At 42.4% G+C, this 72,089-nt stretch overlaps 1 protein-coding gene across 2 annotated transcripts; it reads left to right on the top strand.

Moving 5' to 3' along the window:
* The first annotated feature begins 23,102 nt into the window (after positions 1 to 23,102).
* On the top strand, positions 23,103 to 65,105 carry CRYBB2 (crystallin beta B2). Of its 2 annotated transcripts, none has more exons than XM_077280868.1 (6): positions 23,103 to 23,219; positions 38,732 to 38,806; positions 42,298 to 42,416; positions 49,232 to 49,364; positions 61,764 to 61,906; positions 64,781 to 65,105. In XM_077280868.1, the coding sequence occupies exons 2-6, from the start codon at positions 38,753 to 38,755 to the stop codon at positions 64,947 to 64,949; spliced, it is 618 nt and encodes a 205-aa protein (XP_077136983.1). In that variant the 5' UTR covers positions 23,103 to 23,219; positions 38,732 to 38,752; the 3' UTR covers positions 64,950 to 65,105. The 2 variants fall into 2 exon arrangements, with proteins under 2 accessions (XP_077136983.1, XP_077136982.1); XM_077280867.1 differs by lacking the exon at positions 23,103 to 23,219 and adding an exon at positions 30,176 to 30,249.
* The last annotated feature ends 6,984 nt before the right edge of the window (positions 65,106 to 72,089 follow it).

The raw sequence follows: 72,089 nt of genomic DNA, 5'->3' as shown, positions 1-72,089 counted from the left end.
TGCACTAACCAGCCGTGTGCATTCCTCAAAACACTGAAGGACTTGACACAGGTCTTGTAGCTTCGACCACTGCACACCTGACAACTCCATATCTGCCATCCAACTGCCTGCCCGTGTATGTGTATCCTCCCACAAAAACATAACAGCACGCCTCTGTTCGCACAGTCTCTGAAGCATGTGCAGTGTGGAGTTCCACCTTGTTGCAACGTCGATGATTAGGTGATGCTGGGGAAGGTTCAAAGACCGCTGATAGTTCTGCATACGGCTGGAATGTAAGAGCGAACGGCGGATATGCGAGCAAAGTCTGCGCACTTTGAGGAGCAGGTCGGGTAACCCCGAATAACTTTTCAGGAAGCACTGCACCACTAGGTTTAAGGTGTGAGCCAGGCAAGGAATGTGTTTCAGTTGGGAAAGGGCTATGGCAGCCATGAAATTCCTTCCGTTATCACTCACTACCTTGCCTGCCTCAAGATGTACAGTGCCCAGCCATGACTGAGTTTCTTTCTGCAAGAACTGTCGCCCAAACACTTCATTGCCAATACAGCCTGCTGACGCTTGCCACTGGCTGTCCCATAATGGCACACCTGGTGTGCAACAGTGGCAGCTGCGGATGGAGTGGATGTGCGACTGCGGTCTGTGGACGAGCTCTCGCTTCTGCAGGAGGAAGAGGAAGAGGAGGAGGGGGGGCGAACGCCTACAGCCAACTCTTTCCTTGACCGTGAGCTAGGCAGAACTGTCCCAATATTGCTGTCCCCTGTGGACCCTGCATCCACCACATTCACCCAGTGTGCCGTGATGGACACGTAACGTCCCTGGCCATGCCTACTGGTCCATGCATCTGTTGTCAGGTGCACCTTTGTAGTCACAGACTGCCTGAGTGCATGGACAATGCGGTCTTTAACATGCTGTTGGAGGGCTGGGATGGCTTTTCTAGAAAAGAAGTGTCGACTGGGTAGCTCGTAGCATGGTACAGCGTAGTCCATTAGCGCTTTAAAAGCTTCGCTTTCAACTAACCGGTAGGGCATCATCTCTAATGAGATTAGTCTAGCAATGTGGGCGTTCAAACCCTGTGTACGCGGATGCGAGGATGAGTACTTCCTTACCCTAACAAGAGTCTCATGTAGGGTGAGCTGGACTGGAGAGCTGGAGATCGTGGAACTAGCGGTGGTGCCGGTGGACATGGGTGACTGAGAGAGGGTTGGAGATGGTATTCTTGCCGGTGCCCTACATGCAGTGTTTCCTACTGCGAACCTGGTGATTCCCTGACTGCTTTGGCCTGGCGACGAAAGCTGCACAGATACTGCAGGTGGTGCGGGAAATGGTGGGTTTACAGTGAGGGAAGGGATGTAGCGTTGCGGACTAGCTTCATTGGCCGAGGGTGCTGCAACCTTTAGGGACGTTTGGTAGTTAGTCCAGGCTTGCAAATGCATGGTGGATAAATGTCTATGCATGCAACTTGTATTTAGACTTTTAAGATTCTGACCTCTGCTTAAGGTAGTTGAACATTTTTGACAGATGACTTTGCGCTGATCATTTGGATGTTGTTTAAAAAAATGCCAGACTGCACTCTTTCTACTATCGGATACCTTTTCAGGCATTGCAGACTGAGCTTCTTTAACCGGATGGCCACGCTGTCCTCCAACTGGTTTTGGTTTTGCCACGCGATTTTGGCCAGATACGGGCCCGGCAGATGGAACCTGTTGTGATGTTGATGTCTGCTGTGGCTCCTCCTCCTCCTCTTCAGAACTACTGCCGCCTGCACCCTGTTCCCCCAAATGGCTGCCAATCGGGGTCAACAACTGGGTCATCTATGACCTCCTCTTCTATGTCGTGTGCAACTTCGTCTGTGTCACCGTGTAAGCCGGTGGTATAGCGTTCGTGACGGGGCACCATAGTCTCCGCTGGGTTTGATTCCGCCTCAGTACACTGCGAGGGCAATGTTCTGGTCTGAGTCAAAGGAACAGCATAGTAATCTGGCTGTGGCTGTGCATCTGTGCACTCCATGTCCGATTCAACTTCTAATGGGCATGGCCTGTTAACTGTTTCACTGTCTAACCCAGGAACGGTATGTGTAAAGAGCTCCATGGAGCAACCTGTTGTGTCGACTGACGCACCCTTCACTGTTGTTCTGGGTGAAGGACACAAGGAAGCGACTTGTTCCTGACCGTGAGCATCCACTGACGATGCGCTGCTCTGACATTTGCCACTTTCCGAGGAGGAGGCGAAAGAGCTAGAGGCAGAGTCAGCAATGAAAGCCAAGACTTGTTCCTCCTGCTCCGGCTTCAAAAGTGGTTTTCCTACTCCCAGAAAAGAGAGCGTTCGAGGCCTTGTGTAGCCAGATGATGAACCTGGCTCAACAACTCAAGACTTAGGTGCTGTACTGCTTTTACCATGACCACCTGATGCTCCACCACCACTACCATCATTACCAGCTGACAATGACTGCCCACGGCCACGACCTCTTCCACTAGACTTCCTCATTGTTTGCAAAACGTAACCAAAGTAACGGTATTTGTTACTGTAAAACAACTTATAAGGTAAACTCAAACTTCTGTAGGATTTATATATACCTTTATAGGTGCCTGACACTGAAAGGAAAATCAGGCCCAATGTTACACACTAGGTTTTCTGTGCCCCAATAATTTGAGACAGATGGCACACACAGGAGTGCCGGCACTCAAGCAGAAATGCCAATCTTTATCTCCCACTATTATTTTTTTTTTTATAGGGAGAATTTACCCCCCCCCCAAAAAGGCCCAATATTACACACTGGTTTTCGGTGGCACACAATGAGAGACAGATGCCACACACAGGACTGGCACAGAGGCAGACTTGCCAATCTTTATCTCCCACTATTAATTTTTTGTTTTACAGGGAGAATTTACCAAAAAAAAAAAGGCCCAGTATTACACACTGGTTTTCGGTGGCACACAATGAGAGACAGATGTCACACACAGGACTGGCACAGAGGCAGACTTGCCAATCTTTATCTCCCACTATTAATTTTTTTTTTACAGGGAGAATTTACCCCCCCCAAAAAATGGCCCAATATTACACACTGGTTTTCGGTGGCACACAATGAGAGACAGATGCCACACACAGGACTGGAACAGAGGCAGACTTGCCAATCTTTATCTCCCACTATTAATTTTTTGTTTTACAGGGAGAATTTACCAAAAAAAAAAAAAGGCCCAGTATTACACACTGGTTTTCGGTGGCACACAATGAGAGACAGATGCCACACACAGGACTGGCACAGAGGCAGACTTGCCAATCTTTATCTCCCACTATTAATTTTTTCTTTACAGGGAGAATTTACCCCCCCAAAAAAATGGCCCAATATTACACACTGGTTTTCGGTGGCACACAATGAGAGACAGATGCCACACACAGGACTGGAACAGAGGCAGACTTGCCAATCTTTATCTCCCACTATTAATTTTTTGTTTTACAGGGAGAATTTACCAAAAAAAAAAAAGGCCCAGTATTACACACTGGTTTTCGGTGGCACACAATGAGAGACAGATGCCACACACAGGACTGGCACAGAGGCAGACTTGCCAATCTTTATCTCCCACTATTAATTTTTTTTTTTACAGGGAGAATTTACCCCCCAAAAAAAATGGCCCAATATTACACACTGGTTTTCGGTGGCACACAATGAGAGACAGATGCCACACACAGGACTGGCACAGAGGCAGACTTGCCAATCTTTATCTCCCACTATTAATTTTTTTTTTACAGGGAGAATTTACCCTCCCCCAAAAAAGGCCCAGTATTACACACTGGTTTTCGGTGGCACACAAGAAGAGACAGATGCCACACACAGGACTGGCACAGAGGCAGACTTGCCAATCTTTATCTCCCACTATTAATTTTTTTTTTACTGGGAGAATTTACCCCCCCAAAAAAATGGCCCAATATTACACACTGGTTTTCGGTGGCACACAATGAGAGACAGATGCCACACACAGGACTGGCACAGAGGCAGACTTGCCAATCTTTATCTCCCACTATTAATTTTTTGTTTTACAGGGAGAATTTACCCCCCAAAAAAGGCCCAGTATTACACACTGGTTTTTGGTGGCACACAATGAGAGACAGATGCCACACACAGGACTGGCACAGAGGCAGACTTGCCAATCTTTATCTCCCACTATAAATTCTTTTTTTTACAGGGAGAATTTACCCCCCCAAAAAAATGGCCCAATATTACACACTGGTTTTCGGTGGCACACAATGAGAGACAGATGCCACACACAGGACTGGCAGAGAGGCAGACTTGCCAATCTTTATCTCCCACTATTAATTTTTTTTTTTACAGGGAGAATTTACCAAAAAAAAAAAGGCCCAGTATTACACACTGGTTTTCGGTGGCACACAAGGAGAGACAGATGCCACACACAGGACTGGCACAGAGGCAGACTTGCCAATCTTTATCTCCCACTATTATTTTTTTTTTTTACAGGGAGAATTTACCCCCCCCCAAAAAAAAGGCCCAGTATTACACACTGGTTTTCGGTGGCACACAAGGAGAGACAGATGCCACACACAGGACTGGCTCAGAGGCAGACTTGCCAATCTTTATCTCCCACTATTAATTTTTTGTTTTACAGGGAGAATTTACCAAAAAAAAAAAGGCCCAGTATTACACACTGGTTTTCGGTGGCACACAAGGAGAGACAGATGCCACACACAGGACTGGCACAGAGGCAGACTTGCCAATCTTTATCTCCCACTATTAATTTTTTTTTTACAGGGAGAATTTACCCCCCCAAAAAAATGGCCCAATATTACACACTGGTTTTCGGTGGCACACAATGAGAGACAGATGCCACACACAGGACTGGCACAGAGGCAGACTTGCCAATCTTTATCTCCCACTATTAATTTTTTGTTTTACAGGGAGAATTTACCAAAAAAAAAAAGGCCCAGTATTACACACTGGTTTTCGGTGGCACACAATGAGAGACAGATGCCACACACAGGACTGGCACAGAGGCAGACTTGCCAATCTTTATCTCCCACTATTAATTTTTTTTTTACAGGGAGAATTTACCCCCCCCCCAAAAAAATGGCCCAATATTACACACTGGTTTTCGGTGGCACACAATGAGAGACAGATGCCACACACAGGACTGGCACAGAGGCAGACTTGCCAATCTTTATCTCCCACTATTAATTTTTTTTTTACAGGGCGAATTTACCCTCCCCCAAAAAAGGCCCAGTATTACACACTGGTTTTCGGTGGCACACAAGGAGAGACAGATGCCACACACAGGACTGGCACAGAGGCAGACTTGCCAATCTTTATCTCCTACTATTAATTTTTTTTTTACAGGGAGAATTTACCCCCCCCCAAAAAAATGGCCCAATATTACACACTGGTTTTCGGTGGCACACAATGAGAGACAGATGCCACACACAGGACTGACACAGAGGCAGACTTGCCAATCTTTATCTCCCACTATTAATTTTTTGTTTTACAGGGAGAAATTACCCCCCAAAAAAGGTCCAGTATTACACACTGGTTTTCGGTGGCACACAATGAGAGACAGATGCCACACACAGGACTGGCACAGAGGCAGACTTGCCAATCTTTATCTCCCACTATAAATTCTTTTTTTTACAGGGACAATTTACCCCCCCAAAAAATGGCCCAATATTACACACTGGTTTTCGGTGGCACACAATGAGAGACAGATGCCACACACAGGACTGGCACAGAGGCAGACTTGCCAATCTTTATCTCCCACTATTAATTTTTTTTTTTACAGGGAGAATTTACCAAAAAAAAAAGAGGCCCAGTATTACACACTGGTTTTCGGTGGCATACAAGGAGAGACAGATGCCACACACAGGACTGGCACAGAGGCAGACTTGCCAATCTTTATCTCCCACTATTAATTTTTTTTTTTACAGGGAGAATTTACCCCCCCCCCAAAAAAAGGCCCAGTATTACACACTGGTTTTCGGTGGCACACAAGGAGAGACAGATGCCACACACAGGACTGGCTCAGAGGCAGACTTGCCAATCTTTATCTCCCACTATTAATTTTTTGTTTTACAGGGAGAATTTACCAAAAAAAAAAAAAGGCCCAGTATTACACACTGGTTTTCGGTGGCACACAAGGAGAGATAATCAGAACCTCCCACTCCCGTCTCCAAGACTTTACACGTGCTGCGCCGATTCTTTGGAATGCACTACCTAGGTTAATACGATTAATCCCCAATCCCCACAAGTTTAAGCGTGCCCTAAAAACGCATTTGTTCAGACTGGCCTACCGCCTCAACGCATTAACCTAACTATCCCTGTGTGGCCTATTAAAAATAGAAAAAAAAACAAAACACATAATCAGGTTCCTTGCATCGTGTTCTCATACACTTTATGCAGTTAATAGCCCTCTGTGTCTGTACTGCTACATACTTAGGCTGTTAACTGGTTCATGCAGCTTTACGTGAACACCCGAGCCTTACACTATGGCTGGTCCAAATAACTAAAGCAATTGTTACCATCCACCTCTCGTGTCTCCCCTTTTCCTCATAGGTTGTAAGCTTGCGAGCAGGGCCCTCATTCCTCCTGGTATCTATTTTGAACTGTGATTTCTGTTATGCTGTAATGTCTATTGTCTGTACAAGTCCCCTCTATAAGTTGTAAAGCGCTGCGGAATATGTTGGAGCTATATAAATAAAAATTATTATTATTATTATTATAGATGCCACACATAGGACTGGCACAGAGGCAGACTTGCCAATCTTTATCTCCCACTATTAATTTTTTTTTTACAGGGAGAATTTACCAAAAAAAAAAAAAGGCCCAGTATTACACACTGGTTTTCGGTGGCACACAAGGAGAGACAGATGCCACACACAGGACTGGCACAGGGGCAGACTTGCCAATCTTTATCTCCCACTATAAATATTTTGTTTTACAGGGAGAATTTACCCCCCCCCAAAAAAGGCCCAGTATTACACACTGGTTTTCGGTGGCACACAAGGAGAGACAGATGCCACACACAGGACTGGCACAGAGGCACACTTGCCAATCTTTATCTCCCACTATTAATGTTTTTTTTACAGGGAGAATTTACAAAAAAAAAAAAAAGGCCCAGTATTACACACTGGTTTTCGGTGGCACACAATGAGAGACAGATGCCACACACAGCACTGGCACAGAGGCAGACTTGCCAATCTTTATCTCCCTGCAGTAATCTCAGAAAAGTATGGCAGGCAGCTATAAAAAGGACTGCTGCACACAAAAGTGTGGACAAACAAACAAGATAGCTGTGCAGAAAGGAAGGAACAACAGGATTTGTGCTTTGAAAAAAGCAGTTGGTTTGCACAGCGGCGTACACACACAGCAACGTAGCTATCAGGGAGCCTTCTAGGGCAGCCCAATGAGCTACAGTGCTGAGGAAAAAAAAATGTAGCTTCCACTGTCCCTGCAAACAAAAGGTGGTGTTGGACAGTGGAAATCGCTACAGCACAAGCGGTTTGGGGGTGAATGTACCCTGCCTAACACTGTCTATCCCTGCTTCTGACGAAGCGGCACCTCTTCCTACGCTCAGATCAGCAGCAGTAAGATGGCGGTCGGCGGGAATGCCCCTTTATAGCCCCTGTGACGCGGCAGAAAGCAAGCCAATCACTGCAATGTCCTTCTCTAAGATGGTGGGGACTGAGATCTATGTCATCACGCTGCCCACACTCTGCGTCCACCTTCATTGGCTGAGAAATGGCGCTTTTAGCGTCATTGAAACGCGACTTTGGCGCGAAAGTCGCGTACCGCATGGCCGACCCCACACAGGGATCGGGTCGGGTTTCATGAGACGCCGACTTTGCCAAAAGTCGGCGACTTATGAAAATGAACGATCCGTTTCGCTCAACCCTAATCTATCTATCTATCTATATGTAAAAAAAGGGAACAGCACAATTTCTACTTATCTTCGTGTGCAAGGCCCCCAGGATAACAGTCCATATATCCAGGCTGATCAATATTTAGAAAAAACGAGGCAGCACTCCTTCATTGCAGTGTTTAGACGTGCAGGATTTTAATCAACCCACTTGTCTGGGCGACGTTTCGGCTCAGACTGAGCCTTTCTCAAGAAAGGCTCAGTCTGAGCCGAAACGTCGCCCAGACAAGTGGGTTGATTAAAATCCTGCACGTCTAAACACTGCAATGAAGGAGTGCTGCCTCGTTTTTTCTAAATATCTATCTATCTATCTATCTATCTATCTATCTATCTATCTATCTATCTATCTATCTATCTATCTATCTATCTGTCTGTCTCATATCTATCTATCTATCTATCTATCTATCATCTATCTATCCCATATCTATCTATCTATCTATCTATCTATCTCATATCTATGTATCTGATATATACAGTGGGGCAAAAAAGTATTTAGTCAGTCAGCAATAGTGCAAGTTCCACCACTTAAAAAGATGAGAGGCGTCTGTAATTTACATCATAGGTAGACCTCAACTATGGGAGACAAACTGAGAAAAAAAAATCCAGAAAATCACATTGTCTGTTTTTTTAACATTTTATTTGCATATTATGGTGGAAAATAAGTATTTGGTCAGAAACAAAATTTCATCTCAATACTTTGTAATATATCCTTTGTTGGCAATGACAGAGGTCAAACGTTTTCTGTAAGTCTTCACAAGGTTGCCACACACTGTTGTTGGTATGTTGGCCCATTCCTCCATGCAGATCTCCTCTAGAGCAGTGATGTTTTTGGCTTTTCGCTTGGCAACACGGACTTTCAACTCCCTCCAAAGGTTTTCTATAGGGTTGAGATCTGGAGACTGGCTAGGCCACTCCAGGACCTTGAAATGCTTCTTACGAAGCCACTCCTTCGTTGCCCTGGCGGTGTGCTTTGGATCATTGTCATGTTGAAAGACCCAGCCACGTTTCATCTTCAATGCCCTTGCTGATGGAAGGAGGTTTGCACTCAAAATCTCACGATACATGGCCCCATTCATTCTTTCATGTACCCGGATCAGTCGTCCTGGCCCCTTTGCAGAGAAACAGCCCCAAAGCATGATGTTTCCACCACCATGCTTTACAGTAGGTATGGTGTTTGATGGATGCAACTCAGTATTCTTTTTCCTCCAAACACGACAAGTTGTGTTTCTACCAAACAGTTCCAGTTTGGTTTCATCAGACCATAGGACATTCTCCCAAAACTCCTCTGGATCATCCAAATGCTCTCTAGCAAACTTCAGACGGGCCCGGACATGTACTGGCTTAAGCAGTGGGACACGTCTGGCACTGCAGGATCTGAGTCCATGGTGGCGTAGTGTGTTACTTATGGTAGGCCTTGTTACATTGGTCCCAGCTCTCTGCAGTTCATTCACTAGGTCCCCCCGCGTGGTTCTGGGATTTTTGCTCACCGTTCTTGTGATCATTCTGACCCCACGGGGTGGGATTTTGCGTGGAGCCCCAGATCGAGGGAGATTATCAGTGGTCTTGAATGTCTTCCATTTTCTAATTATTGCTCCCACTGTTGATTTCTTCACTCCAAGCTGGTTGGCTATTGCAGATTCAGTCTTCCCAGCCTGGTGCAGGGCTACAATTTTGTTTCTGGTGTCCTTTGACAGCTCTTTGGTCTTCACCATAGTGGAGTTTGGAGTCAGACTGTTTGAGGGTGTGCACAGGTGTCTTTTTATACTGATAACAAGTTTAAACAGGTGCCAGTACTACAGGTAATGAGTGGAGGAAAGAGGAGACTCTTAAAGAAGAAGTTACAGGTCTGTGAGAGCCAGAAATCTTGATTGTTTGTTTCTGACCAAATACTTATTTTCCACCATAATATGCAAATAAAATGATAAAAAAACAGACAATGTGATTTTCTGGATTTTTTTTTCTCAGTTTGTCTCCCATAGTTGAGGTCTACCTATGATGTAAATTACAGACGCCTCTCATCTTTTTAAGTGGTGGAACTTGCACTATTGCTGACTGACTAAATACTTTTTTGCCTCACTGTATCTATCTCTCATTTCTATCTATCTATCTATCTATCTATCTATCTATCTATCTATCTATCTATCTATCTATCTATCTATCTCATATCTATCTATCTATCATCTATCTCATATCTATCTCATATCTATCTATCTCATGTCTATCTAAACAAAAAATTGGAACAGCACAATAATCAATTATGGGTGCCAGGCCTCCCAGTCAAAAGTCCAATACTTGCCCAAAGTTAAACAGAGGAAAAAATTAAGGCAGCACTCTAAATCCTTATCAGTGTGAGCCGAAACGTTGCCCAGACATGTGGGTCTGAATAAACTCTACCACTTTTTTCACCATAAGGATTTGGAGTGCTGCCTTCATTTTTTCCTCTATCGATCGATCTAGCTATCTATCTATAGATCTATCTATCTATCATCTATCTTTCTATCTATCTATAGACCTATCTATTTATCTACCTATCTCACATCTATCTATCTATCTATCTATCTATCTATCTATCTATCTATCTATCTATCTCACATTTATCTATCTATCTATCTATCTATCTAGAATCAAAAAAAGTTGAAACAGCACTCCATATGGCAATTGTAAGGTGCTCTCTATTGGCCCATGTTGCGACGTTTCGGTACTGGATGCAGACCTTTCTCGAGCAGTTACAAAGTGCATGTGCAGAGTATTTAAGGCAACCAAATTGACAAAGATATTCAATATTCACCATCTTGGTACAGGGAAAGCGCGACATCCCCCATTTAAATTGCGCATGTCATTAGAAACATAAAATGACTTCCGGTTCTGCGCAGTTCTGTTAAGATATTCAATATTCACCATCTTGGTACAGGGAAAGCGCTCCAATGCGCATGTGTCCACCAGCATTATCTTCCATGAAAGCATTATGTCATTTGCGCATGCTCTGTGATGAGTTCGAGCTATTCGCCGCCATTTTAGAAAAGGTAAGCATCAATATACATAACAATTATATGCTTTGAAAGAAAAAAGCCTAAATTAGGCCAACAACAAGTACATAAAAACACCAAGTACACCAGCGCACTACTCCACTCCAGCGCTATACTTAGTACGCTACTACAGTTCAATTGGAGGTCTCCCTTCCCTCTCTCTACAGGCACATATAAGTGTCATTGAGCCACATTACAACCGCTAAGACTGCAGCAATAGCGGCGGCTCCCACACCGGGTCATCCGGTATCAACTTGTTATTTCACAACGTTTGTAGCAGAGAAAATACAATGAATGCAGCAGGATTGCCCTTAAGCTTATTCCTATAACACAAGAAGAAACCTACTGTCGACGACAATCACTATGAGATCCTCTAAAGCAAAAGGAGGTTCCCAACCCCAATACTCACCAAAATCGCAAAACATTGTTAAGCAGAATAAACTCTATAGTAGTTATAAGCCACACAGGGACCAAGCAAACCTTATCAGTCCTCTTAAATCTAGGTCTCCTCCAAGAGACATAAATCATTGTCCAGAAATTAATAGGAAAACTAAAATGGATGGAAATCCCCTCTCATCAGATAAAATGGATTCATCCTTTTCTTCTAAAAGAAGCATGCCGGGAGCAACTGGTGAAAAATATGAGGACCTAAAAGATCTTAGTGAGTCAGAGGACTCCTCAAACGACTATAGCCCTAATAGGAGCCCAGACAAACATAGAGCCAGAAGAGAGAGCCCTGTAAGAACTCAGTCTGCTACGAATCCGCAGATCCAAGACACCCCAACAGATCTCATCGACAGGTTCAGTATAATGCTAGATCATTAATTTCTTGCTTCTGTGTTTGAAATTTTTTAACAATTTGTGAAGTTTTGTGAGAAAGTCGATAAACAATTGGAAAGCCATGAAAAAAGGATTCAAAAATTAGAAAAAGGAGCTGCTGAATCATCAGTTGACTTAGAATATATTTCAGCAGAAGTCCATAAATTGAGAATAAAAATGGCAGATATCGAGGATAGGGGGCGCCGGAATAATATAAAGATCAGAGAGCTTCCGGAGACAATAACACAGGAAGATCTTTCAAACCATATCCAAGATATCTTCAAAACTGCAATTCCGGATCTGACTCCTTCTGACCTCATCATTGATAGGGCACACAGACTTCCTCGACCCCCTAGATTAGCATCTGACGTCCCAAGGGATACCATCTTGAGAATCCACTTTTACCATACTAAGGAGAAAATCCTTAACTACCTGAGAATAAATAAATTCTTCCCTGAACCGTACAAGGACTTAAAAATTTTCCCGGACCTGTCTAAAGATACGTTAGAGGGCCGAAAGGAATTCAATAGAGTTACCTCGATCCTCAGGGAAGAAAAGATACCCTACAAGTGGGGCTTCCCCCTAAAATTGTTGGTGAACTTTAAAGGACGGACCATCCCAATCCATTCTCCAGGTGATGGAATGGACTTCATTCATTCGATTAAAGAAACTTTCACCAGAGTCAAAGAATGAAAAAGCTGCTTATATCGCTACAAATGGGGATATGCTGGCTTTGATTTTCAGCTATTTGGATGTTGTCTCTGTTTTCCTTCCACAGGAGCTCCTTGCAGAGAGGTGGTAGCAGGGCCGGACTGGGACTAAAATTCAGCCCTGGCATTTGAAGTTACACAGGCCCACTTGTCACATGGTGACTGTATAATATCTTTGTACACTTGTAGGCAGGGCCGGTTTTAGGCAAAGTGGGGCCCTAGGCAAAGTTTAAAATGGGTCCCCAAATGCTAACATATTGCACATCACACAGAAGCCTTTCTGTTGTATTTACGTGCACTGAGTTCAGGCCGCTAAACGAGTTTGATCGACAATACTGAAGTTGTTCAACGCTTGTTTCCCGGCCTCTTTCCACCAGCTGAGGAATAATGATGAGACAGAACGATCACTAATAGATCACCATACAGTATCATGTTTTCAGCAGCACATCTACAGTTTACACTGGCAATGTGCTGCTGACAACAAGGCTTTTTGTTCCAGCAAAAACAATCTGAATATGCAGCATTTTACTTGTTTAGTAAAATACACCCCATAGTCCTCCATATATTATAATGTGCTCCATAGTCCTCCATATAGTATAATACACTCCCTATAGTCCTCCATATATTAAAATACACTGCTCAGTCCTCCACATAGTATAATACACTCCTCATAGTCCTCCATATAGCATAATACAATCCTCATAGTGCTCCATATAGTATAATGCACCGCCACAGTCATCCATGTAGTACAATTCACTTCCCATAGTATAATGCACCCCATAGTTCTTCATATAGTATAACGTATTCCCCATAGTCCTCGATACAGTATAATGCAGCCCACATATAGTATAATGCAGCCACCCCAGAGTATAATGCAGCCACCCCAGAGTATAATGCAGCCACCCCAGAGTATAATGCAGCCACCCCAGAGTATAATGCAGCCACCCCACAGAGTATAATGCAGCCACCCCAGAGTATGTAACCCCCATAGAATATAATACAGCCCACCTCCCCATAATATATAATGTAGCCCCCCATAGAATATAATGCAGCCCCCCATAGTATATAACGCAGCCTCCCCCATAGAATATAATATACCCCCACAATAGTATATAACACAGCCACATAGTACATAACATGGCCTCCCCCATAGAATATAATATACTCCCCATAGTATATAGCAAAGCCCGCATATTATATAGCACAAACCGCATAGTATACAGCACAGCCTGCATACTATAGCACAGCTCGCGTAGTAGATAACACAGCCCACACAGCAGTATTCAGCACAGACCACACAGTAGTATACAGCACAGACCACACAGTAGTATACAGCACAGCCCACGTAGAAGTATACAGCACAGTCCACACAGTAGTATACAGCACAGCCCACAAAGTAATATATACAGCACAGCCCACAAAGTAATATATACAGCACAGCCCACAGAGAACTATATACAGCACAGCCCACAGAGAACTATATACAGCACAGCCCACAGAGAACTATATAAAGCACAGCCCAGAGTACTATATACAGCACAGCCCAGAGTACTATATAAAGCACAGCCCAGAGTACTATATACAGCACAGCCCAGAGAGTACTATATACAGCACAGCCCAGAGAGTACTATATACAGCACAGCCCACAGAGTACTATACACAGCACAGCCCACAGAGTACTATATACAGCACAGCCCACAGAGTACTATATACAGCACAGCCCACAGAGTACTATATACAGCACAGCCCACAGAGTACTATATACAGCACAGCCCACAGAGTACTATATACAGCACAGCCCACAGAGAACTATATACAGCACACAGTAGTATACAGCACAGAGCACAGCCCACAGAGAACTATATACAGCCCACAGTAGCATACAGCACAGAGCACAGCCCACAGATAACTATATACAGCCCACAGTAGTATACAGCACAGAGCACAGCCCACAGAGAACTATATACAGCACAGAGCACAGCCCACAGAGAGCTATATACAGCCCACAGTAGTATACAGCACAGAGCACAGCCCACAGAGAACTATATACAGCCCACAGCAGTATACAGCACAGAGCACAGCCCACAGAGAACTATATACAGCCCACAGCAGTATACAGCACAGAGCACAGCCCACAGAGAACTATATACAGCCCACAGCAGTATACAGCACAGAGCACAGCCCACAGAGTACTATATACAGCCCACAGCAGTATACAGCACAGAGCACAGCCCACAGAGAACTATATACAGCCCACATCTCTTCTCTTCCTCCCCTCACCTCCTCCGAGAATGGCCCCACAGTCCAGAAAAAAAAAAACTCTCCTCACCTCTCCTCGTGCCCAGCGTTGCTTCCTGGTTCCTGCTCCTGTCTCAGCAGCTGCAGTCTGCCCGGGACACAGCAGGTGCGCGATGATATGACATCATCGCGCACCCAGAGGCAGAGCGGGGAATGATGGGAGAGGAGCGTCTGTAGACGCTCTCTCCTCCATCATTGCATTCAACTGTACCGGCGTCTATACGCCGGTATAGTTGAATGCGACGGCGGGGGCGGCGGATTGAGCGGCCCACCACTGGCACCGGCCCTTCTGGCATTTGCCAGAAGTGCCCTATGGCCAGTCCGGCCCTGGGTGGTAGTATCTCTTTGGGTCTACCTGAGCATCTGTTTTATATTACTATACATTGCTAATTATTTTTTCTTTGCAGGATATAGATTATATCGTTATATTCTGAGCACCAGGACAGTTGTAACTGTTTTTATTAACCTACTAATCTAAGCAACTTTACCACTGCTTATTTTTCAGTTATTTCACAGATAAGATAATGGAGCTGAACGTAGTTTCATATAACGTCAGGGGTCTTAACAATCCGAGGAAAAGACACGCCCTCTGGAAAGAGCTGATCAGGTCCAAGGCTAACATCATATGCATCCAGGAATCTAAATTTCTCGAAGGTAACCATCCATACTTCACACACCACAAATTCCCTCATATTTTTGAGGCATGCAATACAAAGAAAAAAGCAGGGGTACTAACAATAATAGAGAGCTCCACCCCATTTGAAGCATTAGATGAATACAAGGATAATAAGGGTCGTTTTCACATCCTGACATGCAAAATTAATGACCAGGAATGCACACTAGCCAACATCTACGCACCGAACACAGGTCAAATACCTTTCTTGAATAAGGTCATGAAGAAAATTGAGGAAGTCAGGAGAGGGTATTTGTTTCTGCTGGGTGATTTTAATATCACCCCAGACAACAAATTGGATTCATCTTCAAAAACTAGGCCTAATGCGGATTACCTCAATGCTTGGTTGGATAAGAATGATGTATTTGACACCTTCAGGTGCCTAAATTCAAATTCCAGAGAGTACACTCACTTCTCAGATGTACACCAGACAGCCTCGCGAATCGACTTGATTCTTACCGATATTTATTCCTTGACCAAAATTAAAGAAGTTTCAATCGGGGATAGAACAATATCTGATCATGCCCCAGTCACCGGTAAAACTATAATAGGTCCCCCTCTTCTAAATACTAAACTCTGGAGATGCAGTTCAAAAATCCTGCACAATCCAGTAAGTAAAACAATAATACAAAAAGCCATAACTAACTACTTTGATGACAACAAACCTGAAATGACAAACCCCTGCAATAACTGGTGTGCCCATAAAGCTGTAATTAGAGGAGTGATTATGGGCTTAGCCTCAAAAGAGAAAAAAGAGTCTAGGAAAAAAATTCAAATCTTATCAAACAAAATACGAGAAATGGAAAACAAGTCACTTAAATTTACCACCCCCCCCCAAAACTTTCAGTCTGAACTATCTAAATTGAGAACGGAACTTAGAGAGATACTATTCTCACCATATGATGCCATTGTGAAAATGTCGAACTACAAACATTACACTTCCCATAACAGACCAACTAAATTTATGGCCAACAAAATTAAAAAGAAAAGAATTAACAATAGGATTAACAGAATCAACAAATTGGACGGGACGGGAAAAATTTCACACCCAAAAGAAGTAGCGAATGAGTTCGCAAAATTCTACTCAAAACTCTATAACATCAATCCCAAACAAAACGACCCCATAGATAAATTAGGAAAAATTAACAAAATCAAAACATTTTTGTCACAAATAAATCTTCCTACCCTAACATCAGACGAACTCACCTCCCTTAAGGCCCCAGTTACCCCGGATGAGATAGAAAGTGTAATCAAGGAAATCGGCCTTCATAAATCTCCTGGCCCTGATGGGTTCACAAACGCCTATTATAAAGCCTTCCCAGGTGTTCTCTCACCACACTTGGCCGTGGTCTTTAACTATGTTTTTCAGGGAGGATCCTTTCCTCAGGAGATGCTGATGGCTACGGTGTCAGTTATTCCAAAATCCAAAGGTGATCCTGAGGCTATAGAAAATTTTAGACCTATTTCCTTGATTAACGTGGACTTAAAGATATACTCAAAAATTTTAGCAGACAGGATTAGCCTTATTCTTCCAAGACTTATACCCAATGATCAGATGGGATTTGTGAAAGGAAGGCAACCGGCAGATGCAACTAGGAGGATTATTGACATTATGAGCTGGGCTAGGAAAAACAAGATACCCCTAGCCCTATTGTCTCTTGACGCCGAGAAGGCCTTTGACAGGGTCGATTGGGACTTTCTGAGAGAGAGCTTAACTAAATTTGGGTTCGACAAATCTATGATATCATACATCATGGCCCTATACTCGGAGCCTAAGGCTAGCATCTGCTGCAATTGCCAAATCTCGGATCCCTTCTGTATCAACAATGGTACCAGACAGGGTTGCCCCCTCTCACCTATCCTATTTAATATAGCTATAGAACCCCTAGCTGAACTAATAAGATCTAACAAAAAAATTACGGGCATTTCCACCTACACTAGACACCATAAAATTACACTTTTCACGGATGATTTAATTTTAACCTTGTCAAACCCAGAAACGTCTATCCCCGAGGTGCTACTAAATATCGAAAAATTTTCTACACTTTCAAATTTCAAAATAAATGAAGTCAAATCTAATATCCTACCCGTAGGCCTAGACAACGACCAAATTCAAACCATAAAAAACTCAACTATGTTGAACTGGTGTGATAAAGAATTTACATACTTAGGCATTTTGATAAACAAAACCATGAAAGGGACAATAAAATCAAATTTCAAACTTTTAAGCGAGATAATAAGCAAAGAGAACATCACTCATAGAGACAACACTTTATCATGGTGGGGAAGGACTCTTACAATGGGACTTTTCATCTTACCAAAACTCCTCTATGTTCTTAGGTGTATTCCCCTTCCATTCTCAGACACCGGATTCACTCATCTACAAGCACAGATTAAGGCATTCATTTGGAATTCAAAAAAACCAAGAACAGCCACTCAGATCCTATACAAAAGGAAAACAAATGGTGGGATCAATATCCCAAACCTAAAAGCACATTACCACACCCTACTAATAAAGCAAAGTATCCACTGGCTCCAAAATACAGATCCTCCGGTATGGATTGATTTAGAGATGGCAATAAACAACAACCGTCATCCAAAATCAATCATTCACAAAGCTCTTTTTAACAACCTTTCAGACTCTGTATCATACCCCCTTTTTCAGGCGGTGGCCAAAGCTTGGAATAAACTATCTTACCAGAAAAAAGGCCTAAAACATTCAGATATCCTAAAAGACATTCCCATCTCCTTGGTATATTCTATAACCAATCAAACCCTCCCCAAGATATGGGCAAACTCAAAAATTAAAAAAATAGGAGATATATATTCGGACCGGACATTTGTAAATTTTCAAACCCTAAAAAGCTAATTTGGCATACACACATCCTCCTTTATGGAGTTCATGATCCTTAAAAAGAACATAGGGTCTTTCTTGGGAGACAAACCAAAATTCTCAGAATCTTCAATCAAATTACTTAATAACATCGGTCACCGTATATTTTGGAGCCATAAATTTATTTATAATAATTTCAATTCAGACTTTAATTTATCCAAAAGCCCCCCAATGATTAAGTGGGAACAAGACTTAAAGGACACATATGAAATTGAGGATTGGGAGGAGGCTTTCGCCACTTCCTATCAATCAACTCTTTCCATGTCTCTCCAAGAAACCCATTTTAAGGTGATCTCGCGGTGGTACTACACCCCAAGCAGGTTAGCACACATAAGATCAACAAACTCCTCTCAATGTTGGAGAGGATGCGGTCAAAAAGGAGACATGATGCACGTATTCTGGAGCTGCCCAATGGTAAACCCTCTCTGGAAAAAACTTTCTAGAGAAGTCATCAGTAAACTTACCAACGCTCCTTTCACTTTACAACCTCAAAATGCTCTGCTGTCTATTGGACTTGATCAGCTCGATCATAACTTAAAATTAACTATAATTCATATATGTCTAGTGGTGAAAAACTATATTGCTTTTCATTGGAAGAGTCAACAATTACCATCATTAAAAGATATCATACTAAGAGTCGCTCAGCACAGATCTCATGAGTTCCATTTTTCAATAGCAAATAACCAGTGTTCAAAATTCATGGAAAAATGGTCCAGATGGGACAAAATATTTCCTACCCCGATTACTTGAAATGTTAGACAAGTTTAGGCTCCATTTATCATTCATTAAGAGATTATCTTGATTCCTGTTTTATATCGTTCTAATTTTCATTCTTGGTTTCATTCCAAGACGTTTATTAACATGCTTGAAAGAATCTGTATATAGCTCTTGTTATCATATTTGTTCTATACAATATCACTGTATGATCATCAATATACCCCATTGTTAGGGGTTTTGTTTCTCCTTACCTCCATACTCCTCCCCCTCCCCTCCTCCCCTTCCTGATTTATCCTTCCCGGTTAAAGTTTAAAATTTAATAAAATATTTTGAAAGCAGAAAGACATGTTAAATAATGATTAATTGAAATTTTTTTTTGTGTAACTGGATGTTTAAATGTGTCCCCTTTTAACATATTTGAACAACTGATACCATTTAAACATGGGTAACATCCTGTTTTTTAAAACCCATAAGTGATGTTTGAGAAGAGATCACAGAGGTGCCCACATCAGCACGAACCAACTTATCCTTAACATTCCTTGACCGTTTATATGCTATCATTGGGGGTACATTAAATTCTTTGATGCTTGGTAAACATTTACCCAACATAGGCCAACGTCATTTTACTATATTAGCTATAGCCCTACTTTCATCACAGAAGGTCGTAACCATAGGTATCCTGTCCTTATTTTTATTGGTTTGCCCAATTGTACATAAAAGATTATCAGGTGTCAAATTTTTAACCTCCTTTTTGCATTTATCTAAAAGCGCTTTAGGATATTTCCTGTTTGAACTTCAAACCCATTTTGTCCAATGCCCTATTAAAAGCATCATCATCACTGACAATTTTCGTAACTTGAAGAAACTGACTGTAAGGTAATGCCAGCATCCTCCGTGGATGATGACTATCAAATCTCAAGATATTATTCCTATTTGTTGATTTTACAAAAACGTAAGTGGAAAATTGATGGTTATCACATTTTACCAGAACATCAAGAAATTGTATCTCAGAGTTAGAAAAGGTTAGAGTAAATTACGGTATATATCTTTATTCAAACTGTTTAAGAGCTTATAAAAATCCTCAAGTTCACCCATTGTACCTGTCCATAGGAGGAAGACATCATCTATGTACCGTCACCACCTCAGCACATGTCCAAAGTGGTGGGATACATAGATCAGGTCCTCCTCCATGGCTGCCATAGTCAGATTGGCATAAGCCAGTGCCATATTGGCACCCATAGCTGTCCCCCTGCATTGTTTAAAAAACTCATCACCAAATAAAAAATAATTATTACTCAAGACAATCTCCAATAATTTCAAAATAAATTCAGTTGCCATAGGTGCATAGGCTGTCTTCTCAAGGCTTTTGTATACTGCTTTAAGTCCTACTTCATGATTAATGGAAGCATAGAAAGATCCGACATCAAATGATGCCAGGATAATATCACCTTCCACCTGAACATGTTCCAATTTAAAATTAGTAGTATCCAAAATAAAGGAACTAACTTGCTTGGCCAATGGACCCACAATTATATCCTACAAAATTTCTAAAGGGGAAAAAACAGAATCACTACTTGAAACAATAGGACGCCCGGGGGATTTTGCAAACTTTTATGTATCTTCGGAAGGATGTACGGTATATAACTGGAGTCACAGGATTATCTACTAACAAAAATTTGTACAAATTCTGATCTATAATATCCTGTTGCATTGCTACATCCAAAAGACTCTTGATCTTATTTTTAAATGAAAATTTTGGGTCCCCATTAATTCTTTTATAAACCTGTGAATCATCCAATTGACTCTTAATCTCAGCCATATACACTACCGTTCAAAAGTTTAGGGTCACCTAGACAATTTTGTGTTTTCCATGAAAACTCATACTTTTATTAATGAAATGAGTTGCCAAATTAATTGAAAATCTAATCCACATATTGAAAAGGTTCGAAAAATTTTTTTTGCGTGTACTATTTAATGAAGCTGCCAGTTGAGGACCTGTGAGGCTTCGATTTCTCAAACTACAGACTCTAATGTACTTGTTCTTGTACATGTCTTGTTGCTCAGTTGTGCAGCGGGGCCTCCCACTTCTCTTTCTACTGTGGTTAGAGCCAGTTTGTGCTCTCCTCTGAAGGGAGTAGTACACACCATTGTAGGAAATCTTCAGTTTCTTGGCCATTTCTTGCATGGAATAGCCTTTATTTATAAGAACAAGAATAGACTGTCGAGTTTCACATGAAAGTTCTTTTTTTCTGGCCATTTTGAGACTTTAATGGAACCAACAAATGTAATGCTCCAGATTCTCAACTAGCTCAAAGGAAGGTCAGGTTTATAGGTTCTCTAATGAGCCAAACTGTTTTCAGCTGTGCTAACATACTTGCACAAGTGTATTCTAACCATCCATTAGCCTTCTTACACAGTTAGCAAACACAAACTACCATAAGAACATTGGAGTGATGGTTGTTGGAAATGTGCCTCTATGCACCTATGAAGATATTGCATTACAAACCAGACGTTTGCAGCTAAAATAGTCATTTACCCCATTAACAATGTATAGAGTGTATTTCTGAATCACTTAATGTTAGCTTCATAGGTAAAAACTGTGCTTTTCTTTCAAAAATCAGGAAATTTCTAAGTGACCCTAAACTTTTGAACAGTAGTGTAATTGTATGTGTCCATGACGACAACAGCACCACCCTTGTCAGCCGACTTGATGGTGATGTTGCCATCATGGACTAAAGATTCCAGGACCAACAATTCTGTTTTAGTAAAATTGGGATATTGAAAAATTATCATTTTTTGTAGACTTTTTCAAATTCTCTATATCTTGATTCACAGCAGTCACATAAGCCTCAATAACAGGTGCAAATGTAAGGGGGTGCATTGTGTCCTTGCATTTTTCTTGCTCATCCCCATACCATATGTTATAATGTATGATTTTATGTATTACCTTTGACTACTGCTACTGGGTATGTGTCATAATGTACATATATATTACTGCTGCTTTGTATAAGAAGATGTTCATTGTTTATCATAGGGAAAGCGTAGTACCCTGTTTGGCCCACTAGATGGGGATATAGTGATGCTCAGAGTGTAAATAGTTAATGTGGGAGGGGCTAACTGTGGTTAAACCGAGGAGCATCTGGCATTTTTGTCATACATCAAAAATATAGGTAGCTGCATAGTTTGTTGGCACTTCCAAACATTAAATATATCAAATAAAGAAAAAGGGAAGTTATACGCCATAAAAAATCAAGAGTTTATTGAAGTATATTAAAAATAACATAATCATATAACTAAAAGATATCTCCCCAGGAAAAAGCAACACGCGAAACGCGCGTCTGGGTGTTTTCGACGCTTAAAGTGTCCTGCATATTTTCCACATCCACTTTTGTTCCACTCTCTCTCTATGGGACATTGTTTCAACTGCTACTATATACTTGCATATATTACCAAGTCCTATGGTGCACTTTGCTATGGCCATGGGCTAGTGGATAGTAGCACACTGATCCCACCCTTTCATTGCTTTAAATTGCAAAGATGTGTATGAATATAATATATATGTGCATTGCTCACTTGGCAAACATAGGGTGCACGGTTACTTGGAAGCATTTGGTTCCTCACAATTAATGAATGCACGTGCTATAATATTTGCCATGTTTTTCTGACTTTTTGTCTCTGAATTGTACCAACATATTTTGGGATCCTTTGTGCAATTAGCATACATATACCTTTTTGGCACTGTTTCCTTTTTGCGGCGTACTCTTTTGTACTTTTGTCCCCATTTTAATTATATGATTATGTCATTTTTAATATACTTCAACAAACTCTTGATTTTTTATGGCATATAACTTCCCGTTTTCTTTATTTGATATATGGCACTTTTGTCAGTTGGGCCAGGGAACTGTCGGGGCTGTAACCCAGGTTTCACGTGAGAAAGCTTAAAGCCCCGGACCAACCTCTGCACCTAGGAGTAGGGGGCGTGGCTAAGATAAAAGGGCCACAGCGCGCAGCAAATCAGTTAGTTGCTGTGGGAACGTGCATCGCGCAGGAGGGCAGTGTCAGGGCTTCTGCGGGGTGCCAACTGCCAGAGCGGGCAAAAACCAGCAGAGGCTAAAAGCTGTTAACAGATACTGCCGACAACATCGTACCTCGTCTCCGCTGACATCGCTGACCGTGAGTGATAGGATGCCCAGTCAGGTCTCTAAACAGCAAAAGCACAAAAAGAGGATTCAGAGATCCTCCAAAAATTAGAAAAAACAGCAAAACAAGGCAGAGGTTCTTACCTGCCTAGGCCTCCAAACAAATGCACTAACAGGATGCAGTGGACCCATGTGGTTAAAATAGAAACAACACAGGTGCAGCATAACCGATGAGGCAGCCACTTACCAGCTACCAAACTAATGGAGGGGGTGGCTGCTTGGCACATTGCTGCACATAAAAACTTGTATGTGGCGCTGTTCACACTATGGAGATGCACAGCATCCAGGCAGGCCTAGTAGTGACACCCTTCTATTAGATCAGGCGGGCCTGCCCAGCGCTATCCAAATGCACCCCATGTGCACAGGCACCACAGTTTACAAGCAGAAAATGGGCCCAACTGCACCCCGAAAAAAAGTGCAAAAAACACATTAAAAAAATAATATGTGAGGTATTAGTTTATATTCTGGCCAAAATACGCAAGCTCATAACCCACGTCAAGGGTCCTCACTAGTGTTGAGCATTCCGATGCTGCAAGTATCGGGTATCGGCCGATACTTGCTGTATCGGAATTCCGATACCGGGATTCCGATACTCTTGTGGTATCGGGTATCGGGTATCGCAACAACATTAATGTTAAAATGTGTAAAAGAGAGAATTAAAATAAAAAATATCGCTATACTCACCTCTCCGACGCAGCCGGGACTTCAGCGAGGGAACCGGCAGCGTTGTTTGTTTAAAATTCGCGCTATTACTTGGTTACGTGAATTCCCGGCTTGTGATTGGTCAGGTCGGCCATGTTGCCGGGACGCGGACCAATCACAGCAAGCCGTGATGAAATTACGTCACGGCTTGCTGTGATTGGTCCGCGTCCCGGCAATATGGCCGCCCTGACCAATCACAAGCCGTGACGTCACGGGAGGCTGGACACGCGCCCATTTTAAAATGAGCGCGTCCAGCCTCCCGGCTTGTGATTGGTTGACCGCGGCGCAACCAATCACAAGCCGTGACGTCACGGGAGGCTGGACACGCGCCCATTTTAAAATGAGCGCGTGTCCAGCCTCCCGTGACGTCACGGCTTGTGATTGGTCAGGGCGGCCATATTGCCGGGACGCGGACCAATCACAGCAAGCCGTGACGTAATTTCGTCACGGCTTGCTGTGATTGGTCCGCGTCCCGGCAACATGGCCGACCTGACCAATCACAAGCCGGGAATTCACGTAACCAAGTAATAGCGCGAATTTTAAACAAACAACGCTGCCGGTTCCCTCGCTGAGGTCCCGGCTGCGTCGGACAGGTGAGTATAGCGATATTTTTTATTTTAATTCTTTCTTTTACACATTTATATGGTTCCCAGGGCCTGAAGGAGAGTTTCCTCTCCTTCAGACCCTGGGAACCATCAGGAATACCGTCCGATACCTGAGTCCCATTGACTTGTATTGGTATCGGGTATCGGTATCGGATTGGATCCGATACTTTGCCGGTATCGGCCGATACTTTCCGATACCGATACTTTCAAGTATCGGACGGTATCGCTCAACACTAGTCCTCACTCTAAACAGCAAAAGCACAAAAAGAGGATTCAGAGATCCTCCAAAAATTAGAAAAAACAGCAAAACAAGGCAGAGGTTCTTACCTGCCTAGGCCTCCAAACAAATGCACTAACAGTATGCAGTGGACCCATGTGGTTAAAATAGAAACAACACAGGTGCAGCCCAGTCAGGACATAAGCCTGCACACGCACCGATGGGAGAATTGGGACACCCACTGTGAGTGGTTTCCCTTTGTACCTGAATCGAGTTGCTCGTTGTCCCTGTACGCTGACGATGGGAAAGACTGTGCTCTGTCTGGCTCATCATTTCCTGACACACTGATCACCGACCGGACCACAAGGAATCACCATCGCTGCCAGGAGCCAAGACGTCATCTTTTCCAGGACTACACTGGACCACGAGGAATCACCGCTGCCGCCAGGATCCTGTATGCCATCTCTTGCAGGACCATACTGGACCCCTTATGCACCACTGCTTTGGCGCCAACGTCCACATCCTGAACTAACCGCATTCTGAAGTCATGAGACTGATAAGTTTGCTACCCTTGAACTTCCTACCCTATGCTTCACACCCGCTTCCCCTGAGTTACGTCCCCTGTGTTTCTTTATACTGTTTTATCTGTTTTCTCCCTGCGAGGAGTATACCTGTTAAATTAAACCCCACACTAACACTTGCTCTGCCTCCGACCTGTTACTGCATCTTCCTACCTGCTCACAGAGCCCTGACAGGGCAGTCAGCCCTGTAACATTTTTAAGACAGGAGCCCAGCTGTTCAGGGCCTGAGGGCCACAGATGGCAGCACAGATTACAGCAGCACAGATTATAACAGCGCAGATGGTAGCGAGACAGCTAACAGCAGTACAGCAACAGAGGTCGCTCATCATGTGGCAGCTTGCTATGTGGACAGGTGCCCTTCCCTTTTGTCTGGGGTGAAGCGGACAGGAGAGTATCTGAGTGTGGTGAAGCTAGACAAAGAGGATACAGTGATGCCGAACGGGATGGGAGGACCCGGGTACATGCTGAAGGAGGACAGGGAAAGCATAGGAAAAGTGACTGAGGCAAACTGTGTGGTACCCGAAGTGCATGCTGTAATTGATTTCAACGGGCTGAGAACAGACAACAGTAAAGTTACTTGTTTAAAGTTGGAAATGGACTGTGTCTCTGTTTGTGAACTAGTGTCCAGAGGAAGCCCTGATGAAGTGGAGCATGAAGCAACAAGTATGCTGACAGAGAACTGTGAACTGCATGTGATGGGAGACCAGGGCGCGTTGGGGCCGTTTACCTCAGCCACGACTATGGCCCTGGCACTCCCTCACACATCCACAATAGGAACAAAATCATTAGGACTTGTTAATGCAAATTGTTGTAATTTCAACATAGATTTATCTGAAGACAACACTTCCTGACTCTTTGGTATATCCCTTGAGTACCAATACTTTAATAGTTCTAAAAAAATTAAATAATTCTGTCTCTAGTTTAAAACAATTCACATGTGTATTTGGACTAAAAGAAAAGCCCTTTTCTAATGCAGTGCCCCAGAGTCCTGGTCGTTGCAGTACTGTTGCTCCGCCGCTAAGGGGGGCTATGGTACTTCTGATGGCACTGAAGGAGTTCATCTGACCAGGTATCACAGACACCAATACATTTCACAGTCTGGCCTCCAGGGGGAGCTAAGGGTTCTATTTATTAGGCCACTCCTCACAATCTGGTAAAACTGGGGGTTAGGCAGGAAGTTAGGAGAGAAAGCTGACTGGGTTGGAACCAGGCAACACCTTGTGGCAGAGGGTGTTGTAGGGGAAGATTTGGAGGGGTCCCTGTCAGGGGTGGGATCCTGACAGAGGCCTAGCAAACAGAGAGAACGTTACGGGACCGCGCCTGCACGATATAGCGGCGGTACCCCAAGAAAGGATAAGAAGCGAGGTATATTGTGCTGAGTGAGAAACGAGATCAACGCAACAAGGAGAATACCAGTAGGAGTCGTGCTGTAAGACGAGGCAACATCCTATTGAGGCGCATAACCGGTGGCCGGAACGCCGAGGAAGTATAGAGCTCCAAGCCAAACTTCAAACCTACGGCAGGTGTTATGATCCTTAGTGGTTGAGGATCACAAATTACTCCAGCTAAGTAACAAACATAGGACAAGCTCTAGGGAGGTGGCAAACTGGACTGACCGCAAATCTGAAACTATCCAAACACACTAGAAGTAGCCGGTGAACGTGCCTAAAAATCCTAGACGTCTCGAGCCAGCCTGAGGAACTAACTACCCCTAGAGAGAAAGAAAGACCTCTCTTGCCTCCAGAGAAATAATCCCCAAAGATATAGAAGCCCCCAACAGATAATAACGGTGAGGTAAGAGGAAGGCACATACACAGGGGTGAAAGCAGATTCAGCAAATGAGGCCCACTAATACTAGATAGCAGAAAATAGAAAAGGGAATCTATGCGGTCAGTAAAAAATCCTTACAAAATATCCACTCTGAGATTTCAAGAACCCCCACACCAACTAACGGTGTGGGGGGAGAAACTCAGTCCCCTAGAGCAACCAGCAAGCGAGGAAATCACATTTTAGCGAGCTGGACTAAAAACATAATGACACTGATAATCAGAAAATGATCAAACAAAAACTTAGCTTGTCTTGGAGAGACTGGGAGCAAGGTAGCCACAAGGAATCTGAAGAGCACTGAATAGATTGATAGCAGGCAAGGAACTGAGTCTCCAGGTGAGCTAAATAGGAAACCAACCAAGGATAACGAACCAGCTGATGCAGCCAACCTGCAGAAAGACAACACTACACAGTACCGCTTGTGACCACTAGAGGGAGCCCAAAAATAGAATTCACAACAGGCAGGACAGTCAGTTATAGGCGGGCTGTCTCACCCAATTGACCTAGGAAGACACAGGGGGGTAACAACAGGAGTGGGGCGACGCTAGAGTCCCGGAAGAGCTCCGAGCCTCCCCGTCATACGGGTGCGTCCTAACCATAAGATCTGGGGGACGTGGAAGAACATCAGAATCGAGTTGTGAGGGAACACGAGAAACAGACACAACAGTTGTGAGGACTATCCCGTGGTGCTCAGCAGGGAAGGACTACAACACACAAGCGCTAGAGGGTAGGCACAGATTTCCACCTGCAAAGGGAACTCTGGATGTGCCATCGGACCGACCAGGCTTGCGCAGCCCAGTTAACCGTATTCCGGATTGAGGACCCTGAAGCCTTCAGTAAAGAGTTAAAGAGACTGCAACCTGGTGTCCTCGTTATTTACTGCACCGCACTACCACCACCATCCACACCTTTCATTGGGCGCCCCTCAGCAGGGTCACGGACCGGGTCTAGCCACCGTGACAACCCCAGAGCAGAGACTCAGAGGCCCGGTACCGGGTACCCCTCGGCCCTGCGGCAGTGGGGGCGCTGCACTAACACCTTAATTTCATCACTAGTTAAAAATTTTGATGAAAGATTTACCACTAAATCTAATCTCTTCTCTTCTGTGTTGTTTGTCTCACAGGATTCATTTGGCTTTTTAACTTCTTCTCTTTTCTGTCCACAATGGTGTGTTCTCCCTCCTATTCTACTTCTCCGTGAAATTCTTCTGTTCCTTTTGTTGGTCCTACTTGAAAAAAAACCATCACATAAGAATTCATTTTCTACCATGTCCGTTTTCTTAGGATGTGAATAACCACCTGCTTTTGTAAATGTTTTTTTCTCTTTCAATATCCTATCTATCTATCTATCTATCTTTCTATCTATCTATCTATCTATCTATCTATCTATCTATCTATCTATCTATCTATCTATCTATCTATCTATCCCATATCTATTTCATATCTAACTATCTGTCTCATATCTATCTATCTCACATCTATCTATCTATCTATCTATCTATCTATCTATCTATCTATCTATCTATCTATCTATCTATCTATCTGTCTCATATCTATCTATCTAAAAAGTAGATTAAGGCTATGGCGTACATGTCGGCCAAAGTTTGCTAGTTGTTGCTGCGACATTGGTGTTACTGTGACCTAGACAATCAAGTGGCAAACGATCTGACGGGGTTGGAGATTTTGTGACTTGCTTGTCGCCATATCCTTGGGATCCTAATGAGACCCCAGCCTATTCACTTGCAGCGACACTTACCAATCTTGCGCTGTACGGCAGAAATCACAGCCAAAGTTGTCCTTTAGCCCTAGCGTAGGGATGCAACATCTGTGACGTACTGAAAAAAATAGAAACAAACTACTGATATGGTCAAATTATCACAAATGGTCATCATACGAGCATCAGGAATTGGAGACTCCTTAGTGGTGGGGACACATAAGCTGCGCTCTTTCCCCTGTATGCCAGCAGTAACTGAGCACTGTTTTGCAGTATTGTCTTAAAGTGATGGGACAGGTTCTTTTACTCAATGACCTATCCTCCGATTATTTGTAAATATTTCATCATGTGAGTTTTAAATGTTCAACAGGTCCACACACTTCTACATCGCTTAAGGTTTGTAAAGTTTTTTTTCCTTCCTAAAATAAACATTTAGATGGCACCCTCAAAGTCTGTCCTCAGAGTCAATTATACTTGGCCACAACCATCGACAATGTCACTATTGTGTAGCATTTGGCATTTTTGCAATATTCTCTTACGTTGGTGCTCCTGTTTGGGACCTCGTGTTGGCCAATTTGCAGTCTACTCTACCTCACCTCTGTAGCCCTATCATATACCCTACCTATGTTTTTGTTCTTAATTTTCCACTGCCAATGGGAAATGTAAAAGTCAAAGGAGCATATCTATCAATAGAATTAGGCCAGTTTTCAAGGCTTGTGGCTTGTTAAGAAATATGGCTTATGGTATCACAGCACACAGACTTCTATACCAATGCTTTTATTTGTAAATGTAGTATTGTGCCTTTATATATTTCAGGCATTCTCTATCTCTTTTTTAAGTGTTTTTTCAGTCATTACTCTGTGTATTGTTATTAACATGCTCTAAATCTACGATTGTGGGAAAAATATGAATGGCAGTGATCCACTGAGATAGTTTGACTTGGATTCCTGAGCTGTGCTAGGTATAGGTTGTTATACAGGACAGGACCATTGGCTGTGAAAGCCCTGAAGCTGGACTGGCTGGCTCGTATAATTGTTCACATGAGATATTCCTGGTCTTGGCATTCAGAAGGCTGATGCATGCAAAGTTCAAATCTCCCCACCAACAGACCAAACAATGCCGGGCCAGCCAAATGTGACAGCTAATGAAATAATTCCCCAACTCTGCTTCTTAAAACAATGCAGGCTGTGCATCAGCAGAGTAGGGTTTTCATCAGAGCAGTAATCCAGCATTATCGCTTTGCATCACGCTGGAACTATTTTGTAAATAGTCTTGGCACCATTCTCCTGCCCCCTTCCAGTATAAATGTAATCAGGAGCTGTAGGCCCTTTACTGGAACAAGCGGGTACTGGCATACGGGTAAGACCTACTGCATTCATGGGTTCATGCAAATGGGCTTCAATTAATAATTCCCACTCCCTTCTCAGAGCATTTTTGCACATTCTGACATATTCTGCCTAAGGCCGGGCTCACACTTAACGTATGAAAAATCAGTCCGAGTCTCCCTGCCGAGAGTCGCACAAGTGTTCTCCGTATGGCCATCAGTGTGTAATGCGTTTGCAATGCGATGATGCGATTTTCTCGCACCTATAAATCCGTATGACATCGTTATGACATGCGTACGGCTTTACATTTCTCACTGCTTTTCCCCATTGAATTTAATGGCTCAATGGGCTGAAATGAGGAAAATGTGTGCGCATTTGTCGCAAGTCACACTGATGGTCCTTGTGGTGTCCGATTTTTTCTTGCACCCATAGACTTACATTGGCGAGACTCGGCCAATATACGCGTACAATCGCGGCATGCTGTGATTTCACTCGCACACAGAATATGCCCGAGAAAAAAAAAACGGCGATGTGAGCTGCCCCATAGATTAACATTGGTCCGAGTGCTATGCAATGATTTCTTGCATAGCACTCGTCCGTATTCTATGGTAGTGTGACCCCGGCCTAAGACAATCACTATGCAAAGAAATTGAATATAACTGGTGGCTAAAAGGTAGATTAAAGCATCTTATGCCCATACATGTATAAGATGAGGCAAATTGTACAAGGTGGATTATGTTCTCATAGTCAGGGAGCTGTGTTATGACCTCCCTTATGCAGATGGTGGAAGAATAGTTATACAATAGTCATGAAATAATTTGTTAAAGTTATATTAGTGAATATAAACAATTAAAACAATTAATATTCAGTTTATAATATGAACAGTTGTATGTGATAAATTATGATATTGTTATAAATAATTATAGTGGTAATAATTTGCATGTTATGTTTAATTAACTGAAAACATCATAATGATCAATATGTTGATATCGTACAGGCATGTGGGCACACACATGCACATACGCATATGAACATACACATGCACATACACATAAGAACATACACACACACATACACACATGCACACACACACATACACACATGCATACACACACACACACATACACAGGCATATACACACACATACACATAGACACATACACACACACACACACATATACACATGCACAGATACACCTACACACCTACACCCTTGCACATACACATACACGCACATATACAGACACACATGCACCTATACTGTACATACACACATAGACACATATACACATACACACACATATACACATAGACACATATACACATACACACACATATACAAACACATTTTCACACATACACAGACATACAGACACACATGCACATATACATACGCACATACACACACACATATATATATACACACATACACACATATTTTCTAGAAAGGCTTATTTTCTGTAGCTGTGTAGAACATTTTGAGGACTTTTATGCTTTATCTATTGCTTAGACTGGTTTTAATGGTGTAGTTTTGTTGTGATCATTGAACACTAATCTTCTTATAGCATAGTATTTTCAGAGTTGTGGTAGTAAATTAAAAGTTAAAGATCATAATAGAGAATGATCAGAATGACTACTCCTGTTTGGATGGCAGTGAATGCAGCATTTACATGACACTGAAGTGAGTAACCTATATTAGAGCTAGATTAACCGTATATTGTCAGACCTACCTCTTCTTCCTCTGCAATGTACTGGCTATTTTGTTAGTAAATCTTTTATATTTTAAACAGACATAAGAGATACAATGTATTTACTTATTATTATTGTGTGAGGTTCGGATTTTGTAATAAACTATGTTTGCTAATAACTAGTATGGACATGTGCATAGACGGAAAGGTAAACATGGGTTTCACCCTTGTGTTAGTCATTTATTAAGTTGCATTGTTTGCAATCATTGATGATGGATTAAAAATGTTGGCTACTATTTAAAAAGAGATAAAAATAAATAGTGTGTTGTAGACACTTTATAGGGAAACTGCCAAAAGGTTTTTGCTCCTCCATCTGAGAGCAGCACAATATAGGTGCAGATACCTTGATTCCAGCGATGTATCACTTACTGAGCTGCTTTATGTTATTTTGATAAAATCTGATGATCTGCTGATGATCTATCAGTGCTCTGAATGCTGAGCTGTGTATAACCCCACCCACAAAACCAATAGGGAGATTTCTGCTCATGTACAGTGTACACAGAGACCTACCAATCAGTAGTGAGGACAAGGTTATAGAAAGCTCATGAATATGGAGGACTACATGGCAGCAGGTTTACTAGTCCTCCAGTGATAATATCCTGCTGATAAAACAGTGACTTTAGCAAAATTACATTAAGTAGCTCGGTAAGTGACACATCACTGGAATCAGGGTCTCTGCCACTATGCTATGCTGCTCTGAGGTGGGATAGCAAACACTTGGTTGCAAATTCCCTTGAAAGGGAACCAGCAGGGATTCAGCAGGATTGTGTACAGTAACCTACAGACAGTATCAGGCCGGCACCGTTATACTGATTATAATGATGCCTTGGTTGGTGAAATCTGTTTTATGGTTGTTCTTTAACCTTTATTTTCTGTGTTAATGAGATTCTCGTGCCATAAGGCAGGGTCGGTGTATGTGCTCTGATTATATATTCATAATGCAGACTGCTGACGGGTTACTGATCCCTCACTGACCTGCCCCCTAGTTTGCATAATGAATACCTAACATACTGAAGAATGAGACAAAAAACACTTCTGCAGGCAGGTGCCAGTTGTGGCACCTGCTATTCAGGATAATCGCATGGTTAGTGTGGCGATAATACGTTTTTCTTCATAATCAGAGCACCACATACATGAACCCCGCCTTAGGGCGCGAAAATCTCATTAATACAAAACTGAACATAAAGATTAAGATTAAGATTAAGAAACAACTACAAGACGGATTTCATCAACCAAGGTATAATGTTAATCAGTATAACGGCGCCGACCTGACACTGTGTGTAGGTTACTGTGCACAATCCTGCTGACTGTTTCCCTTTAAAAATCAAACATTTTTAGGTTTCTGGTTGTGGTCACAGGCCTAGTCCAGGCTATGATATTAGTTTATAGCGGATATCTGACTTCCTTTAGAAATAAAATTCTTAATGAAATCAATTTTATCTATTGTATAGGGTTTTAAAGTATAGCTGGATCGCCCCGTCTAGGGCAGTGGGGTACTTGGTACTGGGTCCTTCGGTTCTCAAGGGGGATGCCACGGTGGCTGACCCGGTCCGTGGCCCTAGGGACGTCCGTATTAAAAGGGGAAGGTCTTTAAAGGGGAAATGTTCGTGACGCCACCTGTGGTATTCGATCAGGGTGACCGACGCTGCTTAGGGGTCCGCTGGGGTGATGTTATGACAGCTAGATGGTATACCTTCCCACAGGTGAAGTATGTCCCCAGGACTTCCCAGAGTGTAGATGGTGGATGGTGTGAGGCGCAGTGAAGAACAAGAACACAAGGTTGCAGTCTCTTTACCTTTTACTGAAGGCTTCAGCATCCACAGTCCAGAGCACCAGATCACAGGGCAGGCAGAGTCCAGCCGGTTTGGAGGCAAATCCAGAGTCCCCTTATCCAGGTGGAAATCAGTAGCCTTCCTCTAGCACCTGGGTGTTGTAGTATCTTATTGCTGAGCCTCTCATAAGGTCCTCACAACTATTGTAGATGTTCTAGATGTTGTGTCTCTCTCTGTCCCCCAGATGGATAGGACAAACCCGTATGACCGGTGGCATGAGGCTTTTTACAGGAACTCTATCACGCCCCAGCCTCTTGTGGGTGCCACCTTGCCTCCTGGGTATAGGGCGGGCAGGTAACGTGAAAATAGCTGTCCTGACAGTCTCTGGAGCAAGGCATAAAGGACTGTTGCTCCCTCGGTGTTCCGGCTACCGGATTTCTGCGCCTTAGAAGGAGGCAGCCTTTGCAGGGCAGAACTCCTCCTGGTTTCCTCTCCTTTTTCTATGACTTCTCTTCACGCTTTACAATACAGTTTTCTGTTCGTGTCTCTTTCTGAAAGCTGCCGCATGTGGGGCAGGCGCAGCTTCATGGCCTTATGTCTAGGCCTCTGACACGATCCCACCCCTGTCAGGGACCAACTACCTGAGCCGAAGCTCAGCCAGCAACTGCCTTGAGCGAAGCTCAGTCAGCATCTGCCTAAGTTTCTATCCAGACCACCAGTTTTACCTAATTGTGAAGAGTGCCCTAATAAATAGGAGCATAGCTCCCCCTGGTGGACTGGAGTATGAAGTGCGTTGTGTGTTGGTGTTACCTGGTAGTGAGATTTCCTTTATTGTCTCCAAACATAACATCACTCCCCCTAGAGGAGAATGACATTACTGCAACGACCAGGACCCTGGGTTGCTGCACTCCCCCCCCCCCCCCGTTAAATCCAGTACTCCGGGACTGGGAAAAGGAAACAACAATACATTAGCAAAAAGACATGCACATTTTTAAAATGCTATAAAACAAATTGATATAACTGTGCTTCCCTTTATGGGAAGTGAGGACACTTGAACGTTGCAAACAAAAACATATTTACATTGCCGGCCTGCTTTTAGAAATAGAACATCCTAGCAACAGATATATTAACTAACTATGGAATGTAATTACCCATATGGGTATGCTATCTGTTAAGTGCAAAGGCAAACATTTTATTTTTATTCAGGTGCAAAACAATTATTTTTCTCTAAGTGCAGTCTTTTTAACCCCCACGGGTCCACTTTATTCAATTGCAGATCAGTCTATCAACTCCCACGGGCTCACTGCATTTTCTGTCAATTTATTCACAAGTACATCATTTCAGACTATCTAACTTTTAACTCTATATTGTTAACTACATTCTATCGACTATGTAAAACACGATTCTATCTAACTACTCAATACTTTCAAACATTATCACTTTTAGGCAAAGTGCAACAAATAAATATTCCCTTTAAGGGCAAACTCAAGTCTTTTCTGAGGTAGTGCAACATATCAATCACATCATCAATATTCAAGTCAGTTTAGCAATAAAGGTGACGTGAAGCGATGGACCTGTGACGAACCCCCAACGTTGGTCTTGGGCAGGCTACAAGGCTTGTATCCTGACCCGGAATTCTGCCACACCAACGGGTTTTTCTTCAGGTCTGAAAAACAAAGCAATTCCTACAACAAGATTAGTAGTAGTCTCCAATGGAGGCAGTCTCTGTAAAAGCCTCCTTTGTAAAACCAGTAGAAAGTACCCTTAAGAAGGTGCCAACTATTTACAAGGACAGTTTGTGAATCATTCACCGTCCATGATTCAAAATGTCTTTAAGGCAACGATTATCTTGTGCAAACTGAGGATTCCTTTAAACATGGAACCCCTTTAAGAAATAACCCTGGACGGGTTCAAACTTGAAAGTAGCAGCAAAGGATGAACTGTTAACTATTTACCTTCCATGTTCAGATTTCTAGATTACTGAAACAGTTCTGGCGGTAGCACTGGTGGGGGCAGTCCTCTTGGATACCGGCGGGTACCAGGTGCTACATATGGGGCTCCCTCACTCCAGATGGGGGTCTGAGTGCCCACTGAGTTCTGTTCTGGAGTAACCTTGGCACAGGTTACCGTTGGAGTGGGTTCAGTAGTTACCGCAGTTTCTGTAGTGGTAACAGTACACACGGTGGTCCTAGTAAAGATGCAGGTAGGAGTGACGGTAGTAGTGGTTGTAGTGGCAGCTGTCTTAACACAAGGTGGCGCTGTTGTGACAGGAGATGGCATAGCAGGGATTTTAGTGTGGTATGTCACAGAGTCTCTTTGCTTGTGCACATTCAGGGCAAGCCATTCTTATTCACCAAAGTGCCTGGTGTAGGTGACACTATCTCCTGGATACAAGTCTCTATCTGGATGTCCTTCCCAGAGATGAGATTCTACGTCCCTCCGGTTCACAAAGAACTCTGCATAGAGTCCCTGCTCTTTGATGAAACCCCAACCTCCTTACAACTTAAAGGCTATGACTGTGCCCTGCTTACGCGGGGCCTGGTTAGCAGTGCGGTCCTTGCGGGCCTGGGCTTTGACCTGTAGATCTCGTTTGTCAAAGGCTCTGCATTGGGCCTGATGTTTTTCCTCCATTTCCTCCCTCTTGCGGGCAAGCTGGGCCTGGTAGTCCTCACAACTTAAGATTTCCACAGTTTCTCCTTTCTGTTTTTCTGCCCCAGGGAACCCCATAAAGTCTGGTCCGGGATTCACCCAGTGGTACACTGTCCGCTCTGCATATAGCTCTCCCGGCAGGGTGGTGGGTGTAATTGGGGCCTTCATGAATTGCTCCATTCCCGTGGCCTGGTCCCAAGGCTCAAAACATTGGAGCCAGTGGGTACCATGGGGAGGTGGTGCTGTTATGGGGCCTATCAACAGTTCCTCGGTCACCGGGGCAGGGTCAGCGTCCTTACCTGCCACTGCGGTGTCTTCAGTGCTGGTCGGTTCCACTGGCGGTAGCGTCGGCTCTGGAAGCGGTGCAGGGAGCGGTGTTGGAGGCGGTGCTGGTGGATCCTCTGCAGGCGTCGACTGGTATGTGGCCTTGGCGCTCAGCCGCATCTGCAGGAGCTGGCTGATTAACTCCTCCACGCCGGCCTGCAGGAAGTCAGGGCCAACGGGTGATGCCTGGCTGCGGTGTCCCTCCAGGTGGCTGGGAAAGTCCTCGGCCTCTACCCCACGGTCTGGTTCCGGATGGCTGGCCATGGCATCTTCCACGTGGCTTGCCCCTTCCTCTTCTCCAGGGCGGTTTCTGTTTCTTTGTCTCTGTCCGCCATTAAGGATCAGGAGGCGGATCTCGGCTGCTGATGGACACGTCCTCAAGGTACAGAGATATTTAGACTGGGCGGCCATTACTTTTTGCGCTTCTCAGTTTGTTCATGCCCACGACGACACGCCCTTCTTCTCCTGCGCTCCCCATGGCACTGTAATGGCGGCAACATTGGCGGGAATTTAGGCGGTCTTTTGCAAAACACAATCCTTTAGTAAATCATGGTTCAAGTACAATTCTGGCACGGTTCTTAGGCGCACATGACCCGATTTTCAGGCTTAAGTAGATCCTGTTCGTGACGCCAAGTTGGATTGCCCCGTCTAGGGCAGTGGGGTACTCGGTACCGGATCCTTCGGTTCTCAAGGGGGATGTCACGGTGGCTGATCCGGTCCGTGGCCCTAGGGACATCCGTATTAAAAGGGGAAGGTCTTTAAAGGGGAAATGTTCATGACGCCACCTGTGGTATTCGGTCAGGGTGACCGACGCTGCTTAGGGGTCCGCTGGGGTGATGTTATGACAGCTAGATGGTATACATTCCCACGGGTGAAGTATGTCCCCAGGGCTTCCCAGATTGTAGATGGTGGATGGTGTGAGGCGCAGAGAAGAATGAGGACACAAGGTTGCAGTCTCTTTGCCTTTTACTGAAGGCTTCAGCATCCACAGTACATAGCACCAGATCACAGGGCAGGCAGAGTCCGGCCTGTTTGGAGGCAAATCCAGAGTCCCCTTATCCAGGTGGAAATCAGTAGCCTTCCTCTAGCACCTGGGTGTTGTAGTATCTTATTGCTGAGCCTCTCATAAGGTCCTCACAACTATTGTAGATGTTCTAGATGTTGTGTCTCTCTCTGTCCCCCAGATGGATAGGACAAACCCGTATGACCGGTGGCGTGAGGCTTTTTACAGGAACTCTATCACGCCCCAGCCTCTCGTGGGTGCCACCTTGCCTCCTGGGTATAGGGCGGGCAGGTAACATGAAAATAGCTGTCCTGTTGGTCTCTGGAGCAAGGCATAAAGGACTGTTGCTCCCTCGGTGTTCCGGCTACCGGATTTCTGCGCCTCAGAAGGAGGCAGCCTTTGCAGGGCGGAACTCCTCCTGGTTTCCTCTCCTTTTTCTATGACTTCTCCTCATGCTTTACAATACAGTTCTCTGTTCGTGTCTCTTTCTGGAAGCTGCCGCATGTGGGGCAGGCACAGCTCTGTGGTCTTCTGTCTAGGCCTCTGACAGGATCCCACCCCTGTCAGGGACCAACTACCTGAGCCGAAGCTCAGCCAGCAACTGCCTAACTTTCTATCCAGACCACCAGTTTTACCTAATTGTGAAGAGTGCCCTAATAAATAGGAGCATAGCTCCCCCTGGTGGACTGGAGTATGAAGTGTGTTGTGTGTTGGTGTTACCTGGTAGTGAGATCTCCTTTATTGTCTCTAAACGTAACATCACTCCCCCCTAGAGGAGAATGACATTACTGCAATGACCAGGACCCTGGGACGCTGCACTGCCACAGCCAAGAGAAGGCCAAGCTAGCCATTCATTATTGCAACGAGTAATCCATCACACACTGAGTAATCAGTGGTCAGTTTAGTGCAGATTTCCAAACTTGTATGTAAAATGGTTGTGCTTCCAAATAGAAATTGTCCAGACTGTATTTATTTGTACTGAATATCACTAAACCTCCTCTCATTGTGTGTATCTTTCAGGAACAAAACACCAGCGTAAAAATGGCATCTGACCATCAGACTCCAGCCACTAAACAGCAGCAACCTAGCTCGAAGGTATGAGCAGGAAACCTATGTAGCTCTGCAAAAATCCATTCCTTTGCTCTTACACGTTACATGTTTCTTACCTGTTACTTTACAGTAAGAGTCCACCTTTCAGACCTATGGTGTTTTGAATTACCGTAATTGCATAATGCATAGACCTAAATGATACGTTCTTGCTGCCTGCATACACCATTAGAGGGAATGTAGACGATTAATGGATAGGTTTAATTATTGACTTCAATTTTTAAACATTATCCAGTTAGATCATTAGCTGCCTCTAGTAGTGACTGCTGGTATTTGAAATTTTATAATTTCAAGGGGTTGTCCACTACTAGGACAACCTCTTCTCAATCTGAATGTTTGCCTCCATTAAAATAAAAACACTTATACTCACCTCTGGTGCCAGCGCCGTTCCAGCAGTGTCTGCACTCGCATTCCCGGTGCTCACGGGAGGTTGTTATGTCACGTAAGCTCTGCACTCACTCAACGCCGACTTCACTGACCCTGCCTTAAGAATCGAATATCAACAGGAATTCACCACTGCGGCTGCTCTCTCACTTCCTGTTGATGTTCAATTTGACCAAAAATGGGGATAGTGAAGCCAGCGCTGATTGGATGAAGGGTTTGTGTGATGTAACAACCTTAATTAAACCCCGATAACGCGAGTGCTGACACCGTAGGAACGACACCAGCACTGAAAGTGAGTTTAAGTGTTCTTGTTTTAACAAAAGCAAACAATCAGATTGAGAAGGGGTTGGCCTAATAGTGGACAACCCCATTAAAGGGAAGCTATCATCAGAAAATGGCCCAGCGTTTCAATCAGGTTTTTGTGTTACAAGTATTTTTTTAAAAATATTATTTGGCAATGTTTTTTTTCATATCACAATCTTTAATAAGAAAATAAAATTTGTAATTTCAATTATCAGCAGTGTTCACAGCTGTTAACAAAGGATCCAACACTGACAATAGATGATATCACAGATGACCCTGCGCCTCCTCCCATCACAATAACCTTTGCACAAACCCATTAGGCACTTCACTACAAAAGATAGTGATGGGGTCTGTACATTGTGGCTATCTACATGTATTGTTTCCTGAAACAGTAGAATTCTGAAAAAGCCAAAGTAGCTAGCGTTACTTTTCATACAGATTGTGTTATGTAACAAAAGCAACAACATTGCCAAAAATGTTTTAAAATACATTTAACACAAAACCTTGATTTAATTATTAGGTCATTTTCTGATTATAACTTTCCTTTAACTGTACATACTGTATATACTAGGGATCTTGAAAAAGATTTCTAACTGTTTGGAAGAAAGTAATGAGACAGGCATTTACTTTAAGCATACCCCAATCTCTTTGTACATAAAATGTCTAATGGCATGATGTCATAATATGGTTCTTGGGACCCCCGGGTAAGAAAGGCATTAGGTTATTTTTAATTTTAAATAAGTTGGATGTCAATACTTTATGAACTAGTAATCTAAATAAATATTGCAGTGGAGGCCATTCCGTAAAGGTTGAGACAACTTATTACGGTTTATGCTACCTAATATCTAATATTTCATATTTGTTGTAGGCTGGATATAAGCTGTTAGACACCCTGTAAATTATTTTAATTATTTTCTCAGTACTGATAGGGAATTTAAATTGTGAGCCCCAATGTGGACAGTGATGATGGTGTCTGTAAGGTGCTGCAATATATGATGGCAGTACGTAAATAAGCATAAGGCTATGGTCACACTATCAGTATTTGGTCAGTATTTCACATCAGTAATTGTAAGCCAAAACCAGGAGTGGGTCAAAAATACAGACTTGGTGACGTGTTTCTATTATAGCTTTCCCCTCTGTTTCTTCCACTCCTGGTTTTGGCTTATAAATACTGATGTAAAATACTGACCACATACTGATAGTGTGACCGTAGCCTAATAAATAATCTCTCAGAACATTTCCCAATATGGTCAGCTGTTTTGAAGGAGAATAGCGAGACCTCAACTCACACCCACATCTTGGCAGGAGTCAATGGGATTGTTGCAAAAAAAAAATGCCTATAGTCAAATATGTTTTCTGTACGTAAATTATTTTAGAATGTCTTACCAGAATAGCAGGAAAGTTTGAAAAAAATCTCACCATCACATAACTTGATTACATATGTTGCTTCTCACTTTTTTGCTCAGTATCTGTCAAGTAAAAGTGAGTAGACCCTACTTGGGGTTTAATTTCATGCATTTTTCAAGATTAATGTTGTTTGCTGTTAAAGGTCAGGAAATGATATAGTTTGGAAGGAAACAGGAAAATAAATAAGATAATATGCAATATAAGATATACAAGATAAGTGTCTGTGTCCTTTAGTGATGAAACTGTATTGAAAGTATAGTTTCTTAGCAATTGTATTGTTCCGTTACCTATTTTTTAAATGCAGAGGAAATTGAGAATTGTTCTTTTGCTATTTAAATTACTGATCTCTAGTGATGAGCAAGTGTGATCACATATGGTGTTATCTGAGAATGCTCGCGTACTAGCCGAGTGTCTTCAGCATGCTCAAAAAATATATTCCAGTCCCCATGGCTGCATGTCTCTCGGCTGTTAGCTGCAACACATGTTGCCTAACAAACAGGGAATCCTTGCATGTGTTGCAGCTGTCTAACGGACAGCCGTGGGGACTCAAACATATTTTTCGAGCATGCTGAAGACATTCGGCTAGCACACGAGCATGCTTGGATAACACCTTATGTGAGCACTTCCGCTCATCACTAATGTTCTCTCATATAATACTAGGTCAACTGAAGTCTACAAACCATGAGCTGCTTCTACAGAACAGTTCTCCATCCATCCCGACTCAAAGAGCTGGAACTCTTTGTATGCTCGTATTCCTGAAAAGGGCACATGCACAGGGATTGTTTTTAGGGGGAACCCACTTTGAGAATGCATGCCTAATCATCCCTTTTCAGCATGTGTGCTCCAATTTATACAGATTTAGGTATATCGAAATTTATACAGTACCTTTAAATTAGCAAATAGCCCCAAATAATTAAAAAATATGTATACAATATCCTGGGTAGTTATCACACATCATTTTGTATGATTCAAGAATATTTTGCAGTATAGTCCGAAAAAAATTATGGTCTATCAAATGTGATGCATGATTGAAATCCAAAATACAGGATTTATTTTGCATTATTTTATTTCTTGTGTGGCATACAGTTGTGCTCAAAAGTTTACATACCCTGGCATAATTTTTGCTTTCTTGGCCTTTTTTCAGAGAATATGAATGATTTGGATGTTTTGGGTTGTCATTATGATTTACAAAGAGAAAACACAGTAGTTTGACAATAAATGGTTTCAGCCAACCACTAACCACGAGTGGAGAAAAAGTTTTGGTGTTATCATTCATATTCTCTGAAAAAAGGCCAAGAAAGCAAAAATTCTGTGTTTGAGCACAATTGTATATCAAGAAAAAAAGAGCATTTACATTGTTTTGTATTCTCACTTCTAATTTACAGATTGTTATCTTTGAGCAAGAAAACTTCCAAGGTCGCTGCCATGAACTCAGTGGAACCTCTACCAATCTAAAAGAGGCTGGCATGGACAAAGTAGGCTCAATCCTCGTGCACTCTGGACCGTATGTATCTAAATATAATTCAATAAGCATGACATCTTATTGTGAATATAAATCTTGAGCAACACAATGTTCTCAAAGTATTCTTTAAAGGGTTATTCCCAGAATAGCAAGTTATTCACAGAATAGCAAGTTATTCCCTATAGGATATTGAATAATTTGCTGATCACTGGGGGACGGACTATTACATTTAATAAATACGTAAATTAGGGGACTTCGGTGCACCCTTGGCATGGCCAAGAGTTTGGTGCACCATTATGCCTCTTCATTTGCATATTTGGGTTCTTCCCCCACTTCTGATTGACATTGCTTGTTTCCCAAAGTGAGAACCGCTGGTGTGTGTGCATGCACATGTCCTGTGCCCAGCTGCACATGCGCACATTGGCCGGGTGAGTTCTCTTCCCGGTCTTGATTCTGCTGATGCCGCTTGCTACTCTAATACACCTGTAAGTGTATCGAGCGGGTTAAAAAAATTCTTCTCCGAAACCGCTGTACAGCAGCATTCAGACACTGCTCGCTCTGGGAAGCGAGCTCTGTCAATCATAAGTGGGGGAAGGGGCTCAATATGCAAATTAGGAGGCATAATGGCACACCAAACTTTTGGCCACACCAAGGGTGCATCTAAGCTTCCTCATTTCAATACCAGTTAAAAGTTATTTTCTCAGGCGCTGTACAAGTAAAAGGTACAATTCCTAGTATGGCTTTTATAGTGGCCCGTACAACACTGTATAAGCCATTTTAAAGCCATTTTGGGGTTAGCAGGCTCACTTCAAAGGACAGCCTGAAATTGGCCAAATTTATTAGGAGAGTATTTAATCCAAGTGGTATGGTTTAAGACCTGAGAATGATCCTATGTTCAAGTATGTGGATTCCAAGATTTTTGTCGTATGATGTTATTTCAGGACATGCATTTTAAAGAATCATGTTTTGGAAAGCAGAAAAAAAACTAGTGTAAAAAATTAATTAACCATATGGAACATAATGGATATAAATGAATAGTTAAACAGACAGCATTGGTTAACTATCCATAAATATGATAAATAATGCATCTAGTTGTTGGACTAATGAAATGATTTAGGCCCTCAGGCCCTCCAGGTGCAAGGCAACCGTATGTGTGCATCACACTGAATTAGGTCACTTGTGTGTATATTATTATCATCCAGAGAGAAATCCTTTTATGCTATCAGCTTATAGTAGATTAATTATGTGCAGACAGTATACAAGCAGTAAGCATATGTGATATCATTCATTGGTTTAGTACTTCATACTAATTGCAACTATGGTCTTTGGAATATTTATAGCACACTGTGTTTAAAATCATTTTCAGTGTTTAACAACCCCCTATTAAAATAGCAAAAAGAGAAGCCCACTGTAATTTACAGGCAATTAAACTCAAATAGACATTGTATACAAAAAAGGTTAAATAAATAACCAGAGGAGTATATACCATTTAAAATGATTTTTAATTAAATTAGATAAATTAAAAACAAAAATTAATTAGAAACAAACATACTACTGGACATGACAAGAAGAGGGGACGCCAAACTGATGAAGTATTGAGACGAAACGTGCGTTGGGGTGCGTTGGGGCCCCCTGAGGAAGCGAGACTATTTGTACGCGTTGGGGTTTGTGGCCGAGGCTCTGACGGGACTGAATACATAAATAGGTAATTATTGCCTTTACTTATTTGCATTAATGTAGGGATGACAGGCACGCTAAGCTACGGATATTGTAACGGTGGAGTGATCTAAATAGAGCGATTCTCTGCTACATAGCATTGGCTACACACACTGTTACTAGGTTAACAATAGCAGGCTTACCATAGGTGCTTGACCTCCTGTTTCCCAGTCTCTACTCGGTCATATATTACACCTATGGATTTATTCACTTGTTTGCACACATGATGTGACCCATGTAATTAATATCTATGATATAGCTATGTATTTTTAAATAAAATTTTGTTTATTTTTTTTACTCCATGTCCTCCTTATTACAAATATGTTCCATGTTATACTGTTTGGCATCTCCTTTTCTTGTCATGTCCAGTAGTATGTTTGTTTCTAATTAATTTTTGTTTTTAATGCCCCTATTAAAATAGTAGTTTTCATAAACAAAATGCACATTAGATGAATAATAGTAATAATAAAAAAATAAAATGTTATATGATATAATGCTAATTAAAAGGGTTTTCCAAGGATGTAATAAAATGGCCACCATCATGTAAGTCAAATGGCAGCCCTTCCTAGTCACATGTCAGGACAGGCTGCAGTCTGAAGAAACACAGCTCCCAAGACCTGTGTCTCAACTGACAGAGCGGTATCGTAAGCACATATACCAGCAAGTTGTCGCAAAAGGGTTGTGACAGGAGAAGAAATAAGTCTGGTCTTCAGCTGACTGCACATGGATGACTATGGCTAAACAAAAAAGTAATTTGTGTTCAGTCAGCCAAGTAGGATATTTACTTCTTTTCCTGTCACTGTTGTTCTCTGGCAGTTCACTGATATATGTATTTAGAATACAGCTCCTCTGTCTTTGAGATACACATTTCAGGAGCAGTGCTTCTTCAGACTGAAGAGTATCCTGACAGGAGACTAGTACAGGCTGCCATTTTAATTATGTGATGGGGGTCATTTTATTACATTCTTGGAGAACCTCTTTAAAGGTAGATGCAATTTTGAGAATGTTAAATAGAGGAATCATTCACCATCGCTTATGCTTTCTTTTAGGCATAATAAAGATCATCAGTTTTCTTTGCAGTGTATTTTTTAATACTAAATCTGTATTTTTACTGTCACATTCTGTAATTTACAAGCACAAGTGCTTGCTTCTTGTCACTGCAGAGTGGGGTTCTGGTTGGCAGGATTAGATCCTTGTACGCATACGGTAGGTTTCTGGTTAGCTAATTTCTCTAGTCATATTACAAGACTTCTTAAAGGATTAATTTAAAGCAACCTCTAATAGTTATCACTAAAAGTTTTCTTCCTTATAGCAAACTTTTCTTCATGGAGCATTACCTGTAACTTCATACATCAGCCTAATTTTTTGAGAACCAGTTCCCTAAAACCTATATAAGACACAAGCATACATACAGTGGATATTTCATAAAATTTTAGAGTATATCATATGAAATCTTTTCATTTGTTTTTATGAATTTTGCCCAAAAATCTATCCATCCAAACACTTTTTTTTGGATCAGTTATGTATAGGTGGGGCCACCATTTTTGTAAAGCAGATGTCCATTTTTAAATTCAGGAATCTACTTGTTTGGCACTCTAGAAAAATAATGGTATATAGCAGAGGTGTCAAACTGCATTCCTCGAGGGCCGCCAACAGGTCATGTTTTCAGGATTTCCTTGTATTGCACAGGTGATAATTTAATCACCTGCACAGAATGATTCCAGCACCTTGTGGAATGCTAAGGAAATCCTGAAAACATGACCTGTTGGCGGCCCTCGAGGAATGCAGTTTGACACCTCTGGTATATAGCAGCATTATGACAATCACATTTTGTTAAATCTATGTTTTCAAAAAAGATCAGTATACAGATCAGTCGCCAAACTAGACAACGAGGGGGGATGTGGAAACCACAAATATGACTATAACGATCCAATATATATGTAAAAAAAATATTTATTGCATATATAACACAGAACAAAGGAGGGGGCACGCCCCCTCCTTTGTTCTGTCTTATATATGCAATAAAGAAGTTTTTTTACATACTGTATATATTGGATCGCTATAGTCGTATTTGTGGTTTCCACATTTCCCCCTCGTTGTTTGATACTCTGTGGATTTTGGTCTTCTTTCATGTTTTGGGTCATTGTCCATCTGTAGTATGAAACGACGGCCAATCAGTTTTGCTGCATCTGGCTGGATCTGAGCACACAGTATGGCTCTGAATACCTCAGAATTCATTCGGCTGCTTCTGTCCTGTGTCACATCATCAATAAACACTAGTGACCCAGTGCCACTGGCAGCCATGCATGCCCAAGCCATCACACTGCCTCCGCTGTGTTTTACAGATGATGTGATATGCTTTGGATCATGAGCTGTACCACGCCTTCGCCATACTTTTCTCTTTCCATCATTCTGGTAGAGGTTGATCTTGGTTTCATCTGTCCAAAGAATGTTCTTCCAGAACTGTGCTGGCTTTTTTAGATGTTTTTTAGCAAAGTCCAGTCTAGCCTTTTTATTCTTGATACTTATGAGTGGCTTACACCGTGCAGTGAACCCTCTGTATTTACAGTACTGATCAAAAGTTTGGACACACCTTCTCATTTAAAGATTTTTCTGTATTTTCATGACTATGAAAATTGTACATTCACACTGAAGGCATCAGAACTATGAATTAACACATGTGGAATAATATACTTAGCAAAAAAGTGTAAAATAACTGAAATTATGTCTTATATTCTAGGTTCTTCAAAGTAGCCACCTTTTGCTTTGATGACTGCTTTGCACACTCTTGGCATTCTCTTGATGAACTTCAAGAGGTAGTCACCGGGAATGGTTTTCACTTCACAGGTGTGCCCTGTCATGTTTAATAAGTGGGATTTCTTGCCTTATAAATGGTGTTGGGACCATCAGTTGTGTTGTGCAGCAGTCTGGTGGATACACAGCTGATAGTCCTACTGAATAGACTGTTAGAATTTGTATTATGGCAAGAAAAAAGCAGCTAAGTAAAGAAAAATGAGTGGCCATCATTACATTAAGAAATGAAGGTCAGTCAGTGCAAAAAATTGGGAAAACTTTGAAAGTATCCCCAAGTGCAGTGGCAAAAACCATCAAGCGCTACAAAGAAACTGGAAAATATATAGAATTGAGAGTCCTCAGTGGTTGATACCACAAAGAAACTGGCTCACATGAGGACCGCCCAGGAAAGGAAGACCAAGAGTCACCTCTGCTTCTGAGGATAAGTTTATCTGAGTCACCAGCCTCAGAAATCGCAGGTTAACAGCAGCTCAGATTAGAGACCAGCTTAATGCCACACAGAGTTCTAGCAGCAGACACATCTCTACAACAACTGTTAAGAGGAGACTTTGTGCAGCAGGCCTTCATGGTAAAATAGCTGCTAGGAAACCATTGCTAAGGACAGGCAACAAGCAGAAGAAATTTCTTTGGGCTAAAGAACACAAGAAATGGACATTAGACCAGTGGAAATCTGTGCTTTGGTCTGATGAGTCCAAATTTGAGATCTTTGGTTCCAAGCACCGTGTCTTTGTGCAATGCAGAAAAGGTGAAAGGATGGACTCTACATGCCTGATTCCCACCGTGAAGCATGGAGGAGGAGGTGTGATGGTGTGGGGGTGCTTTGCTGGTGACACTGTTGGGGATTTATTCAAAATTGAAGGCATACTGAACCTGCATGGCTACTACAGCATCTTGCAGCGGCATGCTATTCCATCCAGTTTGCGTTTAGTTGGACCATTATTTATTTTTCAACAGGACAATGACCCCAAACACACCTGCAGGCTGTGTAAGGGTTATTTGACCAAGAAGGAGAGTGATGGGGTGCTACGCCAGATGACATGGCCTCCAGTCACTAGATCTGAACCCAATCGAGATGGTTTGGGGTGAGCTGGACCGCAGAGTGAAGGCAAAAGGGCCAACAAGCGCTAAGCATCTCTGGGAACTCCTTCAAGATTGTTGGAAGACCATTTCCGGTGACTACCTCTTGAAGCCCATGAAGAAAATGCCAAGAGTGTGCAAAGCAGTCATCAAAGCAAAAGGTGGCTACTTTGGAGAACCTACAATATAAGACATAATTTCAGTTGTTTCACACTTTTTTGTTAAGTATATAATTCCACATGTGTTAATTCATAGTTTTGATGCCTTCAGTGTGAATGTACAATTTTCATAGTCATGAAAATACAGAAAAATCTTTAAATGAGAAGGTGTTTCCAAACTTTTGGTCTGTACTGTACTTTCATGCAGTCTTCTCTTTATGGTAGATTTGGATATTGATACGCATACCTCCTGGAGAGTGTTGTTCACTTGGTTGGCTGTTGTGAACGGGTTTCTCTTCACCATGGAGATTATTCTGCGATCACCCACCACTGTTGTCTTCCGTGGGCGCCCAGATCTTTTTGCATTGATGAGTTCACCAGTGCTTTCTTTCTTTCTCAGGATGTACGAAACTGTAGATTTTGCCACTCCTAATATTGTAGCAAATTCTTGGATGTTTTTTTTCTGTTTTCGCAGCTTAAGGATGGCTTGTTTCACCTGCATAGAGAGCTCTTTTGACCGCATGTTTACGTCACAGTAAAACCTTCCAAATGCAAGCACCACACCTCAAATCAACTCCAGGCCTTTTATCTGCTTAATTGAGAATGACATAACGAAGGGATTGCCCACACCTGTCCATGAAATAGCCTTGGAGTCAATTGTCCAATTACTTTTAGTCCCTTTAAAAACAGGGTGGCACATGTTAAGGAGCTGAAACTCCTAAACCCTTCATCCAATTTTAATGTGGATACCCTCAAATGAAAGCTGAAAGTCTGAACTTCAACTGCATCTGAATTGTTTTGTTTAAAATTCATTGTGGTAATGTCTATAACCAAAATTAGAAAAATGTTGTTTCTGTCCAAATATATATGGACCTAACTGTATATATTGGATCGTTATAGTCGTATTTGTGGTTTCCACATCCCCCCCTCATTGTTTGATACTCTGTGGATTTTGGTCTTCTTTCATGCCTGTTACAAATGGTTGGAAGGCATCAGCACAAGACGTTATTTATAGATATGCTCTTCTTGATATCTTGGAACATTTTAAGCAATGTTAAATTTCTCAGGGTATTATTTTCATTTGTTTCATAGCTGGGTAGGATATGAACAACAAAACTGTAAGGGAGAACAATTTGTCTTTGAGAAGGGAGAATACCCCCGATGGGACTCCTGGACAAACAGCCGAAGAAGTGACAACATCTCTTCCATGAGGCCAATCAAAGTGGTAAGAAAGTGAATAGGCTTGAAAATGTAGCTAAATGTTGCATTTATATTCAATACTGTGTTCTCCAAAGGTTTATCTATTCATTTTTTTTTTACCATTCTTAATCTCTTTCTGCCTAACGGCATACTGATTGTGTCTGCAGTATGACTGCATAAAGTTTGATCTGATGTATTAATCATTCCCAACTTTACCTCTAAGATGAGGCCCACATTAGCTCAGATAGTATTATTATTTCTTCTATAAGCAGGTAACACTAAAGCCTAGTTCACAGGAGAGATTTATGGATCAGTGTTGCACAGATTTTTAATATGTTGCCCATTAAGCGTCTATACTTTTTACCTCCATTGCAACAGAAAACAACAACTGTGCAATGTCCCATTGCGCCCAGTTATTAGAGAAGAAGTTTCACATTGTTTCTAGTGGAGACTAATACCTCGGACCACTAAGATAGTCCATGCACCATTACAAGGCATACTGCAGTCCACAAAGTTTTTATGCTTTTATTCTTATAAAAATAAAAAATGTAGAGAATAAGAAGTTAAAAATTAGCCATTGTTATAATGTTTATTTCATACATCAATAATACATATGAAAAATGGCAATATATATTTTCAGAAAAATCTGCCTTTCCTGGACTGATCTCACATTTCAAGGGTAAAAGCTGCAAAATTTGTATTCAGTGAAGACAGTTTCCCATTACTGAGATTAGCGATGGCAGTTGCTACTCAGAAGATTCTATGTAGACCAGAGAAGGAAGGACGATTTAGTGCAAGTTCTCCTGAAATGACAGATGAACATTAAATCTATGGTATAAAAAAAGTTAAAAAATAAAAAGTTAAATTTTTTTTTCAAATTAAAGTTATTTCAGGAGAACTTCTGCAGAACGTCTGTGTCTGCCTCTTCCTTCTCTCTCAACAGAAGCTATAAGAACCAACTGCCATCTCCTATCTCAGTAATGTGAAAATCAGATTTTACCAATGAGTTGAGACTGAATGATCAATCCATTAGGGTAAAGAACCATATTTCTGATAAGATATATTATATATTTGCTTATTTTTATATCTACTATTGATTACTCTTTAATAGGACCGGCAAGATACTGAAAGCAGATTTATAACAGTAGTTATGTTGTAGATTTTATGAAGATTGTTTTCTTGAAATGTCTACTGGTGTCCAGTGTTTCATTGTACACATACATTTCTTTATGTTGTTGTGCATTTCGAGCTCTATAAATCCACAGTATTTGTGTATTGTCTGGTTAATGTGCTAAAGGCTTAGGTTTATATGGTAGTTTATTATTGCTTCTGAGCATAGAAACAATGCTTCTATTGCTTGTCCTAAATATAGCTTTGTTTTTTCATTCATCATCTAAGTTTCACACCAAACAATAGAACAAGTGCGCAATTATCCTGTTCCTCCAATTGCTGTTTGTCCTGGTCCTATCTGAAGTGACCAGTGTGTTAATGGAACCAATATCATGTGCCGACTGATGACTTTGTAGCAATGTGGCTGTATACTTGTCTCCTATAGTAGACATTTTATAAGCCCATGATTCTCAACCTCACAACCACAGGGAAAGCATTAAAAGTATTTCCCTTTCAAGGGAACCCCAACGCATAAAGAATCTTGGTATAGGACTAGCTAAAGCATATTACACACTGCTGGTCCTACAATTTAAAGAAGCACTCCTCCCATCAAAGTTTTTATCCTCTTATATATTGCAATCATCATATTATATGGCACTGTGTACTTTCAGTTAATTTTTCCCTTCTACCTAGTTAATTATTCTCTTTTCCATTAAATCTATGACATCACATGATTAAAAACTGACTAGCTGAATCCTTCTAAGCTCTGTGTAGAAACAGGAGGTCAATTTTCTCTGCATAACTTATGAGTCACTGCAAAAGTATATGGTACGGGGAGGAGTGAGCAGCTGGGTCAGGAGTTGAAGAGGGGAATGATAAATGCAGGGACAAGAGACTTCCTGTTTCTACATAGAACAGAGAAAAAAAAGAAGAATTAGCTGTGTTAAAAGTAAACTAAGCAATTGTAAGTACACAGTACAATATATAATGTGATGTGTCATGATTCTCAATGGCGAGAGAACATAGCCCAGCATATATGAGAACTAGCTCTTGGAAGATGGAAACTATACTGACCATGAACTAAACCTGCCGCACAACTAGAAGTGGCCGGGTAGCATGCCTACGTTTTTTTATCCCTAGATGCCCAGCGCCAGCCGGAGAACTACCTAATCCTAGCAGAGGAAAAGACAGTCCTGGCTCACCTCTAGAGAAATTTTCCCAAAAGGCAGACAGAGGCCCCCACATATATTGGCGGTGATTTTAGATGAAATGACAAACGTAGTATGAAAATAGGTTTAGCAAAATCGAGGTCCGCTTACTAGATAGCATGAAGACAGAAAGGGCACTTTCATGGTCAGCAGAAAACCCTATCAAAACACCATCCAGAAATTACTTTAAGACTCTAGCATTAACTCATAACACCAGAGTGGCAATTTCCGCTCACAAGAGCTTTCCAGACACAGTAACGAAACAGCAGCTGTGAACAGGAACAAAATGCAAAAACACACAAGGACAAAAGTCCAACTTAGCTGGGAGTTGTCTAGTAGCAGGAACATGCACAGAAAGGCTACTGATTACATTGTTGACCGGCATGAAACTGACAGAGGAGCAAGGTTATATAGCGACTCCCACATCCTGATAGGAGCAGGTGAACAGAGGGGATGATGCACACAAGTTAAATTCCACAAGTGGCCACCGGGGGAGCCCAGAATCCAATTTCACAACAGTACCCCCCCCTCAAGGAGGGGGCACCGAACCCTCACCAGAACCACCAGGGCGATCAGGATGAGCCCTATGAAAGGCACGGACAAGATCGGAGGCATGAACATCAGAGGCAGTGACCCAAGAATTATCCTCCTGACCGTATCCCCTCCACTTGACCAGATACTGGAGTCTCCGTCTGGAAACACGAGAGTCCAAGATCTTTTCCACAACGTACTCCAAGTCACCCTCTACCAACACCGGAGCAGGAGGCTCAACGGAAGGCACAGCTGGTACCTCATACCTGCGCAACAATGACCGATGAAAAACATTATGAATCGAAAAGGATGCAGGGAGGTCCAAACGGAAGGACACAGGGTTAAGAATCTCCAATATCTTGTACGGGCCGATGAACCGAGGCTTAAACTTAGGAGAAGAAACCCTCATAGGGACAAAACGAGAAGACAACCACACCAAGTCCCCAACACAAAGCCGAGGACCAACACGACGACGGCGGTTGGCAAAAAGCTGAGTCTTCTCCTGGGACAACTTCAAATTGTCCACCACCTGCCCCCAAATCTGATGCAACCTCTCCACCACAGCATCCACTCCAGGACAATCCGAAGATTCCACTTGACCGGAGGAAAATCGAGGATGAAACCCCGAATTACAGAAAAACGGGGACACCAAGGTGGCAGAGCTGGCCCGATTATTGAGGGCGAACTCCGCCAAAGGCAAAAAAGCAACCCAATCATCCTGATCCGCAGACACAAAACACCTCAAATATGTCTCCAAGGCCTGATTAGTCCGCTCGGTCTGGCCATTAGTCTGAGGATGGAAAGCAGACGAAAAAGACAAATCTATGCCCATCCTAGCACAGAATGCCCGCCAAAATCTAGACACGAATTGGGTCCCTCTGTCAGAAACGATATTCTCCGGAATACCATGCAAACGAACAACATTTTGAAAAAACAGAGGAACCAACTCGGAAGAAGAAGGCAACTTAGGCAAGGGAACCAGATGGACCATCTTAGAGAAACGGTCACACACCACCCAGATGACAGACATCTTCTGAGAAACAGGCAGATCCGAAATAAAATCCATCGAGATGTGCGTCCAAGGCCTCTTCGGGATAGGCAAGGGTAACAACAATCCACTAGCCCGAGAACAACAAGGCTTGGCCCGAGCACAAACGTCACAAGACTGCACAAAGCCTCGCACATCTCGTGACAGGGAAGGCCACCAGAAGGACCTTGCCACCAAATCCCTGGTCCCAAAGATTCCAGGATGACCTGCCAACGCAGAAGAATGAACCTCCGAGATGACTCTACTGGTCCAATCATCAGGAACAAACAGTCTACCAGGTGGGCAACGATCAGGTCTATCCGCCTGAAACTCCTGCAAGGCCCGCCGCAGGTCTGGAGAAACGGCAGACAATATCACTCCATCTTTAAGGATACCTGTGGGCTCAGAATTACCAGGGGAGTCAGGCTCAAAACTCCTAGAAAGGGCATCCGCCTTAACATTCTTAGAACCCGGTAGGTAAGACACCACAAAATTAAACCGAGAGAAAAACAACGACCAGCGCGCTTGTCTAGGATTCAGGCGCCTGGCAGACTCAAGGTAAATTAAATTTTTGTGGTCAGTCAATACCACCACCTGATGTCTGGCCCCCTCAAGCCAGTGACGCCACTCCTCAAAAGCCCACTTCATGGCCAAAAGCTCCCGATTCCCAATATCATAATTCCGCTCGGCGGGCGAAAATTTACGGGAAAAAAAAGCACAAGGTCTCATCACGGAGCAGTCGGAACTTCTCTGCGACAACACCGCCCAAGCTCCGATTTCAGAAGCGTCGACCTCAACCTGAAAAGGAAGAGCAACATCAGGCTGACGCAACACTGGGGCGGAAGAAAAGCGGCGCTTGAGCTCCCGAAAGGCCTCCACAGCATCAGGGGACCAATCAGCAACATCAGCACCCTTCTTAGTCAAATCAGTCAATGGTTTTACAACATCAGAAAAACCAGCAATAAATCGACGATAAAAGTTAGCAAAGCCCAAAAATTTCTGAAGACTCTTAAGAGAAGAGGGTTGCGTCCAATCACCAATAGCCTGAACCTTGACAGGATCCATCTCGATGGAAGAGGGGGAAAAAATGTATACCAAGAAGGAAATTTTCTGAACCCCAAAAACACACTTAGAACCCTTCACACACAAGGAATTAGACCGCAAAACCTGAAAAACCCTCCTGACCTGCTGGACATGAGAGTCCCAGTCATCTGAAAAAATCAGACTATCATCCAGATACACAATCATAAATTTATCCAAATAATCGCGGAAAATGTCATGCATAAAGGACTGGAAGACTGAAGGGGCATTTGAAAGACCAAAAGGCATCACCAAATACTCAAAATGGCCCTCGGGCGTATTAAATGCGGTTTTCCACTCATCCCCCTGCTTGATTCGCACCAAATTATACGCCCCACGGAGATCAATCTTAGAGAACCACTTGGCCCCCTTTATACGAGCAAACAAATCAGTAAGCAGTGGTAACGGATATTGATATTTAACCGTGATTTTATTCAAAAGTCGATAATCAATACACGGCCTCAAAGAGCCGTCTTTCTTAGACACAAAGAAAAAACCGGCTCCTAAGGGAGATGACGAAGGACGAATATGTCCCTTTTCCAAGGACTCCTTTATATATTCTCGCATAGCAGCGTGTTCAGGCACAGACAGATTAAATAAACGACCCTTAGGGTATTTACTACCCGGGATCAAGTCTATGGCACAATCGCACTCCCGGTGCGGAGGTAGTGAACCAACCTTGGGTTCTTCAAAAACGTCACGAAAGTCAGACAAGAATTCAGGAATCTCAGAGGGAATAGATGATGAAATGGAAACCAAAGGTACGTCCCCATGAGTTCCTTTACATCCCCAGCTTAACACAGACATAGCTCTCCAGTCGAGGACTGGGTTATGAGATTGCAGCCATGGCAATCCCAGCACCAAAACATCATGTAGATTATACAGCACCAGAAAGCGAATAACCTCCTGGTGATCCGGATTAATCCGCATAGTTACTTGTGTCCAGTATTGTGGTTTATTACTAGCCAATGGGGTGGAGTCAATCCCTTTCAGAGGTATCGGAGCCTCCAATGGCTCCAAATCATACCCACAGCGTTTGGCAAAGGACCAATCCATAAGACTCAAAGCAGCGCCAGAGTCGACATAGGCGTCCGCGGTAATAGATGACAAAGAACAAATCAGGGTCACAGATAGAATAAACTTAGACTGTAAAGTGCTATTTGAAACAGACTTGTCAGGCTTCTTAGTACGCTTAAAGCATGCTGATATAACATGAGTTGAATCACCACAATAGAAGCACAACCCATTCTTTCGTCTAAAATTCTGCCGCTCGCTTCTGGACAGAATTCTATCACATTGCATATTTTCTGGCGTTTTCTCAGTAGACACCGCCAAATGGTGCACAGGTTTGCGCTCCCGCAGACGCCTATCGATCTGAATAGCCATCATCATGGACTCATTCAGACCCCCCACAGGGAACCCCACCATAACATCCTTAATGGCATCAGAGAGACCTTCTCTGAAAATCGCCGCCAGGGCGCACTCATTCCACTGAGTAAGCACAGACCATTTGCGGAATTTTTGGCAGTATATTTCAGCTTCATCTTGCCCCTGAGACAAGGACATCAAGGCCTTTTCCGCCTGAAGCTCTAAATGAGGTTCCTCATAAAGCAACCCCAAGGCCAGAAAAAACGCATCCACATTGAGCAACGCAGGATCCCCTGGTGCCAATGCAAAAGCCCAGTCTTGAGGGTCGCCCCGGAGCAAGGAAATTACAATCCTGACCTGCTGTGCAGGGTCTCCGGCAGAGCGAGACTTCAGGGACAAAAACAATTTGCAATTATTTTTAAAATTTTGAAAGTGAGATCTATTCCCCGAGAAGAATTCAGGCAAAGGAATTCTAGGCTCAGACATAGGTGCATGAACAACAAAATCTTGCAAATTTTGTACCTTTGTGGCGAGATTATTCAAACCTGTAGCTACACTCTGAAGATCCATTTGAAACAGGTGAACACAGAGCCATTCAAGGATTAGAAGGAGAGGAAGAGAGGAAGGCTGCAGTATAGGCAGACTAGCAAGTGATTCAATTAAGAGCACACTCAGAACTAGAGGGAAAAAAAAAAAAAAAATTGTAGCAGACTTCTTTTTTCTCTCCTTTCTCAGCCAGTAATTTAACCCTTTTTTTGTCGTCCGGTCAAACTGTCATGATTCTCAATGGCGAGAGAACATAGCCCAGCATATATGAGAACTAGCTCTTGGAAGATGGAAACTATACTGACCATGAACTAAACCTGCCGCACAACTAGAAGTGGCCGGGTAGCATGCCTACGTTTTTTTATCCCTAGATGCCCAGCGCCAGCCGGAGAACTACCTAATCCTAGCAGAGGAAAAGACAGTCCTGGCTCACCTCTAGAGAAATTTTCCCAAAAGGCAGACAGAGGCCCCCACATATATTGGCGGTGATTTTAGATGAAATGACAAACGTAGTATGAAAATAGGTTTAGCAAAATCGAGGTCCGCTTACTAGATAGCATGAAGACAGAAAGGGCACTTTCATGGTCAGCAGAAAACCCTATCAAAACACCATCCAGAAATTACTTTAAGACTCTAGCATTAACTCATAACACCAGAGTGGCAATTTCCGCTCACAAGAGCTTTCCAGACACAGTAACGAAACAGCAGCTGTGAACAGGAACAAAATGCAAAAACACACAAGGACAAAAGTCCAACTTAGCTGGGAGTTGTCTAGTAGCAGGAACATGCACAGAAAGGCTACTGATTACATTGTTGACCGGCATGAAACTGACAGAGGAGCAAGGTTATATAGCGACTCCCACATCCTGATAGGAGCAGGTGAACAGAGGGGATGATGCACACAAGTTAAATTCCACAAGTGGCCACCGGGGGAGCCCAGAATCCAATTTCACAACAGTGATGACTACAACATATTAAGAGTATAAAAACTGATGAAAGTGCTTCTTTAATTGCCCTGTAAAGCAGATTTAAATCAGTGTGCCTCCCCAATATAAAAGCGACAGTTATGTTTTCACTATATCCCGCTGACAGAAAGTTAAAGGGGTTGCGTGACTTGAAACAAAAATTTCAGAAAGAAGGGATAAGTTAAATACAATAGAAGAATGTATACTGATCCGTTATAAACTCTGTATCATCAGCACTAGCCCTTCCAGAGCTCAGTAGGACAGAAAGTGGTAACATCCCATTCTACGCTAACCTGACTGTTGAGGGCTATGATTTTTCTACAGCGGTCATGTGACTGGATCAGGGTATCATCAGAGGCTCATATAATGATGTCACCTTTCAGTTACCTGACCGCTGCAGGTGATCACTGGTCTCAGCGGTTTGTGACAAAATGACATCATCATTTTTTTTTTACAAATAGTTTGACAACCTCTTTAGGCTTCAATCACAGAAGTGGACGGAGTATAATAGTATAGGATAATGAAAAAGATAATTATCTTGCACTGTCAGGTGCAGTGACTGGCAAATGTGTATTTGTTCCACTCTGACAAACACATTTGTATGGAAACTGCTTTGGCTAGAACATTTGTATAGGCAGATTTCCTAACTTGCATATTTCATTGGTTCTTTTAATAGCAGTAATTACTCTGTGGGCACAGCTTTTGGCATAGCACTATGAATAATTGTTATGTTGACATTTCTATACAGTAGTGCTCGCACTTATACTTGACTTCTTCTTCTTCTTGGTACCACACTAAGGAATATCAGGAGGTGGCACAAATGTGCAGATAGTAAGTGGCCCTATTGTGGGGACAGTATTATGCTGTAAGCACCACCATTGGAGCAATACAGCATTATATATGTCACTTCATTTGGTCGGACTAATGAGAATATAACAGGGGTTGGTTTTGCATGATCAAGATACTTAGGGAAGGGGACTGGGATGTGGCACACATCCTTATAATCTGCTCTGGCATATACAGGTGCTTCTCACAATATTAGAAAATCATCAAAAAGTTAATTTATTTCAGTTCAATATAAAAAGTTAAACTCGTATTTTATATAGAGTCATTACAAACAGAGTGATCTATTTCAAGTGTTTATTTCTGTTAATGTTGACTATTATGGCTTACAGCCAATGAAAACCAAAAATTAGAATAATGCACATAAAAACACCTGCAAAGGTTTTCATAACGTTTAAAAGGGTCCCTTAGTCTGTTTCAGTAGGCTCCTGTTATGAACCTGGTGGTTAGGTGCACCCGAAATGACCTGATAGTTAATCTCGGAATCGGGACAAGCTCTGGGGAAATGGGAACTCTGCTGACCGCAAACCCTACTCCTATCATACACACTAGAAATAGCCGTGGAGCGTGCCTAACTCTGCCTAGACGCCTCTTCACAGCCTAAGAGCTAACTACCCCTAAAGATAGGAAATATAGCCTCACCTTGCCTCAGAGAAATACCCCAAAGGAAAAGGCAGCCCCCCACAAGCATTGACTGTGAGTTAAGAGGAAATCACAAACACAGGAATGAAATAGGTTTTAGCAAAGGAGGCCAGTCTAACTAAACAGATTGAGGATAGAAAAGGGATCTTTGCGGTCAACACAAAAACTACAAAATACCATGCAGAGTGTGCAAAAAGACCCCCGCACCGACTCACGGTGCGGTGGTGCCACTCTGCACCCCCAGAGCTTCCAGGTAGCAAAGCAATATCATGATAGCAAGCTGGACTAGAACTTAGCAAGAAAACAATGAACAGCAAATAAACAAGCAGGAACTTAGCTTCTGCTGAAGTAAACAGGTCATCAGAGATATCCAGAGAGATCTGAACCAGTACTAAGACATCGACAGCTGGCATGGAATAACGATCTGAGTGGAGTTAAATAGAGCAGCCAGTCTAGCAATAACGAGGTCAGCTGAGAAGAAACCTCAAGCACTAGTAGCTCCACTCACAGCCACCAGAGGGAGTTCACAGACAGAACTCGCTGAAGTACCATTCATGACCACAGGAGGGAGTTCAAGAACGGAATTCACAACAGGCTCCACAATCATGGAGAAGACTGTTGAATTGACAGATGTCCAGAAGGCATTCATTCACGCGCTCCACAAGGAGGGTAAGCCACAAAAGTCATTGCTAAAGAAGCTGTCTGTTCACAGAGTGCTGTATCAAAGCATATTAATAGAAAGTTGAGCGGAAGGAAAAAGTGTGGCAGAAGAAGGAGCACAAGCACCCGGAATAACTGCAGCCTTGAAAGGATTGTTAAGAAAAGGCAATTAAAAAATTTGGGGGAGATTGACAAGGAGTGGACTGCTACTGGAGTCATTGCTTCAGGAGCCACCACACTGTAATAATTATAGTGGATAACTCAGGAGACTCTTTGCGTGGAACAAGACAACTACAGGATGCGGTTTTATAAGTGGTAAAGTCTATATTATCACATGGTGATTCAACAGGTGCAGAGAGAAACTCAAGTCCACAACACTTGGTGCAAGTATCAAATGCAGCTCAGCAGTCTATAGGAAACTTCAGAGGAAAATGCAATCACGCAGAAAGTCTATGAAGCACAATAATTCTTGAGGATACTTGACACGAATAAGTCCTTGCTTAGTCCAAAACACAGATAGATATGCTTATAAGGCAGTTAAAACAATATCTTAGCTCAACCAGGGAGGCCTGGGTAACAGTCTCAGGTTCTTGCAAAGCAGCAACAGCTTACATGTCCAGCAAATGCAGATGGAAGTAAACATGAGCAGCAGATGAAGGAGGATTACTGGAACTGGTGTATGCAGCAGGAACTCAGAGCAGAGTAGCAGGATAACCCCACAGGTTCACAGGAGCAGGTATATAGCCAGGGAGTCACCAGAGGTCATGAGCTGGATGCAAGGAAGAATACTAAGAATAGAAGGAGTTTTATAGCAGTGCACATGAGACCAAAGACGCCATCTTGGAAAAGGGCAGTAATGCACAAAAAGGTAATAAAAAATGTTCAGAGTCCTGACACACACACAGATGTATCCAGGACATGGACTACAAGTGTTGCATTCCTTGTGTCAAGCTACTCATGACCAATAGACAATGCCAGAAGTGTCGTACCTGGGCAAAGGAGAAAAAGAACTGGACTGTTGCTCAGTGGTCCAACGTGTTGTTTTCAGATGAAAGTAAATTTTGCATTTCATTTGGAAATCAAGGTCCCAGAGTCTGGAGGAAGAGTGGAGAGGCACACAATCCAAGCTGCTTGAGGTCTAGTGTGAAGTTTCCACAATCAGTGATGGTTTGAGGAGCCATGTCATCTACTGGTGTAGGTCCACTGTGTTTTATCAAGATCAATGTCAGCACAGTCGCCTACCAGGAAATTTTAGAGCATTTCATGCTTCCCTCTGCCAACAAGCTTTTAATAGATGGAAATTTCATTCTCCAGAAGGACTTGGCACCTGTCCACATTGCCAAAATTCCCAATACCTGATTTAAAAACAACAGTATCACTGTGCTTGATTGGCCAGGTATTGTCAGGAGGAAGATGAGAGACACCAGACCCAACAATTCAGAAGAGCTGAAGGCTTCCATAACACCTCAGCAGTGCCACAGGCTGATCGCCTCCATGCCACGCCGCATTGATGCAGTAATTGATGCAAAAGGAGCCCTGACCAAGTATTGAGTGCATTTACTGACCATACATTTCAGTAGGCCAACATTTTGGATTTTAAAATCATTTTTCAAGCTGGTGTTATAAAGTATTCTAATTTACTGAGATAATGACTTTTGGGTTTTCATTGGCTGTAAGCCATAATCATCAACATTAACAGAAATAAACACTTGAAACAGAGCACTCAGTTTGTAACAAATCCATATAATCTATTAGTTCTGTTAATTTAGGGAAAATTTGCATATTACCCAGGAGGGGCATAACTTTGGAATAGAGGGGTGCACTACTATCAGATTCACAAAGTGTATCTTCCCATTACTTGTAAGAAGGTGGTGACTGACTTTAGGAGTATTGTGCCTATGGAGTGGTCTGGTGAGCAGCCGCAGGATCTATGTTTAATCACATATAGACAATAACCGTGAGGACAGGGACTGGGTCCAAGAAGCTGTGTCCATGTAAAGTCCTAAGTTAAACAGCAAGAGATATTTTTGCAGACATGCGGTGGAGAGAGATCAGTGTGAGACAGTGTGAAGTAAGGCAGTGTTGGTGTGGTCCTGTGAGAGGAAGAGTGGCCTAGTTGAGATGATTACAAATATTGCATCAGTTTAGTTTGACCTCAATGTCATTTTTGTGAGTGCTGAAGCAATTAAGCATAATGTGGCTTTAAAAGTGACAGTAACAAAAATGCCATGTGCATTACTGCATCGGCAGCTGTGTACAAAAGAGTGTCTTAGTTTATGGGGAACCAATGGAGAACCCTACGCTCCAATGCACTTCGTTTCAGTGAAACAAAGCATTTCCCCTTATTCTTTCTTTCATTTGTTGTAATCATTTTGATGTTCCTGAAACTTTTTTTTTCGGCTCAATGTAAGCTTAGATTCATAGTTATACATTTCAATTTCTAGGATAGCCAGGAACACAAGATTGTTCTATATGAAAACCCAAACTTCACTGGGAAGAAGATTGAGATAATTGATGATGATGTCCCAAGCTTTCATGCTCATGGCTACCAGGAAAAAGTGTCTTCTGTGAGAGTACAAAGTGGAACGTAAGTTACTCATGCTCAGCCTTGTTGTAAACTCGAAATACCCTAGTTTCATTTTCTTTCTTTTTATGAAGATAAATTAGATCAGAAAGGAAATGTACGGTCTTCTTACAGCTGTTTAAATCCAGTCGTGCAACATATATCATACATTTGGCCTCTAGGGAACATCTGAACATCACAGATAAGTCGTCAGCATAGGGTACTGCAGAAGATCAAACACAACATACTTGCAATGTGTTCCGTTGAAATAATGCTTGGGATAAAAAAATAAAAAGGTCGTATTTTCAAATTTTAGAATGAACTGTCAAAGTATTCCTTTACCGAGTCAGTGGAAAACTTGCAGTATTTGCAGAAATGAATGTTACACTCTGCAACACATTTCAGAGGGTTTATTTAATTTGATTTTTTTATTTATTGGATGCAATTTATTTAGTGAATTCAAATGTTAATTTTTATATAGTTGAGAATTACTTATGTAGACAAATTGGAAAATATGTTCTACTAGTGGAGAAGTTATTTTGAAGGTGGCATCATGATGGAGAAATGGCATGACATACCAGGAATAGTAAATGTGAATAAAAAATGAATGCACATGACCATGAGTTACATGGTTCTCTATACAGAAAGCTAGCTCTACAGGCTGCAGCTCCAACTCAATAAGCAGCCAGCAGAATACACAGTGAGACCACAGAGGTCAAAGAACCCTAAGATAGTGTTGATCCAACATTGCTGCCTGAATGTCACTCGCGTTCTCATGTACTCATCTATATTTATTAACCTAATAAGATGACTACACACTACAAATATCGGACAAAAGAATGTTTATTAACCAAATTATAATAGTTTACATAATATACAGATAATGACAAATATGATAAAATGTGGTGAATTACATCAATGATAACTGAGAAAGTCTCGGATTAGTTGATCACTACCATAGATAAGCCAATCCCATAGGTAAATGCATACATAACTCTTAGACTATAAAGTCACACAATCCTTATTGAAAAAATGACTAGGTATGGAATGGACAAGGCAACTGTTAGGTGGATTCATAACTGGCTTAGTGATCGGACCCAAAGAGTGGTCGTAAATGGCTGCACATCCAGTTGGAAGAATGTCTCAAGTGGGGTACCACAGGGCTCTGTCCTGGGCCCTGTATTGTTCAACATCTTTATCAATGACTTAGGTGAAGGAGTTGAGAGTAAACTGATTAAATTAGCTAATGACACAAAGCTAGGAGGGATAGCTAATACTAGAGAAAAGAGATGATTCAAAAAGTTATAAATAAACTGGAGCAGTGGGCAGAAATTAACAGAATGATTTTTAAGAGGGAAAAATGCAAAGTATTACATCTGGGCAATAAAAATGAAAAAAAGCATATACAGAATGGGAGGAATAGGGCTAGGCAACAGCACATGTGAAAAAAAGACTTGGGTATACTAATAGATCACAGACTGAACATGAGTCAACAGTGTGATGCAGCAACAAAAATGGCAAATTCAATTCTGGGATGTATTAACAGAAGCATACAGTCTAGATCATGTGAAGGCATTATTGCCCTCTACTCCTCTATGGTCAGACCTCATCTGCAATACTGTGTCCAGTTTTGGGCATCACATTTTAAAAAAAGATGTCAACAAACTGGAGCAATATACAAAAAAGGTTGCACTCTATTGTGCCAAAGCATGTCTAATATGAAATACATGAAATATTTCATATTTCATGTATTTCATATCAGACATGCTTTGGCACGATAGAGTGCAACCTTTTTTGTATATTGTGTATGGAGGTAGCTGCTCCTGGTATGCACCTTTTCACACTAGTTTGGATGTGCCAGTCATTTTTCTGTCATCTCAACAAACTGGAGCAAGTTCAGAGAAGAGCAACCAGAATGGTGACTGGTCTGCAAACTATGTCCTATGAGGAACGTTTACAGAATTTGGGAATGTTAGCTTGCAAAAAAAAGACTGAGAGGAGACTTAATAGCTGTCTACAAATATCTCAAGGGCTGTCACATTATAGAAGGATCATCTTTATTCTCATTTGCACAAGGAAAGACAAGAAGCAATTGGTTGAAACTGAATGGGAGGAGACTCAGATTAGATATTAGAAAAAACTTTTTGACAGTTAGGGTGATCAATGAGTGGAACAGGCTGCCATGAGAGGTGGTGAGTTCTCCTTCAATGGAAGTCTTTAAACAGAGGCTGGACAGACACGTTTCTGGGATGATTTAGTGAATCCTACTTTGAGCAGGGGGTTGGACCAGATGACCCAGGAGGTCCCTTCCAACTCTAACATTCTATGATGCTATGATTCTAATAAGTATATTATGCTGAGAAAGAACATATATAGAATGTAAATAGAATCTGTAAAGATTGTTACATAATTAATAAATAATAAAAATAATATTCACTGCATTATTAATCTATAGTACTGATGCAAAGTGCAAGGGACTTAGACAGACGATTGTGTCTCATGCCCTATAATAGTAAACAATAAAGTGCGTAATGTCATTTTAGGAGACAAAATATCAGCTAAAAAGGAGACAATGTTCCTAATAGATCAAAACATGAGTTAAAAATAATAGTGAGGGGAAAATACTAACCCAAACCCTGAAACCTTTTACACCCCGCAAGCATTTCTCCCCCTCATCTATCAGTTATATGGCCTTCAAACGGCACCCATCCAGCATTCCTTGATTTTCAAGAGAACGTACCTCTCAGGAGACAGTATCACTTCATCCTTGTGTTAAGGGCTAAGAAGAGCAAGGCCTTTTGAGACTGAAGAATGTTGGGTACCCATTGCATAATGAACTGATATGATTCTTAGATTCTTGGTACTGTACTTTCTAATATGTTAAACATGTCTTTACAGGTGGGTTGGATATCAATACCCAGGTTACAGAGGTTACCAGTACCTGTTTGAGAAGGGGGATTATAAGGACAGCTCAGATTTTGGCGCCAACCACCCCCAGATCCAGTCTGTGAGGCGCATCCGTGATATGCAGTGGCACCAAAGGGGAGCCTTCCACCCTACCAGTTAAGAAAAACACTTCTGCCAGCTAGTGCCACTGACAAGAAAGAGATACGGAAAGGCTTTTACGTGATCTGCTGCTGTTTTTCCCATGGTATGGTTAACTGGCCTGCCACTGTGTGACTAAACCTGCTGAAGCAATTTAATAAAAGCTTTGAGTTCCAAACTCCTGCTGACTCCATGTTTTGTACTTTATCCATGTAGCAATAATGCTCCACTGAGAACATCTGATCTATTAAATTACAGATTAGCAGTAATCAGCATTTAAAGTGTTGTATTCTATACCTAAAGCTTTATAACTATAGGACTTTATGGTGGACATACGGTGGTTGGATTTCTTATTTAAAAGGACATCACTTTGTAAGCTAGGATTTGCTATTAATGACTTCAAAATGTGAGTCTTGTTTTATCATGTAGAGACCTTCTTATATTCTTCAGGGGTGGAAATATCATTGATGCCACCAGAGACCCAAGAGATAGGAGGGCCCACTTCAACCTTAAAAGCAGGAATTGTTCATTATGGTGAGTTAGTGGACTGCAAAGGGCCCATATACTGTTCTGGCACAGGAGCCTCTTCTATCTATGACAACCCTTGGTTGGCAGGTGATGGCCATACTTTAATGATTAATGGAGATCGGTACAATGTTGCACAGATGGATAAATGTGACAAATGATGGATGTAATCTTATGCAGTGCCCCAGAGTCCTGGTTGTTGCAGTACTGATGCTCTGCCGCTAAGGGGGGGGGGGGGGGGGCTATGGTACGTCTGATGGCACTGAAGGAGTTCTTCTGACCAGGTATCACAGTCACCAAAACACTTCACAGTCTGGCCTCCAGGGGGAGCTAAGGGTGCTATGTATTAGGCCACTCCTCACAATCTGGTAAAACTGGGGGTTAGGCAGAAAGTTAGACAGAAGCTGACTGGGAATCGAACAGGCAACACCCTGTGGCAGGGGGTGTTGCGGGGAGAGACTCAGGAGGGTCCCTGTCAGGGGTGGGATCCTGACAGAGGCCTAGCGAACAGAGAGAAGTTACGGGACCGCGCCTGCACTTGATCGCGGCGGTACCCTAAGAAAGGACAAGAAGCGAGGTATATTGTGCTGAGTGAGAAACGAGATCAACGCAACAAGGAGAAATACCAGTAGGAGTCGTGCTGTAAGACGAGGCAACATCCTACTGAGGCACGTAGCCGGTGGCCGGAACGCCGAGGAAGTACTAGGCTCCAAGCAATACTTCAAACCTACGGCAGGACAGTCAGCTATAGGCGGGCTGTCTCACACAAATCACCTATGAAGACACAGGGGGCAACAATAGGAGAGGGGCGACGCTAGGAAGAACTCCGAGCCTACCCGTCATACGGGTGCGTCCTAGCCATATCATCTGGGGGACGAAGAGGAACATCATAATCGAGTTGTGAGGGAACTTCAGAAACAGACACAACAGTTGTGGGGACTATCCCGTAAGCACAGCAGGGGAGGACCACAACACACAAGCGCTAGAAGGTAGGCACAGATTTCCACCTGCAAAGGGAACTCTGAAGGTGCCATCGGTCCGGCCGGACTTGCGCAGCCCGGTTAACCGTATTCCGGACTGAGGATCCTGGGACCTTCAGTAAAGAGGTAAAGAGGCTGCAACCTGGTGTCCTCGTTATTTACTGCGACCTGCACCGCACCACCACAACATCATCACCATTCCCCCCACCTTCATTGTACGCCCCTCAGCAGGGTCACGGACCGGGTCTAGCCACCGTGACAACCCCAGAACAGAGACTCAGAGGCCCGGTACCGGGTACCCCTCGGCCCTGCGACAGTGGGGGCGCTACACTTATCAACCAAAGAAAAGTTATCCATTAACTCTTCTAACATCGACATCTTCCTTTGTAGATCAACAATGTCTTGAATTCACAAGCAAACACTACGGATAAAACCTATTCTATATTTATCTAGACATCTACAAGTTCTCTGGCCAAGCATTTTATTTTTTTTTTATGTCTTCAAACATGGTCTAGTTTGCACTATAATTATTAGCTGGATACGTAAACCAGGGATATCTAAAATATGCAATATTTAGAACTATTTTTCTATTGTTGCATCTTTTTATGGGCTCCCTTTGTGTTAACAAAGCAAATTTCCAAAACATAGGCCTGAAGATCACTCTTTTGGTGTACAAGGGGTTCATCATAGTTTTCAAAAATTATAAAGAAAATCACAAATTGCATAAAAACTAAATAAAGATAAAAAAACCTGGATGCAGAAAGATCTATTACCAAAAGTAAAATAAGAATTTATTAAGTGTTAGTCTTCTAAAAGATAATTTAGTCATATGTTCAGTAGGAATTTGGGGAACACCTCCACGCTGCCATAAGGATAAATTCTAGGAAAATGCCAAGGATTCAGAGTGGTTTATTCAATGCGTTTTGGGGTTCCTATGCCCCCTTTGCCAGGAACTACCACATATCATATAATATGTGGTATTCCCTGACGAAGGGGGCATAGGAACCCCGAAACTCTGAATCCTTGGCATTTTCCTGGAATTTATTCTTATGGCAGCGCAGAGTTGTTCCACAAATTCCTACTCAACATATGACTATATCAGGTCGTGGATCGACCTGTGGATCTGCAGCAGCCGCCATTCTTACATGCTTGTATCCCATCTTCACCAGGTGAGCAACTTTCTTAGTGTATCTACTCTGGTAACATGGATAAGACCCTATTGCACTTTTTTGTCTCCCCCTTTTCTATGCAATAAAAGATAATTTAGGCAGACTGATGTGAAAGAAAATTTCAATAAATAATTTCTGTTCTCCGGTATTTACAGAATACAGGTATTTCAGGTAATAATATAAATCTCTCAAATAAATGCAATTAGTCCAACGCCTCAGCACATTCAATTTTTTTCTGGTTTGCTGGGTCTAATTTCCGTCCTTTTTTAGTCCATGTGAGTTTTTACCATGAGTGCAGCATCTCTTTTCTTGTATGCAAAAAAAAAGAAAAATGTTAAACTTCTTCTATTCAAACCATGGACGTGTTAAAAGCCCCATTGATGATAAGGGGTTCTGGTTCTAACCATGAAAAGAACAGAAAATCACATACATGGAAAACTGCAGAGGATGCAGAAAATTCAGGTGTGGAAGAGGGATGAAAATAAGGCTGCCATACTCTAAGGGCTCATGCAGATGTGAATGCAAATCGGTCCAACCACAGACTGAAATGCACACACTGACCTTGACTTTCCCATCAGCATAGCAGTGGCCAGTCCGTGCATTAGCCGTCAATGCATGGACTAATTTGCATGAGCCCTTTGAAAAATTAAGGGAAAAATTAAGGGCATGTGCCACAAGAATGCCACTGTTTTGTTCTGGTCTGACAGATTCTAATATCCTTTGCTGTTGTTGTGGCTAATTGTTGAACGTGTTATGATGCAGAATTGCAGATGCCATCTGGTTAATTAAGTTGCCTATCTACTATACAACAAACATATTTGTGCATATGTAATGCTATTCTTCTGCTATTTTGATATGCATTTCCCTGTTACCTATTATTAGTTAAGCACTGCTGCTAGGTAATATTATGTCTAAGTTAGTATTGTGCTATACAGTGTACCAATATGTAAACAGTGGGTGATATAAGGATTGAACACGTCAGCAATTTATTTCTAAAGGTGCCAAGATCTACAGTAATGAGCCTGCAATACAGCAGTGTTACAATATCCGGCAGAGACCAGTAACGTCACCTGTGTGGGAGGCGCTGATCTACTGTAATGCTTGGTATTGTGACACTGCAGATCTTAGCCGAAGAGAGAGCAGGAAGGAGCTGTCACTGTGCACATCACGCTGTCACTGTGCACATCGCACAGTGCATGGACAGAGCAGGGACCAGCCCTGTCCTTGAAACAAGCATCACTGATGACGCTTCATTTCAGGGATGTGGCAGGGGCTGTGACAGTGACGGCAACCTCTGCCCCATATTGATGCTTTGTTTGAGTATTAACGGATGCACTAGGGGCTTTCAAACAAATCATCATTAGACAGGAAGTAAAAAACACAATAGACTAACACTTAAATAGTGTAGATAGGGAACGGTGTGGAATTTTTAAAGCAAGTATTTTAGAGAGTAGCTTAGAATATAGCATCAAATAGATAGCTATTTAGATAAAATTTACTTTCACCTTCGGACCACCTCTTCAATGTCCATTTAAAGGGAGCGAATGGCGGCACAATATGACCGCCGATTGATAAAGTTTTACCTATTGATGGTCATTTGACTTTTGCTAATGCACTATATGGTACATTAAATGGAGCCAATAGAGCATACAACTTGTCTCCTAATAATAAGCCGTTATGTGGCTATGTCAATGGGAAAAAACCAAAACAACTCGTTGTTCTTGGAAGCCAGGGTTCAAGGTAAAATACAAATAATATTTCATTACACAGTCAGGTCATTTAATGAGATTCTTTATGATCGGCGCTAGGACTTTATTTACTGGAGGTTCACCCTGAAGCAGTTTCTCATAAAGTATATTTCTATAAAAATAATATCACACTGTTTAGATTCATGTTGATAATCTCTAATCATCTACAGTGAGCAAGAGAAAAGTGGTTTTATAGGGCAAAAGGAAAACATTTATCACATGTGATGGGTGTTGTGGCAAGCATCCCAGAATCATGCGCCAGGATCCTGCACTACAGAACAATTCTCTAATCTGTTGTTATTCCCATTATCAGTACGAGCAGCGCTGGCACCAAGACCCTTCTACTGGATGAAGAGTAGCTGTATATCATTGAATGCTGCAATAATCTTTCCAAAGATAAAATAAAATTACTTTTAAGTAAACAATAGCAATATATTATTAAATCGTATCAGGCCTTGATTGTGTTTTATGCTCCTTCAGAAACCATGGAGGATGGACTTCGTAAAGAACTAGTCTTAATGTTAACTTTTTTTATGCTTTTGCCTTATTTGTTCATGGACAGATAAAAAGCCAGGAATTAAATGAAGAATAAGGTGCAAATGCAAAACATGTAAAAAAACACAAAACATTAAACAAAAAGGCACAAGTGCAATAATAAATCTGGTACATAACTTCCCCTTTAAACAGATGAAAAGCACAACAAATAGGCAAAATAAGTGCAAGTCCAAAAATGAATCTGGCATATAATTTTACCAACATACAGTATATACTTAACATTCACACTAACATGGTTTCAACCGTGTCTTAAAATATGGCTCTGATAACATCAACACTTCCACACAGCAAGAATACTTCTATAGTAATTGTAAGTGCCTCTCACACACCTCTCCGTTGAATTTTTCGGACAACTTACAGTCACTTTGCAACATAAGTAATGACAGAAGGGCAATTAAAGAAGATATGGAGGAAGAAGAATATAGTAGTGTGAAAGAACAAACATTGGGACAGATGGCATTAGAAGTAGGTGGTGAATTTTACGAGTTTGGCAAGAGGAGCTTTGGTTTCACAAGACATGAGGGAGGAGCAGCCTGAAAAACAGAATAAAAGACATTCTGCATTTCCAGCAATTTTTAATAAATGAAGGATCACGCATTCTTATTGTTTGGAGTCCATTTATTTAATCTCATGCATAGGAATAAGATGAATTATTGGAATGTTTTGAAAAAAAACTAGCAAAACATTAACCAGTTCATGGACCGATTAACATTCACAAACAATCACAATTATTTGATTGCTTTATTAGGTTGTGTTGCCACAGTCCTTTATCAATAACATTCACACCTCAATTTACAATCACTCTCTGAGTCCTTTCTCCCTCTTACAGACATAGCTTCCCTTCATGACACAGATGCTGCTGCCACTTTTTATAACACCACAATAACAGCTACACCTGATTCGGCCGTCCCCTCACACGTAGCAAAATTCGTACAATCAACAGGCAGCCCTGCCAGACCAGCCTGACCAAAGAACTGAGACGGGCTTCCAGGGTCACTGAGCAGAAATGGAAGAGATCCCGCTCTGCTGAGCACTTCATCACATACAAGCAGTCTCTCGCCAGCTTCAAGTCCACACTCACTGCCGCAAAACAAACATCTCTCATATCCTCCCTGTCTCACAACCCTAAACAGCTTTTCAACACTTTCAATTCTCTACTCCAACCGCCAGCACCTCTTCCCTCTCCTCTCATTTCTGCCAAAGACTTTGCCTCCTTCTTTAAGCAGAAGATCGATACAATCAGAGAAAGCTTTGGCCCGCAGCCCCTAATTCCCCTCTTCGCTTCTCAGCCCCGTTCCTCCAAAACCAGCTTCTCCACCATGACAGAAGATCAGCTATCTGCCCTCCTGTCAAGATCACATCTCACCACTTGCATGCTTGACCCGCTCCCATCCCATCTCATCCCTAACCTCACCACAGTCCTCATCCCAGCCCTAACACACCTCTTCAACCTCTCACTTACAAATGGTGTCTTCCCCTCATCCTTCAAGCATGCCTCGATCATACCCATCCTCAAAAAGCCCTCCCTCAACCCATCCTCTGTATCTAGCTATCGTCCATTATCTCTTCTCCCTTATGCCTTAAAAGTACTGGAACAGCATGTTCATCTTGAACTGTTCTCCCACCTCTCTTCCTGCTCCCTCTTTGACCACTTACAATCTACAATCTGGCTTCCGACCACATCACTCAACTAAAAATGCCCTAACTGAAGTCACCAATGACCTACTAACCACCAAGAGCAAGCGACACTACTCTGTCCTCCTTCTCCTGGACCTGTCTTCTGCCTTTGACACTGTCGACCATTCCCTCCTGCTACATATTCTCTCATCTCTTGGCATCACTGACTTGGCCCTATCCTGTATCTCATCATAACTAACAGTCCGAACATTCAGTGTCTTCCTTTCCCACTCCACCTCGTCACCTTGCCCCCTGTCAGTCGTGTTCCCCAAGGCTCAATCCTAGGGCCCCTGCTCTTCTCCATCTACACCTTTGGCCTGGGACAGCTCATAGAATCCCACGGTTTACAGTATCATCTCTACGCCGACGAAACGCAGACCTACCTCTCTGGACTTGACCTCACTTCCTTACTGACCAAAATCCCACAATGACTGTCTGCTATCTCAGCTTTCTTTTCTGCTCACTTTCTAAAACTGAACATGGACAAAACAGAATTCATCATCTTTCC

Source organism: Ranitomeya variabilis, chromosome 1 (genome assembly GCF_051348905.1).
Source record: "Ranitomeya variabilis isolate aRanVar5 chromosome 1, aRanVar5.hap1, whole genome shotgun sequence".
NCBI classification, from domain to species: domain Eukaryota; kingdom Metazoa; phylum Chordata; class Amphibia; order Anura; family Dendrobatidae; genus Ranitomeya; species Ranitomeya variabilis.
Note: the sequence above shows the minus strand (reverse complement) of the source record. Positions and strands in the feature narration are given on the sequence as shown.

Bases quoted from the DNA above. Each gene is read 5' to 3' on its own strand.
- CRYBB2 (XM_077280868.1), top strand. From the start codon at position 38,753: ATGGCATCTGACCATCAGACTCCAGCCACTAAACAGCAGCAACCTAGC. The intron at 38,807-42,297 runs GTATGAGCAGGA...TCTAATTTACAG, and splicing joins AGCAGCAACCTAGCTCGAAG to ATTGTTATCTTTGAGCAAGA. The intron at 49,365-61,763 runs GTAAGAAAGTGA...TTCAATTTCTAG, and splicing joins CCATGAGGCCAATCAAAGTG to GATAGCCAGGAACACAAGAT.